The sequence below is a fragment of the Cibotium barometz genome, chromosome 19 (assembly GCF_041138505.1).
Source record: "Cibotium barometz isolate CiBa-2024 chromosome 19, ASM4113850v1, whole genome shotgun sequence".
Classification (NCBI taxonomy): domain Eukaryota; kingdom Viridiplantae; phylum Streptophyta; class Polypodiopsida; order Cyatheales; family Cibotiaceae; genus Cibotium; species Cibotium barometz.
In genome coordinates this window covers 6,975,124-7,047,212 of record NC_141064.1, presented here as the reverse complement: position 1 = coordinate 7,047,212, position 72,089 = coordinate 6,975,124, and the positions used below count along the sequence as shown (strand labels likewise).

Genomic DNA, 72,089 nt, shown 5'->3' with positions numbered 1-72,089 from the left:
GCCCTCTAAGAAATGCCAAGTCATCATTCTATTACGAAAAGGGGGATCATGGATAACTCTATCCATAGTACCTCAAAACTATATCATGTAACATATCATTGGAAAGATCTTGATGAAAGGATTCTAACGCACCAACCTCTGACAAATTTGGAGCTTTTATGCTCAAGTTATGGCCTCCCCACCAAAAAGTAACCTCAAAAGTTCCATAACGGAAGCCTCACCCTCATTGGTCCTTATGGAATATTCCCTAAAATCTTAAAGAGCTTAAAAGGCCCAAAAGTGAGTCCAAATTTTCCTAATGAAAAACAAAAAAATGTATGTTTATTGGGTATTCCCTTGAGAAAAAGGGATATAGATGTTATAATCCTGCTACACGTGAATTGAGGGTAAGCAGGGATGTTGTATTTTATGAGATGAGTAGCTGGCATGTTGCTGAAAAAGATGCTGTTGGGGATGATGTAAGTGGAAATGTGGTTGCACAGAATGCAAGTCAGCAATCACAGTCCATTGAGTGGATTAGGAGAGTCCTCATGAAGTGGTTCTATTGATAGACCATGGAGTGGCAGGTTACATCATTATACTAGTCCTAGATGGATGAGTCCCTTGGTATGCCTGATATTTCTACAGGGCATTCTCTTGTTGATAGAGAGTCTAGTGGCTTGGAGATGAGCCTTGACGAGGAGCTTGGGATTCCAGCAACAATGAGAACACCTGGTGTAAAGAAAGCTTTGGAAGACATGAATACAAAGTTACAAAGATATGGAAGAGTCAAAAACCCTGTGCAGAGGTTGACTTACGATGGTTATGTGGCACATCACTATGCTTATATGGCAAAAGTTGTGCAGGTTGTTGTAGAGTCCACATGTTTTGATGAGGGTATTGAAAATGTGTATTGGGAGAAAGCTATGGATGAGGAGATAGATGCATTGTATGGAAATGAGACATGGGATTTGGTGCCAGCAAGAAAGCTATTGGATGTAAGTGGGTGTATAAGATGAAGCATAACAGTGATGGTAGCATAAGCAGGTACAAGGCTAGATTGGTAGCCAAAGGATATGCACAGACACATGGGAGTGATTATGAGGAGACATTTTCTCGGTTGCAAAGAGGGCAACTGTGACAGCTGTGATTGCAGCGGCTGTAGCTAAAGGCTAGTTTTTACATCAGATGGATGTAAAAACTACATTCTTGCATGATGGTGACTTACAAGAAGAAGTGTATATGAATCAACCACCTAGTTTTGAGGATACAGGTCACCCAGAGTATGTATGTAAGCTTCGTAAGGCCTTGCAAGCTCCACGAGCATGGCATGACAAGATTGCTGAGTATATTGTCACTATTGGTTTTCATAATGGCAGATGTAGATCATTCTTTGTATGTGTGCAAGAGTGATAAGGGTATTGTGATCATCACCATCTATGTAGATGATATTATTGTTGGGGGTGACAACTTGGAAGAGATTGAGCATGTGAAAAGTCTTCTAAAAAATAAGTTTGACATCATGAAGGATTTGGGAGATTTGCGCTACTTTTTGGGCATTGAGGTCATTCACACACCTGATGGTATTTGGCTGTCACAGAGGTAGTATGTATTGGACATGTCCAAGTATGGGATGGCTAATTGTAAGCCAATCTCGGTGCCATTAGATAAAAATGGCAAGCTTAGTCGGATGCGGGTTATGTGTTGGAGGACCCCACTATGTAAAGGAAGATTATGGGGAGTTTGATCTATGTCATGATAGATTAGCAGGCCAGATTTGAGTTACATTGTTGGCTTAGAGAGCCAATTTATGCAAGTTCTACGCAAACCACATCTTGATAGTGTGCGGCACACAGTTCAGTATTTGAGGGCCACTTTTGCTGATTTAGGGTTGCATGTGGAGAGAAAGGTTATCATATATTGTGACAATCTTAGTAGTATACAATTGGCAAAGGAACCTAATTTTCCATGCGCGAACGAAACACATTGAGGTACATTACCACTTTATCAAGGAGAGAGTCTTGGCAAGCCACGTCGATTTGGCCTACGTTAGTCAACACACAGGATCAAGTCGCTAACATCTTAACGAAGGCCTTGGAAGCTGAGAAGCTCCACAGATTTTGAGATATGCTTGGAGTTCACGATCTAGAGTTGAGCTTAAGGGGGAGTGTTGAGATGTCAAGCTTAACATGAGATGACACTCATGAGTCGCCTGCCAACGGTCACCATTTATACAACTGGTGGTTTTGGTAGCTGGCACTAACATATCTTTGCCAGAGATTCTACAGCTAGACTATACCAACTAGTCCACACCTATCCACTCCACTTAGCATGTTCACATTATGGACCGCCTATATATACTCTAGTATGTGTGTTAGTCTCATTATCTCCTTTGTAGACCTCTTTTGTTGTGTGAAGAAGAAGAAGAAGAATTTTCAGCCTCTCACCTTGTGTGTTCTCTTCTATGGTTTGTGTGAGGGTGTTTGTGCTTGCAAAATCTCAAGCTCTCTTCTCCCCTGCATCTTTTCATAGAAGTACCAGTGAAAGTCACACAAGACTGATATGTTACAGGTTGCATACAAAAATTGTATGTTTGTAGGTTTCTAGTTATTGCAGGCAAACATGTTTGATAGACTAAATTGGATTATCAGTTGAGAAGCTAGACAAGAAAAAATTTCATGCTTAGAAGTTTAGAATGACTAAATTCCTAATGGTGGGTAAAGGATTTTGGGACTATCTCAAAGGAGACAACGAGGAGTCTCCAGAGTTGCCTGAAGAGAATGCCACAATAGCAGATGTAAAGGCATTTAAGGACTAGAACTAGGGTTCCAAGGAAATTTATGTATTGGCTTTCAATCAGTGTCACAAACACAATGATAGGACACATATAGAATGCTAACACTCCAATAGTTGCATGGTAGAACTTGGTGCAGATGTTCTAGAATAACATAAAGGCAAGGAAACTATAGCTAAAACAAGAGCTACATACTATGGAGAAAAAAATCATGTCTATCAATGAGTATGCTTTAAAGATCAAGGAAATTATTGAATCCCTTGGGTCTATTAATGTATCCGGAAGATAATGATTTAATGAGTGTCTGTCTAAATGGGCTTGGCAAAGAGTACAAGCCATTCAAGACCTCCATTATAGTCAGGGAGAATGTTCCCAAATTTTGAGACTTAGTGTCTATGTTGATCATATAGAAGAAAAGTATCTAGGTAAGGACTCTTCTTCACAAAGCAAGAACACATCAAAATAGACCTTCTACTCCAATCTAGGTAGAGGTAGAGGTCATGGTCAAGGCCAAGGCCAAGGTGGTGGTTGACATGGAAACAAAAAATATGGACAACAATAGTTTAATGATTCGCAACAACAATCATACACAAGTGGAAAAGGCTAGTCTCGAGGTAGGGGGAGCCAAAGTGGCTATGGAAATTAGAACAGATAACAATCAAGAATACGTTCTAAAGATTTCTATTATTGTGGAAAACCAGGTAGAAATCTCCTTATAGAATCTTTCTCTCTCTATAATTATTTGCACCAATTTTCAAAAATAATTATAAACATCTATCCAGCAGTTTTGTATTAATCTAGGGCATTTTTCCTCCACCGTAAAGCTATTTTCTCTATATATTCCTATTTCACTCTCTCTCTAGGCCTAAGGCTAATCCTAAATTGATAATTAATTCTAAACCTTTTACTAATTACATCCCTTCACTCTCATAGTTTATCCTAAGGGCTAATCTAGACTTGGGTTTATGTCAAATTAGAGCATTTAGACCAATTTGTTTGTCTCTAGAATTAGAATTGGCCTAAGGCTTCTCTCACAATTTGATAAATTAACAAATTTTTCTATGATTGGGAGTAGAGTTTCCAAAATCTATTTTTCTAAGATCCAAGATAAACAAACATGATTTTCTTAATGTTGTAAGGTTTTGCTAAGATCTGGGCATCAAATTAATGCAAAATGGATTAAAGGCTAGACCTTAGAGATCTCTGGTCTATGAAATTTTGTAAATTTTATTTAATTACATTCTTAATTTAATTTAAATAAAACTAGTAATTTTCAATGTAAAATAACAATGAAATTATAATTTATGAACATATAAATATTGTATCTTGGGAAAATCAGTTTGAGGGTGCTATGTAGTGACCATTTGGGCAAAAGAAAAAGCGTTTTCCTCCTCAACAACTCCACGGGTTTTTCTTTAATCTTCCCAAGGTTGTACAATTCTAATTTCCCACCAATTACACCACAATTAACTACTCTAGCACACTTGATAATGTGACCTAAGATTATTCTAGCAAGTACTACAACGAAATATGAGTAATTGAAATGGAGTGATCATAAGCTGAGATTTGGGACAATCATTATGCTGATTAACATAGAAATCATGCATAATGCCTAAATGATTTAGCCTTTCACACCAAAGGATGGAACCAGCCTTCCATAAGCCAAGGTCAAAAGCCATGAGGCTCCAAGAGTCATAATGACTAATGTCAAAAGATATCAAAAGGTGTCAAAAGGTGCAATAGTAGTTCGTGAGCCCATTTTTATACTTGAGTCCATGACCAAGGTCCTAAACCTAATCTAAAGTTGTTGCTTCATTACAAAAACCATCCCCTCCTATAATGATTTCGTCCTTGAAATAAAAGGGTGGTCATGCACAAAGAAAATACATATACAAGTGGCTATGTACAAAATCCAAGAGTCACATCTATGGTTGAATGTCGATGTAGCAGAAAACCCATACATGAATCATATGATCCCCAAGGTCAAATGGAAAGGATGAAGGGCTCTCGTCTCGATGATGAGGCTATCTATTCAACCGATTGTCAATGACAAAGCTAGTTGAGTATCTTTGAGGATGAAAAGGATATGTATGGTACACACCCTAAACCATCGAAGCTGAAATGGTAGTAGCTCCTAGGTCAAAAGGAAAGCTCAACTCTGAAGCTGAAATAATGGTAGCTCTTGGATCAAAAGGAAATCTTGACTCCAAAGAAATAGTAGCTCCAGGGTTAAAAGGGAAACTCGTAATCCCATCCTCACGACCACAATGTGAATCTAGCACAAAAGGTATCCACCGAAGAAGCTCGAAACTCCGCCAGAATGTTAAATGGTCTTGGCGCAAAATAACCATCGTGTAGGTCAAGATTGAGATATGTCATAGGTGCATCTGAATGTCGAGCCACATATTCAAAAACTATGCTCCTCCTCAAGTGACAAAGAATGCATTCAAAGGAAAATGTCCTGGCTCCAAAGAACATAGGCTCATGTCGACATCCGTGGGAATCAAATGAACACAGCTCAAGGTCGGCCTCATGTAGAGTCAAATGTGAACCCATGCCATCATCCCATGCAGCACCACCACTCGAAAAGTCAAAGGCATGATCCACCCTATCAATGTATGTATGAGTCTGATCCGACCCATGCACAATATCTCCATGTGCAAGACACTCTATATGTGTGTGTCCCTCTAAGACAAAAGCTGGATCACCATAAAGATCACCATCACTAAGCACTGACAAAGTGTCTACACAAGAGAGATAAGTGGTATCAACCAACTCACTATCAATGTAATCTCCAAGGCCAGTAAGGTCATCCTCAAAGGTATAGACAATCTCCACCATCAATGGTGTCCCTATATGACCTAAATCCCATGATAAATCAATCTCCAACAACACTGGATCTAAGAAAATATCTAGATCAAATGTAAAGCTCTCAAGGTGGATGTCATAGGATATGCTAAAAATATAATCGATATGCATACTCCTATGATGTCTCACTCCACGAACTCATCACTACTCTCATGCATTATCCCCGACTGCTCAATCAACAACTCGATCCACACAAATGCTACCAAGAATGCTATGAAAACTAGGAGTAGTAGACATATCATAAATCTCTCCATATATGATAACTCTAGAGGAGTAGCCCAACACATCTAATACTAGAATCTCGAGTCTATGCTCCTCATGGTCTATGATATGCTCATCAACATCTAATACTAGAATCTCGGGTCTATGCTCCTCATGGTCTATGATATGCTCATCAACATCGACAGATGCATCAATATGGTCATCTAATGTATCCCTATGATCCCTAGGAATAGAGATAGGTTGCTCTATGATGCTTGTAATGCTCGATGTGCTCGTTGCCATGACTACCCCCAAGATCATGTCCTTATGATCTAGATCACACCCATCACTACTACATACATCATCATCATCATCATGTATGTATGTGTCATCATGCATGCATGTATCACTATCATCATGTGTATATTTGTCATCATGTGCATGTGTATCATTATAACCATGTGCGTGTGTGTGTGATACAACATCATGTATATGTGTATAATACATCATGATCTGAATCGGTGTCAGTGTCCTCAGGAACATAATCATGGTCACTCAAGAGTGTGGGTGTAAGATCCCTGTCCCCACCGCGCAACGAATTCAGGGCAGCTAGCCGCAAAAGTAGCACTTCTTGCACGAGGCAGGGTCCCTCACTCGGGGCCTCACCCACTGATATCCGGAGAAGAGACTAATCCATCGGTTCTTCCAAAACCGAACCCGGAAAAACTTCCCCGGAAAGCACGGGCGATTCCTCCTTTGTAATTTTTCTCATACGTAGTCAAAAGCCTTAACTGAACTGATCTGACCAAACTCGTAAGTCCCATAGTCAGATCAGGAAAACGATTGCACTTGGATCATAGAGACCAACGCTTTTTTCCTCATTGCACAGCCGTTGATTCTTTTCCATAGAACAATTTTTGTCCGGGATTTATTTCATCTATCGTACCATAACAGAATTCAGTCTCAAATTTAGGGATCCATCAATCCAGCCTAACCCCATCCAGTCCCGTGGGTTAGCCAACCGCCCAACCACTGTAGTGATGGGATCCAATTAAGAATTTGGTTAGATTCATTCATATCCATCACATTTATTTATGACACATCACATCTCTTTCCATCACATCACATTCTTTCACATACAGATCTATATCCATTCTTTCACATACTCATTCACATCAATTCTTTCACATATACATTCACATCCATCCATCCATTCACATCTATCTGATTCACATCACATCTATTCACCTCACATCTCATCACCTCTATTCACATCACATCCATCCATCCATTCACATCTATTCACCCATCCATTCACATCTATTCACATCACATCCATCCATCCACATCTATTCACCTCACATCTCATCACCTCTATTCACATCACATTCATCCATCCATTCACATCTATCTGATTCACCTCACATCTCATCACCTCTATTCACATCACATCCATCCATCCATTCACATCTATCTGATTCACATCACATCCAATCACATCTATTCACCTCATAACTCATCACCTCTATTCACATCACATCCATCCATCCATTCACATCTATCTGATTCACATCACATCCAATCACATCTATTCACCTCACAACTCATCACCTCTATTCACATCACATCCATCCATCCATTCACATCTATTCACATCACATCCATCCATCCATCCATTCACATCTATCTGATTCACATCACATCTCATCACATCTATCTGATTCACATCACATCTCATCACATCTATTCACATCACATCTCATCACCTCTTTCACATCATATCCATCCATCCATTCACATCTATCTGATTCACATCACATCTATTCACCTCATATCTCATCACCTCTATTCACATCACATCCATCCATTCACATCTCATCACCTCTATTCACATCACATCCATCCATCCATTCACATCTATCTGATTCACATCACATCACCTCACATCTCATCACTTCTATTCACATCACATCCATCCATCCATTCATATCTATCTGATTCTCATCACATCCATCCATCCATTCACATCTATCTGATTCTCATCACATCTCGTTACATCTATTCATAGAATTTAAACATAGAATTTAAGAGAATTCTAATTTTTGATATAAATATTCTTTACGCATCTATTTATGCATAAAAATCAACTTCAGTGGGAATAACACTTTTATAAAAATCCTTTTATGCATCTATTTATGCATAAAATCAATTTTAATAAGAATAATACTTTTGAAATAAAAATAAATCCTTTATGCATCTTTCTATGCATAAAATCAATTTTAATGAGAATAACACTTTTGAAAGAAAAATAAATCCTTTATGCATCTTTCTATGCATAAAATCAATTTTAATGAGAATAACACTATTGAAATAAAAATAAATCCTTTATGCATCTTTTTATGCATAAAATCAATTTTAATGAGAATAACACTTTTGAAATAAAAATAAATCCTTTATGCATCTTTCTATACATAAAATCAATTTTAATGAAAATAATACTTTTATAATAAAAATTTCCATTATGCATCTTTCTATGCATAGAAATTAAATTCAATGAAAACAACACTCTTATAATAAAAATTTCCATTATGCATCTTTCCATGCATATAAATTAAATTCAATGAAAATAACACTTTTATAATAAAAAACTTTCCAATATGCATCTTTCTATGCATAGAATTTAAATTCAATGAAAACAACACTTTTATAATAAAAAGATTTCCAATATGCATCTTTCTATGCATAGAAATTAATTTCAATAATTAATATCAATGATATCCATGCATATTCATAGGTGAATATGTACATGGAGTAAATAAAAATATTTCTTTTAGAATGCACAAACGGTGGGAATTACTCTTTTAGAATAACATAAAAATAAACTTTATTTTCCATAAAATTTAAGAAAATTTTACCATAACCTCCTTTGTATGGCTGACCATTTCTCAATTTTTAACATTCTATTTTCAATTTAAAATCAACCCCAATTTGAAGTAAAGTACTCTAATCTACTCAATTTTCACTTTCTAGTGAGTAAACAATAAGAAAAGTTTAATCAATTTATTTGTTACTCATTTTAGGATAAAGAAAGGCTGAATTCTTAAGGAAGAGAAGGGGGTAGCCTTTTCATCAAGGCATAACATCAGGATTCACTTTAATCAACTATAAAAAAAACAAGGAAATCAGAAAACCATAGATTTGAAATTAAAAAGTAGAAATTTTAGCTTACATGGAGTTTTGTAAGCTTTCCTTTGGCTTGAGGGATTGAGGGTTCTACTCTTGTTTGGATCAAGAGTGACCACCAATTTCTTTGGAGAGGATTTAGTCAAAAACAATTGAATTATCAAGTGAATTCAATAATGTAATTGGCTCTGGGTAGGAGTAGAGTAACAATGCATAAACACTATTAACCTTTTACAAAGGGGGATGCTTCTATTTATAGGAAAAAATGAGCCTCTTACCAAGCAAACTGATTCTAAAATTTTTCAGATCAGTTTGGTCAATTTTTGACCATTTTTGGGTCAGTTAGCTTACTTTTTGGATCTAGTTGAATCAGGAGAGAGGAGAGATAAAAATATCTCATTATTTATGAGTTTAAAACTCCTCCACACATGTGAAATAGGCGCCTCCTTCATGAGGGGAGATCCCCACACTGAGGTGTTAAAAATGCATCATTTCCTCTAAATATCTGTGCTTTTTTAACTAATAAACCTTGTCCTTAGTCAACTCATCATCTTAAGTGAGCATTTACTCATTTTTGGGGGATTTTCTTTTATTCTTCAATTTATCTCCTCCTTACATTTGGATTAATCTTATTGGTCCCTATAGTAACCTTAATTGGAGCATAATTCAAAAATTTCTGAAAATCTGGACCCTTAGGCTAAGGTCCTTTATACCTATTTTTAATTAATTCCAATTGCACATTGGAAAGTTCTTTTTGAATTTCTGTTTTAGGGGAAACCATTTTAGACACTAGGAGGATTTTTATATCCAAAAATATCTCAATTTTGAATTACCTCCCTCTAGACATTTTCTCTCTCTAGGCCAAAACAGGATAAAACAGGATCTTTCTTTTATTTCAGAGAGGGGAATAATTATAAGATCAGAAGGGGAGGTTCAAAAGCCGGAGGGAGGAATCTTACAATGGGACACTCGTATAAGTGGCCAAAGAAAGAATCATGCCATGCGAACAATGCCGAACCCTCCGTGTCCAAGTAGCCAAGCAATGTAGCAAAAAGAAGTCACCATGTATGGACGATTTAGATGATCTGGCATGAATCTCCTCCTCATCGAACAAATGCATTTGATGGCTAGGCACTAAACTCTCAAGCTCAAACAACTAGTCATGACATGAATATGCCACCTTGTAATAACGAGAAGTCGATGAGTCGGGATCTAGAGGTCTAAGCGTCAATGTGCCGAAGGTATGTGCAAATGCCGCAAATGAGATGTGCTCCCTGACACAAAGTGGCAACTCATGATAACAAGCGTAGAGCCATGAAGGCAATGCATGCGGAACCCTCCTAAAATCAGGATCTGAGATGCTGTCAAAGTGATATTGAGACGAACCTTATGTGTGGTGTGTCGGTCATCAGAAGGATAAAAATAGTAAGAAACACCCATAGCTGCATGTGAACACCACTTAGCACAACTCCAAGTGTGAACAAAGTCTACGAAACCCAAAGTGTATGAATTAGCCCAAAGTGCCTCTCTCGCATGAAAAATCACTAATAAATCCCAATGCGTGTGAACAAAACCCACAATGCTCCAATGTACGTGAACAATCTCCAAGGTGCTCGAATCAACACTAAATCACCAAATGTGTGAAGCACACGTGAACACCTTCCAGAAAATCCTTATACAAATACCCACATCACAATGCATGTGAAATGACCCAATGATAGGTGGTTGCACAACCATGTAAATGTAGAGAGGTGTGGGCAAAGAGGAGAGGGGGGGGGGGTGTTACGTGTGAATGGGCACAAAATGGGTGTGAGATAAGTATGAAAGGGTCGAAGGAAAAAGTTTTAAACCCTAATATTATTGGCATCGGATTCCTTTTGTTTTGTTTTTTTGGTTTTGCTTTATTGTGTGGCCGCCGATGTGCGGGCGCTGAGAGCTCCTCCCTGAGAGCTCAAGGATGCTGGTATCTTTCTTATTTTCTCTTGTGGCTACCCAAAGCGAGCCTCTCAGAGGAAATGAAGCACCCTTCTTCTTCTTCTTCTTCTTATTATTATTATTATTTTTAACTATTGCACTACGCTCTGGTTTCATGACGCCAAGAAGAAGAGCGCCTGCTGAGATAACGTGAAGTAAACATTCCCCTTTTATTAATGATGCGCTTTGCTGAGGTTATGCGCTTAACAATCTGGCTATTGTGAGAGCTGAACTGCGCCGTTTGCATACACTCACGTTTGCTCCGGTTTGTTGAGGAGGCAATTTACTGACGTTTGTCTGGTGAAGCTACGTTAGCGGAAAGGCGAGAGATGTCTGGTGAGGCGGGTATGGCAAGAGATGTCTGGTCTTACACTGAGCCGCCTCAGAGGCGATGAAATGTTGTAGTTGGTTGCTTGCAATTAGTTCGGCTTCCATGAAAGATTTGATGCCATGAACCGTGTGTAAGAATTTATCATTCAAAACAAAAACTTTGTAGATCTTAAATTCTGTTCGCATCATCAAGTGTAGTTGGTGACCAATTTAAGCCTTGATGCCATGAACTTGCTATGCTGAGCTTTTGAATGATCAAGGTGATGAAGCCTTACATTGAAGCTTTACTTTTTGCAACCTTGAACTTATCTCACTCCAAATGCCCGATCCTGCAACCACTTGAAGAGCATGGGTTTGTGGTAAGCGGAGACTTCAAGTTGCCTATGAATGCAATGATTCCTTCACTACATCTTCTGCTTATAGTGATACTGAGTAGACTGCTCACTCATCTTGTGCATGATGATGTTCTCAGAGAGCTTGAACTCGAGGCTTAATGATACCAAGATCCAAGATGCAAATTGTTTGCCTTCTCAACCAAACTTTGCACTAATGCTAAGAGATCTTCACACTCAAGAAACCTTGTATGCAAGTTAGGAGAACCTTGTGGTGTATGGGGCACATTGGCTCACACTAGTAGACTTGGTTCAATTCCCAGAGCAGGGCCATACTTGCAAACACAATGTTAACCAACAAACTTTCTGAATTTATGCACTTGAAATTGTAAATAAATTTTTTCCTTGAAATTGTAAATCTTGTACACTTTTGCATCAAAATTAGTACAGTCTGATCAATATAATCTATTATTGGCTACCACACCTCCAAGAAGGAACTCAATGCATTCACTGTTGGAAGAAGCAATAGAATACAATTATCGCTTACCAATGACTCTCTCACCCCTCCACACAAGCATACAAGCATACAAGTATAGAGAAAGCACATGTGCTAGAGTACTCTCTCTCAAGACAAGCAAGAACTCTCATAGCACAATTTAGGGGAATTGTATCCATTCATTATGAGAAAATGCCTTACATACAATTGGCTCTTATTCACGCTTGGGCGATGTATCTTCGAATGTTACATGCATGCATGTGGGTAGACACCTTAGGCGATGATAATATAACATCATGCCTCTATCACTAGGTCCTTGATTCATGTCGAACTGTAGTTGATCAGCATCATATCCATCATATTTTTCTTTAGGTAGATCTATGAGGACCGCGATCAATTTCAGCAATCGGACACTAGCGAGAATTTTCGGGTTTGGAATGCAGTGCCATGCATGTATCCAAGTCAGCGATTGCTTCCTTTGCTCTCCTATATTTGTAAATGTTATTGGTAAGAATAAAGAGAAACTCTAGGAGACATGTGAATTCCTTTGCTTGCCTCTTAGAACTCTGTCCATCTTCTTTTCATTGGCATATACAAAGGGTCCACTCTTTGTGTTGGTGGTGCACAGATATACTGATGACTATACTCTGGAATGGTAAGATATTCTTTCATCCATGCCAGCTATATACCAAAATCTTTCAATTTGGGGTTGGCATAATTTGTGACAATGGTTGTATATCCCTCTTGTGTATGGACTGGATTTGCTTTTCTCCACTTGTTTGCAAAAGCAATAACTGATCATGAATGTGACAATTCTAATTTCAAGTAGATCTGCCAAGTGCGGGTTTGCTAGCTTTGTATGTCGTGCCACATTTGACCATAATGTGCCCTCTCCAGCCCAAGGGAAATAACTCTTCTAATTCTAGCTTTGGTGCTCGGAGAGGGTACGGTACATATGACTGCTTTGTTGGAGTAACATCAGAATAAGCCTCTGGCAAGATCCATTGGGTAGGTTCAAAAGAGTGTTATTTGCATTAACACTTTAAACATTGACTTTATCTTGAGTAGAGGATTCCCTGCTCTGATTAAACTCTCGTATTCTGTAGTAGGATACAAAGACTCAAGAATAGTATTAGCAGTAAATGTCTCAAGAGTATCTCGCAGTAGAGCATGACTAACCTCTTAAGTTGGCCATGATGGAGACACATCAGGTGCTGACAACTCCTTGGAGGCAAGAGTGTTAGTGGTAACATTTTAAAGGTTGAGCAAGAAGTCTAGAAAATATATAGTCGGCCTGAGATTTCTCAGTAGGAGGAGCACTTGGGTATGGATTAAGTGTCGCATACGATCAATTATTTGTAAGTCCTCCCTTTGGCCCTTGTTCTGTTTGGATTAAGTAATTTACTTTGCGACATTTGAATATACAGGGTAAGTTGGATTAGGTGATGAACTTGATGCTTCTTCTTGACCCTCTCCGGAACTAGGGGGTGGGTGGATGGGTTTGTTGAGCTTCATTAATTCTTGTAGCTTAGTGATATCCTTCGGAGATATGTTAGGATATTTAATATGTATTTTATCAAAATTGTAAAGTACGGTGGTCAACATGGCTTCTAGATGTTTGTGGATATTCTGATATAGTTTAAGAATGCCAAAAGGATGATATAGTGTAGACTCACAAAGATTTAAATGTTGCTGAGTATTATATACTTCTAACCACTCATGGCTTATGATCCACTGGTAACTACGAGCTACAACCTCGTAATTGGCCAGTGTATCAAGAATATCATCTGGAACAAACATGTCTAATTTGTCGACAATGTTGTCTAGTATATGTGAGTTTCGTAGCACTCAACACCAACCACGAAGGTTGAGCACAATGGGGTGCAATGGATAGAAGAAAATATCCTTAAGATCAGTCAGTACAGGTCCCCCCAGAAAATCCCCATGATTACAGTAGGGTCAGCATTACGCTCTGTATTTTGTTTAATAAGTGTTAATTCTCCTAGGTTCAAATCATCAGATAGATTGATATCATATCTTAGTAAAGAGAGTGTTAGTGTAGACAAAAAGAGAGTCAAAGTTTGAGGAGGGACCTGAGGAGTTACTGCCAAAACGAACCTATCTCCGAGGCTCACTCATCGGTTGGCTCTTGTCTTTGGTTGCATTCCTGGATTGCCAGCTTGCACTCCAATTCCTGTATGTGAGAATCCTTGGTGGTGAGAAGATACGAAATATTGGTTTCTCGCACCATTCTTGCGGCATCCAATTCTTCAAATCGTCTTGTTGCTGCCTCCTGTGCTCGTCTAGCCGCAGCTTCCATTCCTTGAGCCTCTGCAATCTTTTGAAGTCTTTTCATGGCCAAGGCTTAACTAGCTTAGAGCTGCTGTGTAATCTGCATTGCCTCTTTGTATGTATCCATCATCTTTTGCATTTCTAAGTTTTTGGTGTTGATGGTCTCATTTAGTGCTCATACTTTTTATGTATTTGCTTTATTGCTTTGTTCTCTTTCTTGTTGGAGTTGGAGCACTCTTTGTTCAGCATCCTTAAGGGTTGCAAATAGTGATTTTAGGTTGTCTTATAGTTCTTCTTCCTTAGCCTGGAAGGTATTTTGGAACTCCTGTAGTTGTTGAGCCTGGATACTTGCTTGTTCCTTGTTATGTGCCACTTCTCTTTGAATCTGTTCCTTTGCCTCTGTTCTAGTTGTGCTTTCAAGTCTGAATTTTCCTTGATTCTTTGTACCAAGGTTTGGCTGAGAACAAGATTATTATTTTCAAGCGTTTGGTATCTCACTTCCTGCTCCTCCGTAGCCTTTAAGCTTTTTAGGATTACATCGTTTCCATGGAAACAAACAAATGAAAGTATAAAGGTATCCATTACTCAAAATGGATACAAGGTAAAAATGGGTTTTTTTTATAAAAATGATCATTCACTTCACCCAACCAACTTTTGAATGCATGATTGAGTGTTTGAGCATGAAAGGAATGTAGGGTATCAACCTTGCACACACTCGACACAAAATGGTTTGCATCGTGAACTGGTTCAAAATGCTTCACGCCATAGTTCACGTCGTGAAACAATTCAAACAGTTCACATTATGAAGTGATTCAAAATGGTTCACATCATGAAATGGCCACTTTTTCTTCGACCAATCATGGGAGTTCACGTGGCATACTTCATTAAGGCAGTCGCCCAGTCCAACGGGCCATGCCATAAAATCAAATTTCTTTCCCTTTTCATGCATTCTATGTTCGTCATTCTCCATCGTGTGTGCGATTCTCGAGCTTGCATCTCCACGCTTGTTGCGATTCCCATCTGATCATCTGCCTGCAAAATTGACATATCCGGGTTGAGGTGGGAGCTTGTACCTTGCCTTCATGTTTTCTTTCCATTTTTTTAGTTCTTTTCTTCTTGAGCATAATTGTAATTGCATGATCAAAAATTCATACAAATACAAGAGTTTATTTAATTGCATAGGTGTGTTTGATTGCTTCCCGTATATCTACAAAAACCTACATTCTCGTCGTTTCACAAAACCCCACAATCACGTTGGTAACTCACACCCTGCACTCTCACGGTTTTTCACGTTCTTGTTCACGCCTCAAGAAAAAGGTCCAGAGTTCGATTCCGCCCACTGGCCAATAGAGATGAGAGGTGTAGCCAACCACCCGTAAACTTGTTGCCAAAGGCAGCAAGTCCATCTCAGCTACTACGGATCGTTCTTGTTCACGCCTCAAGAAAAAGGTCCAGAGTTCGATTCCGCCCACTGGCCAATAGAGATGAGAGGTGTAGCCAACCACCCGTAAACTTGTTGCCAAAGGCAGCAAGTCCATCTCGGCTACTACGGATTGTTCTTGTTCACGCCTCAAGAAAAAACTGATGTTGCTGCATACGAGTCTTTTGTTCCCTTGACCTGCCACTTCATAAAATATACTCACCAGCAGTTAACTCTTAAACAGGGTATAAGCACAAACACTTTCACGGGATTGAACCCTGCACTTTCACAAAAAACTGTTTCACGGTTTTAAACCCTGAACTTTCACGAAAATACAATTTCACGGGATTGAACCCTGCACTTTCACGAAAATACAGTTTCACGGGATTGAACCCTTCACTTTTACAGAAAACTGTTTCACGGGATTGAACCCTTCACTTTCACAGAAAACTGTTTCACGGTTTAGAATCTTACAATTTTACGGAAAACTGTTTCGGTTTTAGACCCTGCACTTTCATGGAAATACAATTTCATGGGTTTAGACTGTCCCACGATTTTAGGCTGTTTCACGGTTTTAGCCCGTCTCACGGAAAGACTATTTCACGGTTTTAGACTAACTCATGGAAAAACATCTCACGGCTTTACACCCTGCACTTTCACGATTTTTACCCACCCTATCATCTCACGGTACATAAACCTGCACTTTCACGATGTGCACCTTCTCACCTAGAAATTCATACCTCCTTACATACTTCTCATCAAATATAACCTTACATACACTTCCAAAAAGAAGAAGGAGAAGAAGAAGAAGAAGAAGAAGAAGAAGAAGGAGAGAAAACAACAAGGCATGTCACATGCTCTCACCATCATCAGACTGACCTTCTTCTCATTCTTACAAATGTCGACCTCAGCTGCCTTTGACCCGAAATTTGAAGAAACTCCGGCATTGACACAAGCCAGTGCAGCTGGATCACCGGTTAGCAGAAGGAAAAGACCCACAAGGGACCCGAAATTGAGCTATTTGGGTCAATATGCACAAGCTTTCCATGGTGGCTCCATCATAAGCAAGGAAGTCCATACAGCTTATGGAAAGATAGCTCTGCTGTACCACAGCCTTGAGTGCTTGCAGATCTTGGAGGATGCAGAAGTCAAGGACAAATTAGAGAAAGTTGGCCTAGGGCAGATGGTAGAATGTCTCCCCCCCGAACCATCAATACTACAGAGTTGTGTGCAGAGTACCTCAAGTCATACAACAAGGCCACTAATAGGGGAAAGGTGACTAAAGCAGATGGAACCACAGAACAAGTTTTAATCTCATAGGATTTGATACGAGAGGCCCTACACTTACCACCGTCTCTTAAGATACACTCTCACAATATGAAAAGATGCCCCTGGATACCATGCTGAAGAAAAGTTCTTAAAACTCCAACGGGGCTGAGTATGACAACATCAGAGATGAGGTGACCGAAAAGGACTGCAGGGCAATGTCACTCATAATGAAAGTAAAGCCAGTGGATAGGTACAACAGGGTTCCCCTTAACAGGAAAGCCAAAGTACATGAAGAAAGAGAAGATGATTGGGCATATTACATCCATAGAGAAATGGATAATTATCTAAAGGCACACCAATCAAAGGTATGCAACTCGTACTTGATGACAAAGGTGCTGAATCATATAGCACAACAGCCTCTTCCAAATCCAGGACCGGAAGAACAAATGAAACTGGCAATACAGATAGCACAACCACCACTTACCTCTGAGGAAATGTAGGAAGGACAAGCCTTATTGATGCACAAAGGAAATCATGAAGGATCTCAAGAAAGGTAGAAAGAAGAAAACTCAAACGAATATGAGAGGAATAATGCTTGACGTTTTCAGAGGAAACACAAAGAATTAGGCCGAGCTAGCCCAGGAGATAGCATCTTACCACGAATTACTGGCGGAGAGAAAGCAGTAAGTTTCAGCTTATTAGCACCTTCAGAGGGGACAATAACATAGACACATCATCAAACCCCCCATCCAAGTCCAACACAATTGATTTTCAAAACCTTTCCCCTCTTAGGAATTCAACAATGTTAGATACACCTGCTTCTGTTGAGCTTCATAAAGAGACTCAATAGGAAAAACTGCCAAAAGCAGAGCACCAAAGTCACGAAGAAGCCACATCACTCTAAGAAGGACTCCTCGAAGAACAATTGGATACAGGAAAGTGACAAAGAATTGAGGAGACACCAAGCCCCAGCAAGAATTGAGGAGACACCAAGCCCCAGCAAGAGGCAATGTTTGGATGATGCAGAGGGGATTCCATAGATGTCCTTCCTTCATAACATGGATTATAAAACAAATTCCTTCATGAGACTATGGAAGGCCTGGACGGTCTCGTACAGTTGCCACACTCTGGTCTAGAAGGAGCAGCGGAAACATGTTCTTCTCTTTGGGAACAAGAGCAGAGAGTGTGGCGATGCCATCTCCTAACAACTCATTTACTTATACAATGCTATGGAAGTAGGTCCAGGATGTAACCAATCAAGTTCAAACACTCCAAGAGCATCTCACAGCAGTAGAAGCAACACACAAAGAAAACAAGAATCTGGGAGGTCATCATCAACACCAGCTTCTACCAGTTCCCCATTTGGAATTCTCGACATATGATTGGCCAACACATGCTATGTTCCCTTTCTTACCGTGACCTTGAGGTCAAATTCCAATAGTAATGATAACCAGCGTGTGATTCTTCTCGTGGTGTAAGGCTTGTTCACCAAGTATAATAAAGCCTGATGGTCTACAAAGAATACAAATTTGTTGGCCACGTTGATAGTTCTTGACAACATAAACCATGGCCAATCCTTCTCGTTCTGTGGTGGTATAATTCACCTCTGCATCATTCAATTAGCAACTAGCGAAGCAGACTGGGTAGTCCAATTTGAACTCACCAGGTTGTGCCAATATGCATCCAATAGCAAAGTTCGATGCATCGATGTGCACATGGAATATAAGGTCCCAATTAGGTGGTCTTAGAATTGGCACATTGGCCAGTGCTTGTTGCTTCAATCTATCATATGCTTCCTGGCATTCTTCAGTCCATTCAAAGACAATGAGTAGCTTATATAATGGTCTGGCAATTTAAGCACAAAATATTATGAAGCAGCGATAATACCCAACATGGCCCATAAATCTCTGCACACCTTTGTAATTATTGGGTGGGGGCAATTCCAAGATCAACTTGACTTTGCTGTCATTAGTGGATATACCGTTCTTAGAGACAATGTGTCCCAATATCACACCATGTTTGACCCAAAATTGGCACTTTAAAGGGTTTAAGGATATACGATACAATCGACATCGCTCAAACAGTCTTTTCAAGCAAGCTAAATGGTCTATCCATCGAGAGTGTGCACATAGATCATCAATGAATACCTCCAACCACTTTTGCAAGTAGTCTTTGATCATTAGGAAGTGAATGGGGTCTTCTTGGGCCCTTTAATTTGCCCAAGCCTAATCAAGGTGATTAAGGAATAGCCAAATGGGGGGTTGCCATGTGGACTGAAATGTTGGGTTTGTAAGAGAGGTGTAAGAGTGATCAAAGGGTGCACTTTTTTCCCCAAAAAGGGAGGGAGGCAATTTTACAATTTTCGGACCTCCATAACTTCTACATACAAGCTCCGATTTGAGCGGAGATTATAGATCCGTGATCTACGCATCAAGAGCTTTCCATAGATATATTACATGATATGGTTTTGTGGCTAGATTTTAAATTCCATTTTCCCTCCAAAATTCAAATTCGAATAAAGTAGCCGTTTTGAAGCTTCTAATTAGAAAACGTTTCTTCTTAAGAGAAAAGGTTTGACTCCTTAAACTGCCAAATAAAAGGGCCCAAGAAGCCTTCCATTGAGGTCCTAATGGAAGGCTATGCATATTAATCATTGGAATGTTGTTGGGGCATTGGTGAGACCGAAAGGCATGACTTTGTAAGCAAACATCCCCCACATTGTATTGAAGGTTGTCTTATGCTAGTCTTCGGGTGCTATAAACACCTGATTGTAGCTACTCTCTCCAAAACGTGTTGCGTATAAGGAAATGGGTAATGGTCCTTCCTAGTAGCTGCATTGACCTTTTTGAGATCGACACAGACCCTAAGTCTCCCATTCTTCTTTGGCACTATTATGATTGGTGACAACCAATCCGTATGTTCTATGTTGTAGATGAAATCCGCAACAATGAGTTTACCAATTTCCTCCTTTACAATTGTCGCATATTTAGGATTCATCTGGTATAAGTTCTTTGTTATCTCCTAATAATGTTTTGTTAATGATATGGTATTCAAAAAATGAACAACTAATTTTGTTTTTATAATTAGTCTCGCCATCGCGTTTTGCTTGATTCGCCTGCGCTAGTGATGGTGGAGGCAGTAGTAACGCCAATAATCCTAGGATGTAAACCCTAGAAAAAGCAATGTTAGATGGATGTGTTGCTATAGTTTTCCAAAACCACAGTACAGTGGAAAGGTAAGGACAAACTCAAATATGAGAAGGGGGCCACTACAATGTTTTGGTTGTGGTGGACCTCATCGAATAGTAGACTGCCCTAAAAAGAATGTGGTTCATGCGCATCAAACTTAGCCACCTAATGACATGCCAGTGCTTACTTGTACTAAGTGTGGGATTGATCATTTGATCAAAGACTGCCCATATCGCGCAAGTGGTTCTGCTTCCACTTCGAACCAGGCCACTATCAGGACCCTAAGTGTGCATCTTGGAAACATCATGCCACTATATGTCCTAACACGAGCCCAAGCCCAACAAGGGGACAAATGGAAGAACCTAGTAGTGCCACCACTTCTAGAACTAGCAGGAGAAGGAGAGTGAAAAAAGTGGGTAAAGGTGACACTAGGGCCACAATCTAGGATGGATTTGAAGAAGAAGATACTATTGACACCGAATCCACCCAATAAATTAGAGGAAGAGAGCGATCAAGCACCAAAATCGGACGAGCTTGCCCAAGAGGCACAAAGAGAGAAACCATCAACCCCTAAGGGGATTGGTGAATATCCAAATGCTGAAGAAGAGATAAGAAAGTGAAACGGGAACCTTTAATCTTCTTGAAGGGAATAATAAAAAACTCATAAAATATATCAAATATTAAAACAACTACTTGAATTTAATTGAAAATTAAAGCATATAATAAAACATAAGACAAGAGAAAGAAAAACATCACCATCAACACCATGCTGGGTGCAATCTTCCCCCCCTTGTGCGTGGCCTTTCCCCACACAAGAGTATTTTTATTAGCTTCCTTGCAAAAAATAGGCCATAGCCCCTAAAAATATACAAAGTGTGCTTTTAGAGAGCACTACACTCTTCCTCAATAAAAATAGAGTGTCCTAAAAATTGGGGTTAGGGTAAAGCCTTTAGGCTTTAATAAATTCAACATTATAAATGTATTTTTCCCAATGTATCAAAATGGAAAAATCAACTACTAAGGTTACAAGCTATGCTTGTAAAAATAAATGTGATGCACATAAGAAACATTCTCCTCAACATTAATCATCAATCCTCGTAATCTTCTTTACCTGAAAATATAAGCCCAATTAATAATTAAATTAATCCCATAAATATTAAATAGGCACAAACCATAACCAACTCATGACTACCAGGCGTAAGTACTTCCAGGGATCACCCTGCCAATACAAACCTAACTGAAATAATCATAGACGGCCCCAAGCATACGTCATATACTGCACGTATTAATATTTATAGTGGTGTCACCCAGGATTTTAACCTAGCCGGCATGACGCAAGAGTAACCTAGGCGTCCCCAAATTACTCATGGTCATTTAATATTTGATTTATATATTTTTTATGATGCTTATTTCTCATGAACACGTTAGAATTGATTGATGTGATGTCAATTGATTGTTACTACTGACGTGGTTTATGTTTATGAGTTTAGGTGATGAGGTGTGCAAGGGTACCGATTTAGGTGTTGCACAGTGCGAGGGTACCGATTTAGGTGTCGCACGGATGGTGGATTGAGTCATGGCATGTGGACCGATCTCACAATATTTTGTGGCTGTATTATGGCGATTGATATTATTTTGACATCAGTGTGGTGTGTGTGTGCACGCGTCAATTTACAGTGTGCGTACGAGTACTAGTTGATTTATTTTGTAATGTGCATATGTGCACAAGTTAGATTATTGTATTAGAAAAATTGTGCAAACCTTAGAAGGTTTGAGGACAAAGACTAATTAAATGGCAAAGTCCAAATATGGATGTGTACTTTAGTTTTGGCTTAAAGCCTACTTTTGGAATAGATCACAAATACCCACGCGAGAAGAAGCCACTCACGTTGGGGGGGAAGAATGCACCCAGTCTTGTGTTGCCTTGTGTTGATGGTGATGTTTTTTTCTTTCTCTTGTCTTATGTTTTGTTATATGTTTTAATTTTCAATTTAATTCAAGTAGTTGTTTTGATATTTGATATAATTTATGAGTTTTTGATTATTCTCTTCAAGAAAATTAAAGGGTCCGGTTGTAGAAAGCTTGAAGAAGCTAAGGCCCTAGTGAAAGAGTGCCAACAACTTTATGAAGCCAAATTAAGGGCTAACTAGGCTAAGGATACAATGTATCAAAGAAACGAGCCGATAAGGGAAAGAGAATTGGATGTGCCTACTCCAATTCCAGAAGAGTATGAAGGAGGATCTCAAGGAGACCTTATGGAAAGAATGTTTGCGGAGGCTGAGCGAGATGTGTCCATTCATTCATTCCCTACTAGGAGTGAATATGAGACACACACGTGGAAGGAGCCCTCACTTGCCAGAGAGCCAAGAGACATAGGCAGTCTCGCAGATGGTACTGTCCACTCCTGTCCAAATGCCATTAGGACAATTGCTACGCAGTTCACCAACATTGTGGGCATACATAAAAGAATGGGTAGAGGGAGGATTAAACCCAACGACCACTGTAGAGGAGACCCAGTCACCTCTAGCAGAAAGAAACTTAAAACACGCAGGGAAAAGAACGCCTAGATTTGTCAAGATACCAGTCAATCAATTGGGTCGATATTATGAAAGTGACGACACTAATGCTACAATACCAATTCATCATAATGAGTACCAAGAATTGGCTATCCTCGATGGAGGAGTGGGAGTCAGTATCATCACAAAACAATGTTGGGAGAATTGGGGAAAACTAGATCTGGAAAGAGCGGATCTCGTTAAAATGGCATACGGAACATCTTTAAGACCCATGGGGCTTTTGACGAATGTACGACTTAAACTCTTTACGTTCCGCTACCGTCATACATTTGTGGTAATGGACTTTCTGTGCCAATCGGACTCATACAACATAATCTTGGGGAGACCCTTCATGAGGGAATCCAAATTGGTGCATGATTGGGCAGTAGACCATGTGTATGTTTGAAGGAACTCACAAATCCTAAAGATAGATTTGCGAATGTGGAAAGCACACCCAATGGAAGGGTAACTGTTTGGTAATGACTTAGTCACCCCCACTGAGCAAACCACATCCATACAAGTATGACATGCAACGGTGGAATTTTCAAAGGAGGAAGAAGAAGCTGAAATGTATACATTGCTTCCCCCTCTAGATTTCAGTGAAAACTGGATGCATGTGTTGGCCACCATAGATGTTTTGCAGCCCCGAGGAACCCAATACGTTGAATCTGGGAATGTTCCTACCACCTCTGTCTATATAGTCAATGTACAACCAAGTGAAGAGGAGTCGGAGGAGTAAGCCTCCAGCACAGAAGGGACTAGATCACAAGGTCGCAGTAGTGCCAACGCGCTAGAAGATGGCGAAAGCAGAAAAGATATATCGCTCGACGAAATGCCCTGCTTACAAAGTAAAACCCACGGATCCCCAGTGGCTGAGATATCTCGAAGCTACTAAGGTGCACGATGATTTTTCTAAGAATTGAGGTGAGGAGTTGAGCAAGATATCCTTGGAAGGGAAACATAAGGAGGAGGTCATCCCTCAAGAGCTGGAAACGCCTAAGCTTACAAAGGTGGGGCATCAAAAACAAAACGAGGCTCTAGCGAATGCCGAGTGCGAGGCCAAGAAGGTGGTGACTCAGGCTCAAACAAAAAGAGAGGATGAAGATAAACCAGACCCACTCTCAGTGTGCCATACCATTTCAAGACATACACGATTTTGACAAAGGACATGACTCCAGCGGAGGAAAGGGAACTTATTGAAAAAAGATGAAGGAGAGAAGAGAGCTTGAGCTCTTGCAAGCACACACACACTCACAAAACCCTAAAAGAGAACACACAAGGTGAGAGGTTGAAAATCTTCTTCTTCATCACACAACACTCAACACACCATATACAAAGATAAGAGTACACACAATATGAAAAGGTACTCAACCAAATACATACTAGGGTTCTCTATAGTGTGAACCCAACTAGATGAGCTGGCGCTATAACTATGCCAGTCTCAAGAATGGTTGTCACACAGTCATCCCACTGGCCACATATCACCCACAACCTCTCCTCTGGAGTTAGGCTGCAGTTGGAGTCCTGTTCATGATGTAAACTGCTATAGAAACAGCCTCAGCCCAATAGCTATACAGCATATTCTTCTCTCCCATCAATGCTCGTGCAATCTCAGCAATATGCCTGTTTTTTCGCTCAGCAACTCCATTTTGCTGCGGAGTGTATCTGCATGTAAACTGTCTCTGAATACCATTCTTCTGCAAAAATTCAGAGAACTCATTGGAGAAGTACTCTCCCCCTCCATCTGACCTTAGGCACTTTACATGTTTCCCTGTTTGCTTTTCAACCATAACTCTGAAATTCAGAAAATGAGTGAACACCTCACTCTTCTCCTTCATGAAGTATACCCACACGTTCCTTGTGTGGTCATCACAATAAATGTCACATAATACCTGCAGCCTCCCACATAGACATGGTCTTCGTAGGACCCCATACATCACATCTAGTGCGTTTTTGCTCATATTTCTGTCACTTGGAAATACATGCTTTGTTTGCTTTCCAAATTGGCATGCTTCAGATATTTTCTGCATACCTTCCAACTTTAAACTTTGGCAGCTCTGTCACAATTCTTTTAGTCTACATAGACTTTATTCTCTGCACATTCACATGTCCAATTCTTTTATGCCAAATGTCTGTGTCTGCAACAATTCCTGAACCATTTGCAAACATCCCACCACTCACTTCAGGCATGTTTACATTCAATGTAAACATTCTGCCCACTTTGTTGCTTTTTGCAACCAACCTGCACCTGTCTTTAAAGTCTTCAACATAACAACCATTAGGATTAAACCGAACCTGCAAACCCTGCTCAATTATCTGGCCAACTGAAACCAGATTCTTTGTTATGTTCGGAACATGAAGTACATCTGCAAGGTACTTCACTTTGCCATCCTGCATAGACAATGGCACATCTCCAACATGGGCAATTGGATGAGCAGTGTCATCCCCTGTTTCCACAAAACATGGTCTTTCAAGGTTTTTCATCTCCTTGAACCACTCCCCATGACTTGTCCTGTGGTTCGAAGCACCTGAATCAACATACCACATACATCATCTTTATGTGCTGCTTCAACATTTTCAGACATGGCATTAATGACATGCTGCATAACAAAAAACCTTTCATTGTCCTCATTGTTTCTGCTTGAGGATGCATAGTTGTTTTGCTGCAATTTTCCATTTTGCATGTCAACCTACTTCTTATAACAATCTGCCTGCACATGTCTAGGCTTACCACAATAAAAGCATCCACGTGTATCATTATACTGCCTTTGCCAATTTCCATGACCTCTTTGACTCCCCCTGCCTCTGAATTGGCCTCTTCCACTTGTGTGTTGTTGTTGTTGTGAATTCTGGAACTGTTGTTGTTGCTGCTGCTGTGGCCATAATTCTGATTACCTATTCGGCCACCTCCTTGGCCGCGTCCACACGGCCTCCTCTACCTCGTTCTCTTCTTGAACTTGGGTAGAAGGCCTGTTGCTCTGAACTATTTTTGTTTTGTGAAGACCAATAGCTCTTCTCTTCTATAATCAACATAGACACCAAATCTGTGAAATTTGAAATTTTTTTCCGAGTCTGAATAGACATCTTGAACGCCTTGTATTGTGACCCGAGACCATGTAAACAGACTTCCACCTTATCATCATCATCTACTGAAACACCAATAGATGCAAGGGATTCCACAATACCCTTGATCTTCAACGCATAGTCATTCACAGACATACTCTTTTTCTCCAGAGTATGAAGTTCATTCTTCAACTGTATCTTTCATGCCTTGGTATTCGTTTCATAGAGTTTTACCAAGGTGTCCCACGCCTCCTTGGGGGACTTGGCATCCTGTATGTGCCCAACCATGGTGTCCTGTATACTGACAGAGAGCCAATACATAACTTTTTTGGCTCCTTGGTTCCAGTAACCCTTTCGCATTAGGAAATTTGTCAACCTGAACCTCCAAGCATATGGAAGTTATTCTTGTCAAGCTTCTCAGCAACAATCTAGTTTATGCCATCATTTGACATCTTGCCAGACACACAAATTTACCAGAAACAGTACTCTGGTTTGTCTTGCGTGCACAAACTGCTGTATTTTTTGCAACGGTACTGTACTACACTCAAATGTCACAACCAGTTATACCTCAATGTGCATACATACACCCAATGAAAATTGTTTGACCTCCTTATAGCACACACAATGTTTGCACAACCAATCTATCTTCATGCAGTTCTTAAAACAGAGTTCTGCATACCCGTAGTGCTCGAACTCGCTTGCTTTCCGAAAAATGGAGGTCTTAACGCGTCGCCCGAAACGCGTTTTTGGCCCAAAAATATAGTCCGATAGGACAGTATAGTTGCCCTATAGCTTTACTCCCATGAAGAAAGCTCCTCAATCAGAGATCGTTTGCCGGTGTCTCTCGTAGAGCTCCCGACAAGGGCGTAGTCGCCAACACAAATAGGGAAGAGTAGATGAAGCTCTTACCCTCGTACTGCTTCCTATGCTTCTCTTGCTTGCAGCTCAGCCCTTAGCATGAACCAGGCTCTGATACTATGAAAAGATGCAGGGGAGAAGAGAGCTTGAGCTCTTGCAAGAACACACTCACAAAACCCTAAAAGAGAACACACAAGGTGAGGCTGAAAATCTTCTTCTTCATCACACAACACTCAACACACCATATACTAAGATAAGAGTACACACAATATGAAAAAGTACTTAACCAAATACATACTAGGATTCTCTATAGTGTGAACCCAACTAAATGAGCTGGTGCTATAACTATGCCAGTCTCAAGAATGGTTGTCACACAGCCTATCATCCCACTGGCCGCATATCACCCATGATCTCACCAACCATGCCAGTGGTGTAAGTGTGGGGCCTATCCCCCAGGAGGCGGGTCATCAGTGTCCACCGCCTCACTAGATGAGCTCGATATCTCAACACTTATTACTCTCCTCAAAGAATTTAAGGATTGTTTTGCCTGAAACTACAAAGAGATAGTGGTACAACACACGATCCCAATCATGGAAGGATCAAGACTTACCAGGTAGAAACCTTACCAGATGAATCCAAAATATGTAGCAATTGTAAAGGAGGAAATTGACAGACTCATTATTGCAGATTTCATCTACGAAATTGAGCACACCGATTGGCTATTACCAATCGTGATCGTGACAAAGAAGGGTCTGTACCGATCTCGAAAAGGTCAATGCATGGGAAGGACCATTACCTACTTAGACGGATTTTCAGGTTACAATCAGGTGATATAGCACCCGAAGACTAGCGTAAAAAGGCCTTTAATACAATGTGGAGAACATATGTTTACAAAGTTATGCGATTTGGCCTCACTAATGTCCTTGCAACTTTTCAACAGGTTGATGTGCATAGCCTTCAAAGATTGCTTGCAAAAGTGGTTGGAGGTATTCATTGATGATCTGTGTGCAAACTCACGATGGTCGAAGCATCTGGCTTGTTTGAGAAAGGTGTTTGAGCGATGTCGATTGTGAAATGCCAATTTTTGGGTCAAACATGGTGTGATCTTGGGACACATTGTCTCTAAGAACGGCATTTAGGAAAACTGATCTTGGAACTGCCCCCACCCACCAATTACAAAGGTGTACAGAGGTTCATGGGCCATGTTGGGTATTATCGTCCTTTCATAGTATTTTATGCTGAGATTGCCAGACCATTATATAGACTACTCATTGTCTTTGAATGGACTAAAGAATGCCAAGAAGCATATGATAAATTGAAGTAAGCACTAGCTGTGCACCAATTCTGAGAGACCACCCAACCTTATATTCCATGTGCACATCGATGCATCGAACTTCGCAATAGGATGTGTACTCGCACAGCCTCGTGATTTCAAATTGGACTACTCAGTCTACTTTGCTAGTCGCCAATTGAATAATGCAGATGTAAATTACATCACCATAGAATGAGAGGGTTTGGCCATGGTTTATGATGTCAAGAAGTATTAACATTACATATTGGCCAACAAATTTGTATTCTTTGTGGACCATTAGGCCCCCTATTATATTTGGTGAATAAGCCTTACACCACGGGAGGAATCACACGTTGGTTACTATTACTATTAGAATTCGACTTCACGGTCACAGTAAAAGAAAGGGAACACAGCATGTGTTAGCCGATCATATGTCGAGAATTCCAAGGGAAACCGGCAACTGGTGCTAATGTGATGAACTCCTAGATGCTTGTTTGTTCAAACTAGACATGGTGCCTGAATAGAGTGAAGAAATATCAAACTATCTAGATTATGGTTTTCCGCAAGAATGACCTTTGAACAAAGATAAAATGCGTCGTCTTATTAAGCTGGCTGCACCTTATCAATTAATTGCTGGAGAATTGTACAAGCTAGGTAAGGACAATGTCTTAAGAAGATGTGTGTGGGAAGATGAATTTGTCACTATATTAGATGAAGCACACTCGTCGGGGACACTTCGCTAGAGAGATCACAGCACCACACGCAAGGTGCTTCAAGCAGGGCTATGGTGGCCCACGTTATTCGGGGATGCCATGGAGTTTGTAAAAAGGTGCAAAGAGTGTCAAAGATTCGTTATTCCACAATAAAGAGACAGGATGCCGCTTACCACTGTGAATGTAAGATAACCTTTTGAGAAGTGGGGTATTGATTTTGTTAGACCCATTAATCCAATTGCGCATCCATCATAACCCCGATATGTGGCCACATACTATTTTACGAAATGGGTAGAGACAAGATCCTCTAAGCAAGTTGATGCACGAACAACGACTAAGTTCTTATATTATGAACAAATCATTTTGAGATTCGGTTGTCCATTGGAATTAATCAATGATCGGGGTTCACATTTCATTAATGAGGTGATTGATCACTTACTTGCTAGATTCCTTGTAGTCCATCGAAAGTCATTACCTTATTATCCACAAGAAAATGGTCAAACGAAGAGTACAAATAAGATTTTGTGTACTATCTTGACAAAAACATTAGAAGCAAGTCGTACGGATTGGGAACATAAGCTAACTGCAGCTTTATGGGCACATCGAACATCATACACGGAGTAATTTGTGTTTTTTTTGGGTGTTGAGTGTTACATGTCTATTTAAAATAAAAGGGAAAAAAAGATTCAAAAGAAAAGGAGATGCTATGCTATGAGTGTTTGATAGTAAGTAGAAGGAGCTTCAGATATCACGAATTATATTCGAACTGATTGAGATGGTTCAATCTCTTACAAAGTTAGATTCCAAATGGAGGAATGAAGCCATACGAATGCATTGGAATGATGACTGACAATACTACAGCTCGTCACAGTCTTAGAAAGGCACACTATTATATGTGTGCTTTTATTTACCATTGCGTGAGTGGCTCTAAGCACCAAAGGAAGGTGAGGGGGCGGTAGAAGGGGGGAAAACCAAAAGAGGGGGTTGTGCTTCTCCGCCGCAAGGGAAAAAGGCATCGCCGCCACACCCGCCAAATCCACCAAAACCATCGCCAGGGTTTGCAAATCCTATGCAAACATGGGCCAAACTCTTACCTGCACACCACGTGGGTGACGCTTCAATTAAAGGATTAATCACACAACATCACCCAGCATCATTTAGAGCGCTAATTATGTTTTGAGGAGCTAAGTTGTGTGTGTGTTTTTTTTTAAATAAAAAAATTTAAAAAAACCTTCTGCTTCGGCCAGCAGCTCGTTGTGAAGCTCGAAGAGATTAGGGCAGTCGTGGATGCAGCGGTGGGAGCAAAGCTTTGACAAGGCTCCCTTGTCCTCCGCAAGTGCCTCCGTGGAAAAGCCCACCGACATCCTGTAGAGCCCACACGCTTCAATGCAGCCATCTGTCTCGATCCAGCCCCCATTCCCCTTTGCCATCACGCTCGAGGTCTGCCAACAATCCACCACCAAATCCAATTTTACTCCCTCCACACATTACCATAGTTCCAAGTCTTTGATGTCCCTCTTTTCCAATGGAAATGGCAATTACATTCTACAAACACGCCTTCAATACAAATGAGAGCCTAGGTGGGGAGATGGCCTAGCCTTAAGGGCTCTTGCCCTACACCACGACGACAGCCCCGGTTCAATACCCGCCCCCTTCTCCCACAACATGTCGTCAATTCCATCTCTAAAATAACCCTCGCAATACAAAAAAAAAAAAAGAAAAAGAAAAAGGAAAAAAGAGAGCCTCTTCTTTCATAGTGGCAATGGTGATCCATTCTTGGGGAAAGAATCACGTGGTCTACCATACATGTGCTCACTTGTTAACTACTTCCTCCATGAAAATGGAATTTGTAAATACTTTTTTAAAAATTAGAGCTGTTATCATAGTATCTCCCATATACTACTAGGACGTAGCTCACCAATTAACGTTTTCAATGAATTTGACACTTAAAGGAGTCATATACAAAGGTCTACACTGTCCGATTGCCCTTGTACCTGGCATTCATACTTCTCATGTTCCACCCCAGCATTGTCTCTTACTATTTCTCTCTCCAAAATACAACGAGCTCCACTTGATGAGATAGCAAAGGCACACAATTCTGTTGGTAAATCCTCACATGGAAAAAATGCCTCTGCAATCATCCAATCCATGAACGCCCTTATTATTGATGTTGACAACAAGGGTAATTACATGCTAAAAAAAGAAAAAGAAAAACACAACCACCTACTACAAGATAGAACCTTGTTATACTACTCTCAAGATCAGATATAAAATGCATATTTCAAACGTGCAAATCTTACCACACATCATCATGGAGAGGCTAGCAACAAGGAGGGCTACAAGTACATAAGCATTCCTCATGGTTAGCCCTTGGCGTGTCTTATCCTTCACCAAGTGAAATGTAATGAAAAGAAAGAAAATCTTAAGTAAACTTTAAACAACCTTATGAGATGAGATATTAAGTAGCCCTTTATTGGAACATGATCTTCTAACAAAGCTTGTCCTCACACTACCCTTTTGTGAGAAGGGCTCGTTATGAAAATGAGTAACTTTCTTATGTAGGACAAGATTTCCTAATAAAACATGTACTTAGTCCATGTGATAAGTTGACAAGTGAAATCCTCTCTCTTATATAAGAATTGAGGGGTTCTTGAAACCCTTCCTAGTGATTATCTTCATACCCATCGTGCTCACGTCTACTTTGCTTTAGCACTCTTCCCACACCTTTGAATCTGGACCTATCTAAGAATATTCCTTTTGCATCATTATTGAGGAATATACCATTGACTAAGATTAATTAAAGCCCATAAATAACTTTTACGATGCAATTTGCAAAGCAAAGTTATACACAACTCTACAAACACCAACACTAGCACATATCCCAAACCAAAATTGATCTTCAAGTGATTTACCTATGTTAAATTATTTAACTTACACATTTCAAGGCAATCATGGATCTTCTTTCCTACCATGTATCATGGAGATCTTGCTCAATTTCTAGTATATTACGCAAGGGTTGTGGTACTTAAACCTTTAAATAATCCGATACTGTGCACAAAGTCTGGCCTAACCCTACATTCAACTCTTTTATATCTATTGGCATTTTCTCATCGAAAGAAATGACCATGTGCTATTGGAATACTAGACAAGAAACAATATCTTTGTTTTGATAAAACTTCGTATGCTTAAATATTATGTTTATGATTTTTTCCCTTTTGATTATAAAGCATAGTTTTGATTACTATATATAAGGCACTTTTCTTTACTGAAGATTAAAATAGAGACAATATTACAAATCATGGTGCTTCCTTCCCAAAGAAGTCAACAAAAAACATGTTGATATGACCAAGGCATGTAACTCAAATCGAACTTTGTCAACCATTATGTAAATTTCATTGATTTTCGTTATTTTCATCATGGTGCTTCCTTCCCAAAGATCGGACTTTGTCAACCATTATGTTAATTTCATTGATTCCCTTTATTTTCACCTCATTATAGCAAGACACCTAGATACCCATTGCATGTGTTGCCCATAAATATTTATTATTTTCCCCCACACACCCCTCCTTCCCCCAAACACATACACACACTCCCCTAAGCTACCCTACCCTCTCCTCTTACACCACCATAGCCACCCTAACATCTTTCTAGCTTAACTTTCCCATCCTTTTGCCTAGATTTTGATTTTACCATAAAAATGATTTCCTTGAGTGAATATTGACAACAAAAGTTTTTTTTAATCAAACATTTCCTTTCTCGATAAGTTTTAAAAAAGCTAATATGAATAAGGATGAGAATCCGTTATTAATTTTATAAATTTGTACACCTCATTATTGGCATTAATCTAGAGCATCACCATGTTTATGTGTTTGTGCATGCGTGTGTATGTTTGTATGTGCATACATATATACATACGTAAATAGATACACACATCCTTACATAGGTATGTATATAGATACATACATAATGTCCACATAAATTGGGATGGAAATCATAGATAGATACATACATAATGTCCACTTAATTAAGGTCATTGGGATGTAAATTATATCCTTTATTTCACTCAAGCACATACTTTCACTCAAGCACATACCAAACTTTTTGTTGAACATTTACCATTAAGCCCTTGGGTGGTTACACTGACTCGACAAACTCTTTATTCATGATGGAATATCAAATCATGCATTTCTCATTAATATCTTAAGTGAAAGATTTGATTGGCATGTCTATGATTAATAATGAAACATAAAGTAAATATTACCTCTTTAAATGCACCACTACTCTCTATTTTGGTAATGAGATCACTTAGAGGTGTAATATTACAGCACGTAGTGTGTGGGAAGCTATAATTAACCAAATTTATGAATAATGGGAGTTGATTGAGGTGTAGTATTATAGTTGTAGAGTGTGGGAAGCTATAATTAACTAGATTTAAGAATAATGGGAGTTAGTTGTGTGGTGGAAGTGAACATAGGTGCAAGTGGAAATGAGAGGAGCTAGTCGGAGTGTATTAGTTGCCTATCAGTTGTGCATAGCACCCATCTCCAAAAAAGATATGCTATGTGACATGTGTCCATAGATTTCCAAATCTAATTCAATCATGATGAATGATCTATCAGTTGCCTATCCTAAAATCTTGGGAGAACACTACTTTTATACTCTAATCATAATTAAAGGCCTAGTGTACATTGTAATGTGTATCAACTAACAAGACATAACACACCAAAAAGACTAGGTAAATCCACATGAAGTTGGGCCCCTCATCCAGTTGATCACTAAATGAATATGACAGTGGGGTTTGATCACTAAGTGCCCGACCTACGGTAAGGCGCTTTGCCATCTTATCGGCTCGTACTTATCCTTTGCAGCAAGACAGTGCTGAAACATATAGTGGTAGCCTTGCCATGTGCTTAATGTCAAAAAGAGAAAGTCTAAGGACTTATTGTACATACTAGTAAATAGAAGTCGAACCATTCAAAGTTTGAAAACTAGTCATTTGTGTATAAGTTATTTTTTAGTAAGCAATACACAATCATTCCCTTGTGATAGTTTACTTGTGAGCTCTCCTCTTCCCTCTTCTTGTTTACTTATATGCCTTTGAATCTTACTTGCTTGATGGATACATGCTAGATAGCTTTGATTGTACATTATCTTCTTGCATTAGCTTTCAGTTCATTCACCACCTTTTTTGAGAGAGAACCATCGCGAAGGACCATCTCTTCTTGCCTCCATCTAGGCATAGAGAGCTTTCCCTTCACCCCTTTTTCTGGTGTGAAAATGGAGTGAGGACGCAACATGACAACGGGATGAGCTAGTGCACCCACATAGGGATGTTGCAGATTGCAGCTCTAAGGTAAGACCCAATGACATATGCTTCGATAAGACTAAGGTTAGCTCTTCACTTGAACCACCTCTCCAAGAACATGGGGAAGAAGTAGGGTAGAATGAATCCCCTAAGAAATTACTTCATGCGTGTAAATTATGAGATTAATCATTATATAGGCAATAGGCCACTTATGAGCCTTGGCGCCCAGTAGGCCATGTGTGTGTAAACACTTATGACCTTGTATATAAGTTAGTTTATCTCATAATGCAATATACTCTCCCATTATGCAATTGAACCTTGATCTTGCTAACCTTGTAAGATTTACATGGTGCTATGGAGAGATTAGAGGTACTCAAGGTGGATTGGAATAATTGAGCGACATGATTAGTAAGCAAAGGAGAGATTAGTGGTAATGATGCACTTAATCACATGGTTGATAAAGAGCAAGATAATAGCATAAACTCGTCACTTTTCATTGATGAGAGAAGCCTCTTAAATAGACCAAGATTCCAAGATTAAGTACATAAGCAATGATGTCACTATGCCACATGGTGGTCAACTATTCCCTCCTACATTCTAGCCTAGAGAATCTCCTCCACATGCCCACTTGATCCCCACAAGTACCTCTAGTAGATTCTCTAATGTTTGCTCACCCAAAATGACCTTAGACATATCTAATGACTCCTAATGCTTCAAATATATCAAATGTTCCAAATACAATAAATGTGTCAAATACAACCAATATCCCATGACTAATGTCAAGCTTCCTAATGCACCAAATAAATTTGCTTTAATAAGTGTGAGTATGGACATGGGTGAACCATCTTCCAAAAAACCCTTCTACTAATCTTCTTCTTAATCGTATATGCCACCGAGGTGAGAAGAGGGACGATGACCCATAGTGCGCGTGGCGATGTGACAACACTCGTGAGAGAAGATGACGGAAACAACTCCCCAAAGAGTTCTTAGAGTGTTGCCTGATCTCAATCACAACATAACGTTTCCCACAATAATACTGGAGTTACAGCTATATTGATCCCTATGCCCTAAAGCAAAGCTTTACAAGCATCCAATAGTCTCACATACAAGGGTGAGCTTGGTGATAGTTATACTTTTAGTCAAGTGTCGCTTTTACAAGATCAATTTTCACCATGCAACCATTAGTTCCAAATAGAAATAGGGAGGAGAGAACAAATATGCAACATATGTACAACAATGGAGACGAAGCACCATATATTTAGTTATATAAAATATTTTGCAATACTATCCCATTGTATATTTTGAGAGGGTTATCAAGCCCAAAGATGATTTTCCCTCCACCTTTTGGAGCTACTTCGTGATAGGGGTATCCTCCACAAGGACCTTTAAGTTGAGTCATGCAACCAATAGTAACAACACGATCTAACCCAAACTTCTATCACCAATAGCAACCAATAGTAATAACAACATGATGTAGATCTAGCATAGTACTATAGGCATAATTTGTTCTACTTGAAAGTGTTTTGTTCAGTTAGGAGCTTTACTCTACCACATGATAGTATGCATTCTATATATGATGATGAAACATAAATCCCCCATCATGATGCCTTTAAGACTCTTTGTAGATGTAAAGCCAACATAGTACTATGGGCATAATTTGTCTACTTGAAAGTGTTTTGTTTAGCTAGGAGCTTTTTCTTTTCACATGCAATTTTCATTTTTTTGCTAATGTTTAAAATGAAGAAAGATTAAATTTGTGAGCATAAATCTTATTATTAGAGATAAAGTGGTTAAATGTGTGGGTATTTAAATGGCCTCTTCTTAATGCACCTTCTTAATGCACGGTATTTAAATGGCCTCTTCTTAATGCACCTTCTTAATGCACGGTATTTAAATGACCTCTTCTTAATGTATGGTACATACAAAACAGATTTGACTACATTAGAGTACTGTTTGAATTATATTAAGCTTTTTATTTAGCATGTAAGGTAAATGCATAGTTAAAAATATTTAAGATTGAGCATAGCCTATATATATCACATTATAACCTTAAATTAACACTACTGAAGGGATATACAAAGCTAGATACATAATAAGAGAAACACTAACAAGGCAACAGATTCCTTTCCCACATAGCCACATTGGCTAACCCTATGCATTTATCTTCTACTACACACAGGTTGGAATAAGTTAATTTATAGAGGAAAAAGAATTAATAACCATGCTCCTCTCAGGGTTGGAGAGATTGCTACTTCTGAAATGTTGTACAAATTCAAATGGTGACATGTACTTCACATGGCAGCTGCATATCAACCGTGCTTTCTTGCCCTTAATGGCTCGCTCGCTTTTTGATCTCGGGTAAAGAGGGAGGGAAACTTCGTTATCGCTGCCATCCATGAAGTGCTAATGTAGCCCTGCAAGTGAGAGGATCGATGCAAGAAGACCTCGTTGCCTACAGAATCTATTGTGTGAGCCAACCTTGAAGAAGCCGCCAACTTACAACCATATGAGAAAGTGGCACAATGTCTTAATCAAAAGTGGTTATAGCACCACATTGCCAATTTCAATATAGTAGTAGCCAACGCATGTAACCAGCAACACACACAACCATCATTTCTTGCAATAGAGCAGCCTATGAGGTGTGATTAAAGCTCACCATCGACCAAAAGATTTGAAGCAAAGCTGCAAGGCACAAATTTGTACTTCTAAGCTGCGATCCACCAATGAGTAAGCCCCCTGCCTTTAGGGATATGGATCACCACAAAGTCAATAAAGAATGGGATTCTTTGGATTACTATAGTCTTTCCTACCAGCCAAAAAATGTTAATTATGTTCTTCTAAACATATGTAGCTGCATTTTATATACACTCCGAAAAATCCTCCATTCATTTACGTCACGGATATCTTACACATTGTATGAAATACATTTTAATGGTATATACATATGGAACATGCTGATTTATTTATAGAAAATTATATTTGCATCTCACTCTCATGCATCACAGATTTTGAATTCTATGTGGCATGAGACAACTCATATCCAGCGTCATCATCCATAAAAAGCATTCCACCCTTTACTACTTCAGCCCATTTTTTCCTAGTTCCTGAGGTAGCTTCCGAAGTTATCGACTAACTTGTTGGTGGTAGCTGAAGCGGTTCTAGATCTCAAAAATAGGTGTGAATATCCATTTATCCATAGTGTGCTTTTTTTGGGGTAGTTGAGTGAGCAACATTAACCACATGAATTAAAATGTCAACTAAAGGTCCTAAAAGTGGCCTCGACTTGGTCAATAGGATGAGACAAGGGGGAAACTACAAGATATATGGGTGCATTTTGACCATGTCCACAGAGTCCCTGGTTGGCCATCATGTGTATGACCCTTCTATCCCCCGTGAGCTTTTGACTATAGCCACATACTCTTCTCCCTGAGATGCATGTATATCCAGGTGTCATCTTAGAAGAAGCAGCCATAGGATTGAATTTGTGATTGTTATAGTGAACAAGCGGCAAGGTGCACAAGGAGCGAAAGGTGCACAAGGAGGGAAATCACATGGATGTATCAAGACAAAAATCCCAAAACAATGTGTCCTATTCGAAGGACAGAGCTAGACAAGAAAATGACTTGCTTTGGGTGTCTGCCACCACTAAGACAGTGGAATATGTGGAAGATACATCAACAAGGGAGATGGAGACAAAAATGATAGAGTGCTTGCACCATGATTTCAGGGTCGTCTCTCGAAAATAGCTTGGTCGTGTTGTGGGGGGGTTTGTTTGGTTCTGTAACTCGGCTCCCACTCACTCTTGGGATATTGATGATTACCACACATGGTTTGGCTCTTGGGGTGTGGCCAATGGATGAAGGGAGTGTCTGTAAGCACAAGAGGTGCAATATTCCTAGCAAATAAATTTGTGCTTCAAAGCGAAGGACCACCTCTGTAATCTACTCAAGCAAACACAAATGTAACCGTTCCAAGTACTTTTTGGCCAAAATATAGGGATGGCAAGATTGTTAAGTAGAGAGCATGATTGACTAAGGAATTTCATGAGTGTAAACAAGGAAAGGACCTTGGATGCATAGATTATCCACGAGCCCATTATATTTGCAATGAATCCCACATGTTTTACGTTAGTACGAAGGGATCTAGAGAAATGGGTGTGAGCTACTCTGTGTTAATATAGCAAACTTTCCACGTTGCATATATGAATGTTTTCAAAAATGAGAGAGAAAGCGTATGGCATACAAACCATGCAAGCACTTGTATTTCATTCAGGTCCTAGGATTGGATTCAAGAGCTCACAATTTCATGCATGAGGCAGCACTAACTAAGGTGGAGTTGTTTCAAGTACTTAATGGCAAATGATGCAATGTGCTGGAACATAATACACGAATGTTTTTGATGCCTCTTTTTTGATGACTTGTCAAATGGTGGTCCTTTTTGTTATAAGGCTCGAATTAGGTGCACTTCGATTGTTGGAATATAGCATCTTCCAAATTCCCTTGATTTGTTTGATGTTTTCTTGTTTATCTCCCTGAGTGATGGGTGGTGTCATTTGTTGGATTAAATGTTGTTATTTTTCACTAGAATGTAATTTCGTGCTCGCTTGTGCATGTTTGGAAAGTGTAGCTATTCTATTCTATGTGGAGGTTGTTTGGTGGGTTTCGCCGCTCGACTTTTCCCTTTGCTTAGAAAAACTCACTTAAGAAATGTTTTTCCCCATTGGAGTCGATATAGATATGAACTTGCGTATATTATTGTTTATACATAGATATCAACTTACAGCCTTGCGAGATATTGATCGCAATAGCAACAAAAATGGTTACAATTTTCTGAGGAAAGCATTTTCGTAGCTTATGATCAAAATTATAACCTAGAAAGTTCCAAGTTGGTTAAATAATTTATCTAATAATCCCAAAGCATTCACATGAAATAAAATTCAAAAGAGTTTGCAATCTTTCTCCTTTCTTTAATTGGCCTTATAAATTGCTAAAGCAATTAATTAGGTAGCCTATAAAGTGGATTTGGCACCAAGTTAGGGATTCATCATGTCTTTAATTTCAATAGACTAAAAGAGATAATAGGGCTTGGAGATAATCTTGTTTTGGATGATGAACTCATTTGGTTAAAAGGTCTACCTCAATATGTTCTTGTTTTATCAACATGTAAGGTGTGTAAAGGTAGGTGTGTGTTGGTGGGGTGGGGGATGTTTTTGATGCATTTTTTTGAAAAAAACATCATAAAATGATCAATTACACATGTAAGTCCCCAATAATGTTTATTCTAAAATGTGCACTTATAAGGTACTGAATTTAGTCGATGGACACTAGGTCCTTGCACATAGGCTGTTGAAGTTCTAGGAACTACCTAAAATCTTTCAAAAGATATTTGAAGGATTTGGCTGCCCATCCACGAGCACTAGTGCTCCAACCAATCAATTTATATGGAACATCCTCAAACGAAAAAGTCATTGGTTTATCAATTACTCTAATCCATTCTTGAAAATCTCAAGAATAGCTATGCCCATGCTTTAGGAAAATAATCTTTTTTAAAGAGAAACAAAGGTTGTGATACAAAAAGGCATGTCTCTCATGAACAAAATCTTGATCTTGCCCTCAATTGCTTCTTAAAGAACTAAACAGATATTCCTTTTTATTTTTTGGTAGGAGTACAACAAAAACCATGGCATTGGATACTCTTTATGTGAAATGAAATATGGCAAACACATGTCCTTCATGAAGAAAAATAATGATTATCTTGAGGTTATTAATATTGAATGATGGGTTTGCATTACTTCTCAAGGAAGGCTGTAGTGAAGCCATTGAATTCATTTGGATGAAAGTGTTTTGCTGTATATGATGATGAAACAAAAATCCCCCATCATGATGCCTTTAAGGCTCTTTGTAAATGTAAAGCCAACATAGTACTATGGGCATAATTTGTCTACTTGAAAGTGTTTTGTTTAGCTAGGAGCTTTTTCTTTTCACATGCAATTTTCATTCTCGCGCTAATGTTTAAAATGAAGAAAGATAAAATTTTTGAGCATAAATCTTCTTATTGGAGATAAAGTGGTTAAATGTGTGGGTATTTAAATGGCCTCTTCGTAATGTATGGTATTTAAATGCCCTCTTCTTAATGTATGGTACATACAAAACAAATTTGACTACATTACAATATTGTTTGAATTCTATTAAGCTTTTTATTTTGCATGTAAGGTAGATGCACAGTTAAAAATATTTAAGATTGAGCATAGCCTATATATATAAAATTATAACCTTAAATTAACACTACTAAAGGGATATACACAGCTAGATACATAATATAAGATATGATTCTATGTGTCTATAATGCATGAAGCATGCTCCCAATGTAGATTTGCTCCAAATAGAGTTTCTTCAATCATGTGATTTTTAATGACCCTTTCAATTTTGAGTAACGAGCATCATTGTTTGCTAGAAACCAATGCTCCACATTCATCACCATATATACTTGCTAGAAACCAATGCTCCACATTCATCACCATATATGCTTGAGTTTTGGCTCGAGCATGTCTAAGGGCATGTGTGAAAGGTCCAATTCTTGACAAAGAGCCATGTTTGAGTAGCATGATAACTATTAAATTGGACTATGGTATTTGAAGACAACATAGATTGTGAAGGTGGGGTTCATTGCATACATGAACCACTTGTCCAACCTAGAGATATGGTCTTGAGCTTTAACTTGAGGAGTATGCTTCTTTGGACACACTATCCTCAAGTTATGGGTCCGTTTGGAGATCTAGATAATTTTTTGTGGGGTGAAACTTGCATTACACATTTTACATGGAGTCTTCTTTTTTATGAGCTATTTGACTAGTTGTATGGGCGTATTTGGCTTCTTGATCTTTGACTTTAGGAGTGTTTCTTTGGACACTATCTTTAAGTAATGGGTCCCTTTGGAGACCTAGATGATTATGTATGGGGTGAAACTTGCATTAGACATTTTGCATAGAGTAATTTTTTAATGGATAATTGTATGCCTTTAGTTTTCCATCCAAACAAGAAGTCACCATTGATTGAGAGCTATGTGCCTCATCATATCTTCTAAAGCTCTCGTCTCAAGAGTATATAGCCAAAGGAAGTCACCTTTTGCTATGAATTTGCTTGGTATCTACATATTCAAGCTAGAAGGTACTATATGTTAAGCTAAGATCAAGATGAGAGGTAACACACAATTTGCAATATGCTCCAATGATTAATGCTTGGAAAAGTCAATGAAATGATGATTTCCATATCCTCTCTATTTAAGGCAATAAAATGATGACTCTCCATATCGTTTCTATTTGCATACATTCACCCATATGCTTTCTATTTGCATGCATACATTCACCTATATCCTTTCTATTTAAGGTCCACAATTCTCTATAAAAAGCCTCAAAGGGCTCACTCAATGAGGAAACGGAGGGGGAAAGACAGAGAGAGAGAGAGAGAGAGAGAGAGAGAGAGGAGAGGGTGGGGTTGGGAGAACTCATCTTCTAAGATTGTATTAACTAAATGCCACGTCAATGGCATTTAATTAATACATATCAAATAATTTTGTCTGAATATATATATCAAACAAAATTATTTGAATACTTTTAGAGCATGTCTGAAGTAATATGTACCACCTTTACATGTTCAAACTTTGCTATACTTTTATCAAACAGACACTTTAAGTGATTGAGATAGTCTTTTCCTATGACGTGTGGCTCAAGATAGAAACAAATCCCAGCCATAATGCCTCAAGTGTATGTCTTTGGTTAAGCTAGTGTAAGTAAACACATAAGCGGTGGCATTGTTGGCCTAAAACAAAATTGTAGTTTATGAAAAAACAAAATTATAAGCCATTATCATGTGGATATTTTTATTCTCATTTTTAGCCAAATTGATCCAACAACATTACAAGCAATCAAAACCATCAAAAATGTTTTCAACCATTTGTTTAAATGCAAACTACAGGTGCAAAACATAGTTTTAATGACGCTATTAGATGGAAAAACTATTCATACAGGACAAACTATGTTCGCACATAATTCCACTACAAATAGAGAGATGGTTGTCCGAGACAGGTAGAAGCTAATATCTAAACATATATCCATTGTGGAGGCCATATATATGTAATGATAATGTAGATGAACTGACGAGAGAGAGCACGCATATAGCATCCATAAAGGATTTTATAAAAGTGTTATATTTTATTACAAATGACTGACAGTTTATTTACAGGTGAGAGAGACCACTAACCAATTTTTCAGGTTCGGTTTGACTCAATTTGATCAAGATTTGGACCAGTTTAGCTCCCTTTTTTATTTGGTTTAATCCAAAAGAGAGGAGAGAGAAAAATATCACAATTTTTTTGAATTAAAAACCCTTCCATAAGAACAAAGAATTTAGTTTCATAAACAGTCATTTAGGACGTGCATGTATGTTGGACATGCATTATCACAACATAAAGATATCTGGAGGCTCAGCACGTCAATGTGCACTAAGTCATGGCAATATACATATATGACTGTATGTGGATGCCCAACAAGACACATCAACTTGACTATCATAGTGGCTAGTAGTTTGGCATTGCACAGAAAATAGTCACATCTTGAAGCACCGACAAAAGACAGATACAACGATGTTGCCTTACCCTTGCTGATTAAAGATAGCTAGCTCGATGCTAAATTCTACCCGGATGTCCCGTTACTTATGATTTTTCAAGAATCACCTTGAAATTTTTTCCCGGCACAACCGTCCACACTCTTGAACTTACTTGAGTAAAGTATTATGACCTATATAAGCATGTCCAGTAAGATGAACAACACAGATTATCCTCAATACATTGAGATTTTGCATTTGGGAGTGAGTTGCTTCAATAAAAAGTGCCAACGGAATTCGGCCAGATTTTCATGTGTGTTGCACATGGAAATCAGTAAAATTATTGTGAAAGTCCCAAAAATCTTTGCTTACCCATCCAATTGTAAGCTGCTCAACAATGTCTTAGATTTTTCCTGCAGTCCATTGCTTTTCCTGGTTTGCTTTGTCTTGAAAGGCTTTCCTGGCAGCAGCAGATTGGTAAGTGCTAGATTTGAGCACCCCATGTGCATCAAAGCTGATAGGCTGTCAAAGGTGTGGGATAAAATGACTACTGAGATGAAAAGAAGACCATTTGTACAAAATCATATCCAATGATTATTGAAGATGATCGTCATGCAAGCTAGCCATGAGTCAAAAGTGTGAGGTAGGTAGTGGGTACCGTACCTTATAAGAAATGCAGAACATACACTCATGTAATGCCCTTTTGGTCTAACATTGAGCTCTATTTACTTTTGCATTAATAATTGAAAGCTTGGGACATCAAAGTCATTTACACCTATATCAGCTTGAGACATTATACAGAATGAAGGCAGATATATACTTGCACCTCACACAAAGTGGGGTATCTGATGTGTACAGTTTATAGTGTTGTTTGCCAGTTTAATGGTGTCAATCCAAAGAATATCACAGCTTTCTTTGTGTTAAGCTCACCAGCTGTTGCTCACAGCTTTGAAGCTTCAAAGCACATTGTAACCCTACCTTGGGCGACTGCTTTTTTGGACTTCTTGTTACGAACATCCACGGCTGCCACCGCAATTTTCTTACCCAGCCGCAAAACCTTTGATTCAAATTCAACCTCCTCCTACATTCACCACATGTTGGAATTCAAGTGCAATCATTCACAACTGATGGTAAAGACCCAAACAGCTTTGGCACAGAACAGAAGTATGCACATAAGCATACCTTGATGGGTGTTCCTGAGATGTAAGTTATGTTGATGTCTGTGACCATCCCTTCAGTAGTTCTTGCAGCACTTTTGATGGCAGCACAACCCATAATTTCAACTAGAGAGCCTATCGCGCCCCCATGCAATGTCTTGTATCTGTTCTGCAAAGGCAGAGAAGACATAAAAATTAATCTCCACCATCATGTGGTACCCCTCTCCTTCCACCATGTTTCACAGGCTAGAGTGTGCCATGTGGCGCCTCTCACCTTCCACCGTGTGTCACAAATTAGAGGTCGTAGGGCGTCATGTGGCACCCCTCGCCATGTGTCACGGGTTTGAGTACCTTGCACTATACACTAAGAATTTGCAGAATTCCACTACGGATTGTAGAACACAACCGATGAGAGAGACGAATTTAGGGTTGGGTTTTGTGCAAAGGGAAGATTAGTGTTAGGGTTTCGCATGAAAGCGGTCCATGGAATAGGGGTTAGGGTTTGCAGGAAGCTTACCGAAATGCCTGGCGTGACAGGAAGGGTGCAGAAGACATGGCCAGGTTGGGATCGCTGATCGTCGATGGCGAGGTTCTGGCAAAGCAGGCTCTGCAGGAGGCCTGGCACTTCCTGTGATGGGGTGGGCGGGACTGCGTTGGAGACCATGGAGAGCCATTTTGTGGCAAGATTGATCCCGGAAGGAGGACCCTCCGGCCACAGAGGATCCACCCTACTGCTACTAGTTGCCATAGCCTTGTGTGAAGAATGGGGAACCCGGAGATACGACTCTGATGTCTGCAGTTAAGGACCCTGAATAGTAAAAGTGTAGCGCAATTGGTTGCCCAATTTTGCTTTTGTATTAATTAGTGAGGGGAAGTAAGAAAGGGCCTTGGCTTTTAAAATTAATAATTTCCACCCCCTTAAGGATTCGAGAGTTTTCCAGGAGGGAATGCAAGGCTTTTATATATATAAAAATTCCACCGCCTTGAAGGGCTCGAAAGAGGATAGATTTATGCAGCAATTGAAAACCAAGGGTCAAACCGTCAATTCTCAGTCATCCATACTCAGCTGGCATTTTTCAAGTGGGAGAGAACGTTCCCCAGCCTCTCAAGAAGTCCAGTATCTTCCCCTGTAATCAAATCCCTCTTCAGAAATATAAAAGATCTTGTTTCTACCTGTTTTGGCCTAGAGAGAGAAAATCTTCTAGAGAGAGATGATTCAATTTTTAAATATTTTTGGATGGAAAAATATCTCATCTTATTAAAATAAATTCCCCCGAAACAAAAGTTCAAAAAGAATTTCAGAAGGTGCATTAGAAATATTTTATTATAAAAGTGTTACTTTCATCAAAATTAATTTTTATGCATAAATAGATGCATAAAGAATTTTTTATTATTATAAAAGTGTTACTTTCATCAAAATTGATTTTTATGCATAACTAGATGCTGCATAAAAGAAAATTTTTATTATAAAAGTGTTACTTTTATCAAAATTGATTTTTATGCATAAAAGAATTTTTATTATTATAAAAGTGTTACTTTCATCAAAATTGATTTTTATGCATAAATAGATGCATAAAAGGATTTTCTTTTATATAAAAGTGTTATTTCCATAGAAGTTGGATTTTATGCATAAATAGATGCATACAGAATTTTTATATCAAAATAAGAGTTCTCTTTAATCCTATGTTTAAATCCCATGAATATTGGTAAATGAATAAGTAAATACTCTATGAGAGAAAATTCTACCGTTTCATATTCTCGGATAGTAATGAGAAAACTCAGAAAAGAAAACTATCGAAGTTCGAAATTTTAGATAAATGATTAATTTATTCTTCATAGGAATTCGTGATTAGTTTAGAAATCAGTTAAGCAAATATTCAATGAATGAAATTCAGAATAATAGTAATTGAAATCTCACCCCCTTTCGAGAAAGGTAGTTCAAGAAGGACCTTACCAAACTCGAACCCAAAATCAGACTTTGACCAAGACCAACCTCTTCGTCAGTTTCAAGGAAAGACGATGTGACCAGTTCAAGAAAATACACTCAAATCACCCACCGAATCTGAAACTAAGTTGAGACCCTTTGATTTTGATATGAGGATCAAGATTACAGAATTCGAGGAATTCTGTTTGGAATTCAGACCTGCGATCAGAAAGTCTTGGGTTATGGATTTAAGATATACTCATTGTATTCAAAAGAAACTCAAAATTAAAAACTTGAATAGAAACCCTGTTTTTCTTAAAAGGACTGTCTTACGCCAGGATGCTGGAGGGAGCATTTGGTATATGTGTTTTTCTAAGGGAAGTTCGGTTGCACCAGCCTGCTCTGCTGGCGCGGGGAGTGTTCAAAGGACGGCTCACGCGGCAAAAACCTACCCAGGTCTTGACCAGCCTTGGTATGGCGAAAAATGGTGTGCTTTTGGTACGATGGGCGAGGGCCGACGAAGCGGTCCCTGAGTGAAGTGCCAGGACAACTAAGGAGGATCTTAGAGGGTTCTGACCAGGCCATGCACGGGCTCGCGGTGCTTAGAACACCCATGCGTATGTCGTGGAAGATATATATGTATGATAATGAGAAATTATTATGATCTAGATCTCGTTGCTGACCAGTTGGTCTCGAGACGGAGAGTCCAGAGTGATACTTGTTTTTGAGAAACAAGGAACTGGATGGAAATTTTGAGTTATGATATCTGTATTCTAAAGAGGAGTGTGTGCGTATCTGTATTCTAAACCAAAAGTGAAGAAAGGCATTTATGGGTGGGTGAGTACTTGTCTGGTTCTACCAATTCCAGTGGTTGGGCAGTGGCTAACCCATGGGCCGGATGGGGTTAGGCTGGAATCAGTGGAGTTTTAATTAATAAAATTGATTAATAGGAATACGCTTAGAACTCGAGTAGTTAAATAAAAGCCTGAAGACTTCTCTAATGAATAGATCAACGGCTGTGCCTGATTCAATTAGGAAAAAAGCGTTAATCCCTTCAAGTTAAGTCTGTAATAGTTTCCTTTCTATCTGGTTTATTCAGATGAAGGTTAGTTTAGTATCTTGACTTCGTTAGAAAAATTCGTTAAGAAAATAAAAAATGGTGGAATCGTCCCTGTTTTTCGGGCATGGAAAATTTTTGCCCCGTGCAGCATGAGGAAGCTGCTTCTGCTGCCAGCTACCGGGAATCCGGTGTGCGGAGGGGGCAGTGGGATCCCACAAATGCTTGACTCTTAAACATTCCAAAATGTCATGTATAGAGTGTTTGCTCTCTTTTAGCTTCTTTGTGAAGAAGAGTCCTCACCCAGATACTTTTCTCTATGTTTAGCATAGACACTAAGTCTCGAATGTTGGGAACATTATCCCTGACTACAATGGAGGTCTTGAATGGCTTGTACTCTTTGCCAAGCCCATTGAGACAGACGCTCACTAAATCACGATAGACCCAAGGGATTCAACAATGCCCTTGATCTTTAAAGCATACTCATTGATAGACATACTTTTCTTCTCCATAGTATGCAGCTCTTATTTTAACTACAGATTCCTTGCCTTTGTGTTGGTCTGGAACATCTGCACCAGGTTCTACCATGTAACTGCTAGAGTGTTGGCATCCTATATGTGTCCTATCATTGTGTCTGTGACATTGATTGAAAGCCAATACATGACTTTTCTTATACCATGGTTCCAGTCCTTAAATGCCTTTACATCTACTAGAGTGACAGTCTCTTCATGCAACTTTGAAGGCTCCTCATTGTCTCCTTCAACATAGTCCTAAAATCCTTTACCCACATTAGGAAATTAGTCATTCTAAACTTCCAAGCATGGAAGTTGTTCTTGTCCAACTTCTCACTGACAAACTAATTGAGTCCGTTAGACATATTTGCCTGCAACAACAAACCTACAAACATATATTTTTTATACGCAACTTATAACATGGCTGTATTTTATGTGACTACCACACAGGAGTACTTTTGCACAACATGTATGTTACTAGATATGACCAAAGTATATGTATATACACCCAAGATTAGCAATACATGTGCAACCACCACTGTCTGCATCCCAAAATGCACTACTACATTGAAATAACCAAGTTTTGAGTAGAGACAATTCTCAATCAAAACGTCTCGAAACTAGAAACACCTTGAAGTGACCAAACATAGACTAAGGTATGCTCGAAACACGATTCTCGCCTTAAAACTTTTCACTTTTAATGTCTTTTTTCTTTTTAAAGCAATCCTTTGCCATGTGCCACAATAATAGTACTTTATACTATTTGCACTCTGATTTCTTTGCCAATCACCTTGGCTCCTCTGGCTCCCCCTACCTCTAGAGTGACCTCTTTCACCTGTGTATGATTGTTGTAGGTGCGAATCATTGGACTATTGTTGTCCATAATTATGGTTTCCATGTCGGCCACCACCTTAGCCTTGACCACGACCTCTATCTATGTCTTTACCTGAATTGGCGTAGAGGACATGTTCTAATGTGTTCTTTGTTGAGATATCGAGCTCATCTAGTGAGGCGGTGGACACTGATGACCCACCTGGGAGATAGGCCCCACACTTACACCACTCGCATGGTTGGTGAGATCATGGGTGATATGCGGCCAGTGGGATGACAGGCTGTGTGAGAGCTATTCTAGAGACTGGCATAGTTATAGCGCTAGCTCATTTAGTTGGGTTCACACTATAGAGAATCCTAGTATGTATTTGGTTGAGTACCTTTTCATAGTGTGTACTCTTATCTTTGTATATGGTGTGTTGAGTGTTGTGTGAAGAAGAAGAAGATTTTCAGCCTCTCACCTTGTGTGCTCTCTTTTAGGGTTTTGTGAGTGTGTGTGTTTGCAAGAGCTCAAGCTCTCTTCTCCCCTGCATCTTTTCATGGTATTAGAGCCTAGTTCATGCTAAGGGCTGAGCTGCAAGCAAGAGAAGCACAGGAAGCGGTACGAGGGTAAGAGCTTCATCTACTCTTTCCTATTTGTGTTGGTGACTACACCCTTGTCGGGAGCTCTACGGGAGGCACCGGCAAACGATCTCTGATTAAGGAGCTTTCTTCGCGGGAGTAAAGCTATAGGGCAACTATATAGTCCTATCGGACAAAGTTTTTCAAGCCAAACACACATTTCGAGTGCGTTAGGACCTCTGTTTTTCGAAAAGCAGGCGATTTCGAGCACTACGGGTAAGTCATCGATTCTATGCAGAACTCTGTTTTAAGAATTGCAAGAAGACAGATTGGTTGTGCAGACATTGTGTGTGCTGCAAGGAGGTCAAACAGTTGCCATTGGGTGTATGTATGCACATTGAGGCCACTTGTTATTATGACATTTGAGTGTAGTACAATACCGTTGTAGAAAATACAACAGTTTGTGCAGGACAAACCAGAGTACTGTTTCTGGTAAATTTGTGTGTCTGGCAAGATGTCAAATGATGGCATAAACCAGATTGTTGTTGAGAAGCTTGACAAGAACAACTTCCATGCTTGGAGGTTCAGGTTGACAAATTTCCTAATGGGAAAGGGTTACCGGGACTACGTAGTAGAAGGTGAGCATAAAGAGGCACCGGAGATCAATTCGACTGCTGCAGATGTGAAAGAGTTCAAGGATTGGAACCAAGGAGCCAGAAAAGTTATGTATTGGCTCTCTATCAGTATACAGGACACCATGATTGGGCACATACAGGATGCCAAGTCCCCTAAGGAGGCGTGGGACACCTTGGTAAAACTCTATGAAACGAATACCAAGGCACGAAAGATACAGTTGAAGAATGAACTTCATACTGTGGAGAAAAAGAGTATGTTTGTGAATGACTATGCATTGAAGATCAAGGGTATTGTGGAATCCCTTGCATCTATTAGTGTTTCAATAGATGATGATGATAAGGTGAAAGTCTGTCTACGTGGTCTCGGGCCATAATACAAGGCGTTCAAGACGTCTATTTAGACCTCGGGAAAACATTTCCAATTTCACAGATTTGGTGTCTATGTTGATTATAGAAGAGAAGAGCTTGGGTGAAGACCAACAGTCTTCACAAAACAAAAACAGTTCAGAGCAACAGCCTTTCTACACAAGTTCAGGAAGAGGACGAGGTAGAGGAGGCCATGGGGGACGCGGCCAAGGAGGTGGCCGAACAGGTAATCAAAATTATGGCCAGCAGCAGTAACAACAACAGTCCTAGAATTCACAACAACAACAACACGCAGGTGGAAGAGGCCAATTCAGAGGTAGGGGGAATCAAAGAGGTCGTGGAAATTGGCAAAGGCAGTATAATGATACACGTGGATGCTTTTATTGTGGTAAGCCTGGACATGTGCAGGCAGATTGTTATAGGCAGATTGTTATAAGAAGCAGGCTGACATGCAAAATGGAAAATTGCAGCAAAACGACTATGCATCCTCGAGCAGAAACAATCAGGATAATGAAAGGTTGTTTGTTATGCAGCATGGCGTTAATGCCATGTCTGAAAATGTTGAAGCAGCACATAAAGATGATATATGGTACGTTGATTCAGGTGCTTCGAACCACATGATGACAAGTCATGGGGAGTGGTTCAAGGAGATGAAAACCTTGAAATACCAGGTTTTGTGGAAACAGGGGATGACACTGCTCATCCAATTGCCCATGTTGGAGATGTGCCATTGTCTATGCAGGATGGCAAAGTGAAGTACCTTGCAGATGTACTTCATGTTCCGAACATAACAACGAATCTGGTTTCAATTGGCCAGATGATTGAGCAAGGTTGGTTGCAAAAGGCAACAGAGTGGGCAGAATGTTTACATTGAATGTAAACATGTCTGAAGTGAGTGCTGCGATGTTTACAAATGGTTCAGGAATTGTTGCAAACACAAACATTTGGCATAAAAGAATTGGACATGTAAATGTGCAGAGAATGAAGTCTATGCAGACTAAAGGAATTATGGCAGGGCTACCAAAGTTTAAAGTTGAAGGTATGTAGAAAATATGTGAAGCATGCCAATTTGGAAAGCAAACAAAGCATGTATTTCCACATGACAGAAATGTGAGCAAAAATGCACTAGATGTTGTGCATTCAGATGTATGGGGTCCTAAGAAGACCATGTCTATGGGAGGCTACAGGTATTATGTGACATTTATTATGATGACCACACAAGGAAAGTGTGGGTATACTTCATGAAGGAGAAGAGTGAGGTGTTCACTCATTTTCAGAATTTCAGAGTTATGGTTAAAAAGCAAACAGGGAAACATGTAAAGTGCCTAAGGTCGGATGGAGGGGGAGAGTACTTCTCCAATGAGTTCGCTGAATTTTTGCAGAAGAATGGTATTCAGAGACAGTTTACATGCTTAACCCTGCTACACGTGAGTTAAGGGTAAGCAGGGATGTTGTTTTTGATAAGATGAGCAGCTGGTATGCTGCTGAAAAAGAAGCTGTTGGGGCTGATGTGAGTGGAAATGTGGTTGTACAGAATGCAAGTCAGCAATCACAGTCTTTGAGTGGACCAGGAGAGTCCTCATCTAGTGGTTCAGTTGATAGACCATGGAGTGGCAGGCTGCGTCATAATACCAGTCCTGCAAATGTGATTAGTACATCACATAAAGGCAAAGAGAAAGTGGTTGAACCCCTTAGTATGCCTGACATTTTTGCAGGGCATTCTCATGTTGATGGAGAGTCTAGTGGCTCAGAGATGAGCCTTGATGAGGATCTTGGGATACCAGCTCTGAGAACACCTGGTGTAAAGAAGGCTATGGAAACCATGAATGCAAAGCTCCAAAGATCTGGGAGAGTGAAGAATCCTGTGCAGAGGTTTACCTATGATGGTTATGTGGCACATCACTATGCATACATGGCAAAAGTTGTGCAAGTTGTAGAGCCCACATGCATTGATGAGGCTGTTGGAAATGTGTGTTGGGAGAAAGCTATGGATGAGGAGATGGATGCACTATATGGAAATGAGACTTGGGATTTAGTGCAATTGCCTGAAGGCAAGAAAGCCATTGGATGCAAGTGGGTGTACTAAGTAAAACATAACAGTGATGGAAGCATAAGCAGGTACAAGGCTAGATTGGTAGCCAAAGGATATGCGCAGACATATGGCATTGATTATGAGGAAACTTTCAGCCTAGTTGCCAAGATGGCAACACTGAGAGTTGTGATATAGCAGTGGCTACGTCAAAGCAATGGTCTTTACATCAGATGGATATAAAGAATGCATTCTTGTATGGGGATTTGCAAGAAGAGGTGTATATGTTGCAGCCACCTGGTTTATGAGGATGTGAGTCACCCCGAGCATGTTTGCAGGTTGAAGAAAGCCTTGTATGGCTTAAAACAAGCACCAAGAGCATGGTCTGACAAGATTTCTGAATATCTTGTCACCATTGGCTTTCATGTAGCCAATGCAGATTTCTCGCTGTATGTGAGACACAGTGATAGAGAGGTTGTGCTTGTTGTCATCTATGTAGATGACCTGATCATTACGGGGGACCATGATGCAGAGATCTTTGTGTAAAGATCTTGCTTAGATAGAAGTTTGAGATGAAAGATCTGGGGGAGCTCAGATATTTCTTGGGCATTGAGGTGGTTAGGTCACCACATGGTATTGGATTACTGTAGAGACAGTATGGCTTGGACATGTTGTCCAAGTATGGTATAACAGGCTGTAAGCCTATCTCAGTGCCATTGGATCAGAATGGCAAGTTGAGTGCAGATTCAGGAGAGATTTTGGAGGATCCTACTATGTATAGGCGCATAGTAGGAAACTTGATCTACATGACGATCACCAGGCCAAATTTGATATGTACACAAAGTTAATGACTTTCTTATTTGGCTTTAAGCTTATGGTAAGGCTGCTTTATAAAGTCGAGCACCGTCTTACAATCCTGAATGCAGGGCAAGTTGTAATAATCTTTGAGTAGCCCTAGTGGTAGGCAGCTTGTCGAGGTGACATGAAAGGTACAGGTAATATAGAAGTTCTTCATGTGAGTCCTCCTATTGTTAAAGTGGCTTGGACCCTTCAAATTTAGGTGGCTAGTAGAAGCGGCCCACACTTATGATTGTGGAATTTGCATTAGGACCACCATTGAATGATAAGATGGTGGCCTGAACCTTTTTGGTCTGATAGGGTATTACTCCTAGATCTCACATCTTGTTGCCTAAAGATTAGGCTTTTTCATGGCTAATACATCAACAAGGTTAAGGTTAAGGTTATGTTTATGTATAATTAGAGTAAATTAGGCTTTATTAGGTTAATAAATCAACAAGGGTAAGGTTATGATTATGTAGAATTAGAGTCAATTTAATCAGAGGTTGAATTCTTTGAAGCTCTTTGGAGGTACTTATAAGATCAATGGTGATCCAAGCGATGGCTCATACCATGGTCCACCATAGTCCCCACATCCAAAGATGTATCTAGAGGGTTATCGTTTGACAAGGTTAGTTGTATGTGCATGTGTCCATACATGCATGAGATGCAAGATGTTTAAAAAAATGTGATTCCCTTAGTAAAATATGCAGGTGATGTGCATGGGAAATACAGGTGATGTGCGTGGTAAATGAGTGGAAGGTGTTAAAAAAATGTAATTCCCTTAGTAAACTATGCAGGTGATGTGCATGGGAAATGAGTGGAAGGTGTGCCCCATGTGTGCACTCCTCTAATCTCAAAAATTTCTCCAACTCAATTGTTTTCTTCAACTCTCTTTACTACTTTCTTTCATCCCCTTTTTTGGGAAATCAAGGTCATGAAGCTTTAGTAGTACCCCTCTTTGAGTGGATGCAGGTAATTGGAAAGTAGTAGACAAGGCCTGGCATATGTGAGACTTACCAACCCGCATTAATACCAAAGATACCACTAGTCTCATAGAAGGATGTGGTGATGAGAAGAGCTTGTGGGAAAGTAGTAGATGAGGCCTGGCATACGTAAGACTTTCCAACCTGCATTAATACCAAAGATACCACCAGTCTTGTAGAAGGATGTGGTGATGAGAAGAGCTTGCAGAAAGATGATATCAAAGGGTTTTCAGAACCCGATATCTGGCATGTTCTTCAAAGGTGACCAACTGTGGCCATGAAAGTATTTGACCATGCCGTAGAGATCTATGTACTCTTATAGAAATTGGGGCCTTCATTGAGGTGGAAGACCAATCATTCTTTTATTGTCCACAATTAGTTCTTTAGCACCTCCTTAAGGATGAGGATGATGAGCTTGAATAACCCACTATAGCTTGGTCAGGGACCTTGGTGTAGTAGAGATCATCAAAATTCTTCATTCGAAGGCTGCATCTCCGTGGTGTTGATTGGTTTAGAGCCATTGATGTAAGGAAATTTATAGAATGGGATGCAGATTTTCCCTCTAACCTCCATTTTATAAGAACTTCCCCCCATCACCACCAGCTTTTGATAGGCATGAACTTTCGATCAATGCATATTTATCTTCAAGCAGCCATGTACTCTCTCAACATTTGGTGGTGATTGAGGATATAGAGCTAGCAACACTCAGGTTATATTCCTAAATATGACATGCGAAGTTAGTCCCTTGGGTCAAAAAATTTGTCAAAGTCCTCTAGAGTGCTTGAGATAGTCAATCTTCCATTGGGTAAATTTATTTTCCACTTGTTGGTTGAGGATGCACACTTCAATCATATCGAGGGGTGTGTCATGGGTGGCGAGGAAGTTGTGTGTGAAGGTGAGGTCCCATACATAGGGTAGATAATTGAGTTTTTGTTGCTCATAGATAGGCAAAGTACACTCATGGGTCCTTCCCATCATCTTTCCAATGGAGCTTCCTTTAAAATTTTGGGTCCCTTATTGAGATCAAAGGTCGGGGGTTTAGGGATATTGCTGAGAATGCTTACCATTAAATGACCCTATATAGGGGGTTGGTTAGGGCCTTGGGGTGGGAAGAAGGAACCTAATGGTGGGTGGGAGGTTGGGAATGAAAAAGTTGTAGTATGGCTACCCAATGTTCTAGGATCTTGCCCTTCGACCTCTTTTTTGTGTCGATGATGGGGGGGAGAAGGAGGGGGTGAAGATTGGGTAGCATAGGAAGATTGGGTTACATAAAGGAAGAAGTTGAATTTTAGCAAATATAGGGAAAGGGTGTGGTGAATGAGAGTGAGTGTGTCCACTAGGGATCGATAACATGTGGGAAAAGTGTTGAGGTTGCAGGCCCATGAGGAGAGAGGAGGAGATCAAGCTTATTTTGGTCAAGGTTGTCCTATGAGGAATCCTCCAAAGTTGCCACTTTTTCTAGCCTTTTGATTTGCTTGTGTAACTCTATTGTAAGAGGTCTCAAAATGGTGTGGTCTTTCTATTGTAAGAGGTCTCAAAAAGCATGCTGCCAATTCTTCCACTTAGGAGCTTCGGTGGTAAGGCAGGCTTCAAGTTATGCTCTTGATATATTAAGGGTATGGTCGCTAATGCCCCACCATGACAGTGTTGATGTCGCTATAGTAAATTTATTTCTACCCCTCTACTGCTCTTGATCTCTCACCATTGTAAGCTTGGCTTTGAATCTTTCTAGTTCTATTACACATGGGATTTGGTTAACACACACAGTGCCTCATAGACTCATTTAATTCATTATTCTAAACTCATATGACCTCCATGCGGCATGCTTACGAGTGTCATTGAGTTCTTCTTATGTAGCCTTAGCTAGAATGAGCTTATGCTCGAGCTTGTAGACCTCTTCTTTGGTTTTTTTAAGCTCAATTTATAACATAAGGAGTTTCTCCTAAGCTTCATAAAGTTGCCACAGTGGGAGAGGTTATGATTGGTGATCTCCTCTTGAATAAGTTGGTCTTGGCACTTGAGTTGCACTTGTTGATGGAGCATGTGTCTTTTTGGAAGATTTAATGGTGATATGGCAAATGATGGTGAACCATTGTTGAGTGTCAGCTTGGGAGATGGTCAAGAAGTTGATGGGGTCATTATTAGTGTCTGATCCATGTGGGAAGAGTTGGTTAAATAGAGACCATGCAAAGGCATTGTTGAGGATTTGATGGGGAGATGGTCCTCTACTAGGAAAGAGGTAAGATGGCTCATTGGTGTGCAGAGGCCATGGCCCTTGGTATGATCTTAAAAGTATTGAGTGAAGCCAACCCATGCATTGGTTGTTGTTGAAGTACTTGGTGCAAGCAGCTTAAACCTTGTTTGATATTGGAATTATGCACCTCTTCCCGAGGGCATCTTGAAGAAGTGATGCGGCTTGAAGAGATCTCCGGAGCAAAAAATGTTCTCTTCTTAAAATGGATGGGGCGATGATAGTCTTGCATGACCATTCTCTTGTGGTAGCTCAAGGGTGGCAGATTTGTAAGGAGGAAAGGGTGTGACCATGGGTAATGGGGTTGGGTTGGAGTGGAGTGGTGCTCTGCAAGAGTAGCCATGGGTGAGGTTCTTGAAGGGTTGTAATTTATCTCAAGCTTCTTCTTCTTTAGGGGGAGGTTTAGGTCAGGTTTGTCAAAGAGGTAGACCTTATCAAGGTGGATTAAGTCAGCTTGGGTTACTAATGGTGGGTAGCTCTTTGTCGATGGCTTGATATAAGACCTTAGTGAGCATGCAGGCACAATTGATCTTGCTGGCATGAGACTTGCAGGCACCGTGAAGTCCCATACTAAAGACTTTGGCCCAATTTGATGTGGTGCCTTCATGGAGTTTAGCTAAAATGGTCCAATGTTGGTCCCATAACCTTTGGTGTGTAAGGAACGTAGTACCCTTGAGAGGGGTAGTAAGCATGGCACATTGATTGTGTCAAATTTGACCCTATTATTGTTAATGCCAGCTTCAAACAAGATATTCTTGATAAATTTGAGGGAGCCCTTCCAATTGGGGGAATTTTTACAAAATGTTGGGGAGGTAAAGGGCACAATGGACGAGGACTAACCTCTCTTGTGAGCCATATAGCATGTGAACTTCACCCAAATTAGCATTATTATGATAGATGTTGATGAAGTGTAGAGTGAGAGGCAAATCCAAGCCCCAAGGTAGTTGGGTGCAGAACTTGGGGCACCTATGGTATATATCTAGAGAAGCTGGATGCACTCTTCAAATGGATGTTACCTTGTAGGCGATTTCTTTTATTGGATGTGAAGTATAGTGTTTAGATGAGGGCTCCATTGACTTTGTGGAGGAGTGATTTTGCATCTAGCAGGGAATCTTCTTTTTAGTAATGATGACCATTGTTTCAATAAAGTGGTTCGACAATCTCCACTGTCCTCTTCTTTAGTGCCCCCTCTTGTGAGTGTGCCAGATGTGGAGTTCGTGCCATCGCACATGGTGGTGTATGTTAGATTCATTGTGTATGGAATAAACCCTTTGTTTTGGTATGTGCATGGTCAGTGTATTATGATACATGGAATATGATTCAAGGATTTGAATAAGACAAGCTTTAAGGTTAGTATGGTGGTGTATGTTAGATTCGTTGTGCATGGAATAAACCCTTTGTTTTGGTATGTGCATGGTCAATGTATTATGATCCACATATAATGTGATTCAAGGATTTGAATAAGACAAGCTTTAAGGTCTATAGAGGGAAAATGATGAGAAGAAGGAAACAATGATAGGAAGTGGTTGGCATGGAAAATTGAAAGAGGATTCTAGATAGCATGAAAAACCAAAGTTTTTCACGACCATGAGGCCCAATAATTGCACTCCTATAACCTGGATGCTAGAAGGGCCCTAAACAACTGCCCATCATGGGATGGTAGAACCCAACTCAAAAAAAAGGGGAAAGATCCAAAGAACAACTATACACTAAGGAGGACATTAACAAAACGATAGAAAATCCTAAATTCCTCATGTACATGCAAACAAATCTATTATAAGTACAAGAGAGATTTCCCCAATGGGGAGAAGCACTGAACATAAAAATCCAATCCATGTGAAAGTATGCACACACATAAGAGATCACAATAAACAAAGTAGAGAGAGTCAGAGAGAGGGAGAGAGTAGGCAATGGTCAAGTTCTATTATCATAGCATGAGATTATAAGGGATTTTATAGCTAGCACATTGGCTTCAGAACATATGCCCTGGGATTGGATTGGATGATAAAACAATGAGAGAGGAGACCTTTATATAGGAGGCCATGAACTATCTAACAGTACCATGAAGCTGGATGACAACTGCCCACCACGACTAGCATAAACATGAGGTAAAATGCATGTGTGCCACAATAATGAGATGAAAAAAATTCTAACACCCCCTCTGCAACTCATAGTGTGCAAATGTCAAAAGAAGAAAACTGATGAAGAAGATGCGACCATGAATACCCCAATACCGGCCAAATTTAATACACCGCACAGAAGATGCACCTACTAAACCTATCTCTTCAAAACACAATATTGCCACCCTAAACAGCAAAGAAATGCTTGTTGGCTCTAAATTCCCACACCAGTGTATGGTGAACTCCATTCACCTCAATAGTGGACTGTGAACACATCATGTCCACCTCAAATAATGAACTTGGAACACATCTAGTTCATATTTTTTGATACACCAAGTAATGAATCTGGAACATAACCGATCCATAGCTATATCAAAATTGACCTTCACCTGCCATATTAGTATGCTTGGAACTGCAACACGTGCCATGCAGCACAAGAAATGGGAGCTGCTAACAGCCCCCATTTCAAAATTTTGACCTTTACATTCCATATTAGTATGCTTGGAACTCCAACATGTGTCCCATGCACAAGAAATGGGAGCTGCTAAACAACCCCCTCTCCCACCCAGAAGCCTCGTCTGGCTAAAAGCACACAGGGGGAAACTATTTGTATAACTAGAGAAGAACACCATCCTAGTCCTCCCAAGCTGGAAGCACCTTGGGATCCCTAAGATATTTGAATCATTTTCCTGTTTCTTGTCTTTGCCCTTTTTTTTGGGATGAAGACTTGCATTTGCCCTCATCCTTCTTTTTGGACAAGTAGTTCTTAGACAAATGTTCTTTCTTTCCATACAAGTAGTGACTCTGAATCTTCTTGTGTGTGTTGATGCTAAGGTATGATCCGGATCAAGAGACAAAACCTTTAACTTACCTTGTGAGGACTAATTCCTCTTCCAATAAGAGGGAGCTTAGGTCATCAAAATATAAAATATTGGTAGTGACCTTGCATCAAAAGCTCTCGCGAGACGACCATATTTTTACCATCAAGCTTGTCTTCCTTTACCATATACGGGGGAGCCATGTCCACAGTAAAAGAAACACCACTATTGCTACAAGAAAACCATATGTAAACGTTGAATCTAAACACTCCAAGCTTCTCTCAAGCACATCTAATGGATAAAAGCACAAGGACCAAACAAACCCCTCAGAAAATTGAGGAAAGAATGGGCTGGACACAACAAAAAAATAGTCCACATAACACCCCCAAGAAACACCAAACGAGAAGGAAGGAAAGCCGGGGTAAAAGAGGAATTGTCAAAGCCGCTCGTCTGAGCTACACCACATGTGAAGAAATCACCTTTCACACTACTATATAAATTGTAAAAACAACCCACCAATCACCAACGTAAGATTACACCTAGACTCCATGAGGAAAACGGAGGGTAGGAGCACCAGAAGAGGAAAAAAACGTTGATGAAGAAGGGGTGATACAACAGAAAACATAGCCCAAACACCACCAACTCACCATTGTAAAACTACTCTAAGAAGTAAAACTGTAGCCCACCAAGGTTGCATCATGACACCTTGTAGCAGATGATGAAGAAAATGCTTGTTTCATCATGACACCTTGCAGCAGTAGATGAAAACGATGACGAGGATGAGAAGAGGGTACATGAGAAGAAAATGCAGCCACCATTGATGAAAAATGCAGCATCACTTCTTGCTCCAAGAGGGGGTTTCCAAGAGGTGGAGAGTCAGGACTACATGTCTGATACCATGTGAAAGTATGCACAAGCAGCAGAAGCAATCACAATAGACAAAGTAGAGAGATTCAGAGAGAGGGAGAGATTAGACAATGATCACGTTCTATTATCATAGCATGAGATTACAAGGGGTTGTAAAGCCAACAGATGGGCTTCAGAACATATGCCCTGGGATTGGATTGGATTATTATAACAATGAGAGAGGAGGCCTTTACAATACCATAAATCTAGTCAACTGCCCCGACTAGCATAAAACATAAGATATAATGCATGTGTGCCAATAAAAGGGCTAGGTTCTCACAATAATGAGATGCACAGAATTCTAACAATCAATTTCCAAGATCTCAAGAAGAGAAAGTATCATCGAGAGGCTAATCTAGGAAGCGACTTGAGATTTACATCTAGAGTAGATTAGGGTATGTAGAAATGGATTAGAATAAACATCTTAGCAGACTAGAAAACCATGAAAGAATCAACATCTTAGCATACTAGAAAAGCATGCTAGAGTCAACATCTTAGCATGCTAAAAAGTCAAGAAAGAGATTAACACTAATGATAAAAATGCAATATAATGACAAGGTAAGAGGGTTAGCTCAAAAGATCATATATTTGGTCCATTACAGGCTTGAGTACATCTCTATTAACCATTAATCATAGCCCATAATCTTGGTTAAGCTTTCCCTAATCTTTTCTAGATTTAAGCACCATATCCCTTGAAGTGAGCACCCACTTGGCACCTTTCCCACTTGTTCTAGTTGTCTATTTGGTCCTTTAGATAGAGTGTCTTTTTATAGGCTTGAGTACATCTCTATTAGCCACCATTAATCATGGCTCATAATCTTGGTTAATCTCTCCCTAATCTTTCCTTGATTTGAGCACCATATCAAATGAAGTGAGCACCCACATCGCATCCTTTCTCACTTCTTCTAGGGGCCTACTTTTGGCCTCTACATGGGCTGGCCATTCCATATATTCTTCAACCTTTGGGCTCTCCTTAATCCTTTGAACCATATTCTGCAACTCATAAAAATGTTTGAGGGTCACATACCTTTTCCCCTTGCTCCAAACATTACCCAACATCATTTGCTTTTTTAACACTCCCCCTCAAGTGATGAACTATTACCACCATACATACAATGGACCTACACTCTCAGTCATTTGCTAGAGTGGTCTATCATAGGTGCCTCATAGGCTATAATGTTAGCTTAGAGGCTATTGTTTTACACAAAGGTAGGAATAAAATAAGTGGGTTTAAACACAAGGTAGGAGGAGTGCCCTCTTTCATTAACTAGACGAGTCTTTCCAATGATTGGCCTCTCCTTCTTGGGAAGCCCCTTCATTTGGCTTTTCTTTTGTCATGATGTTTGAGTGTTGTTTGGAATATTTTTCTTGCTTTCAATAATCTTTCTCTATGTTGCCTAGGTTGCCACAAAAGTTACACTTCACTTTGGTTCTTGGTCCTTTGATGAAGAATGCTTTCTCCTCATAGCGTGATGAAGATCCACCTACTTTGACTTCAAGTCTCTTTTCTTATTTAAACTCAAGGCTCCTTCAATGCTGGTGAAGGCTAGGTCAAGTAGGCTCTCCAAGGTAGCCAACAACCAACGAGTTGAATGCCTTCAAGGTCATGCTCTTGAGAAGGATTGTTATGGCATCCTCCTTTTCCACTAGAGACCTAACATGCAAGTTGTTACATAAAGGCTTTTCATTTTATTTAGTTGTTCTTGGAGTGACTCACTCTCTTTAATGTCCAACCTAAAAATTTACTTTTTTAGAGTTATTTTGGACTTCTTTTTTTTGGCACCAAATAGTTTCTCTAGTCCATCCCATGCAACCTTAGAATTATCTTTTGATGCAATGTGATGGTGGATAAACCTATCTCCTAGTCCTAATACAATGATGGCTAGATATCTCTCATCTCTTCCTAGACAAAATATTGTTTCTTCCCCTTCTAATTCTAGACATTTCTCCCTTCCACTTACCATCCCCCCCCCAAAGCACATTTCATGAGAACAAACTTCAATTTTACTTATCATATATGGAACTTCAGTTTTAGTTGCCATGTATGGAAACCTTCACCATTAAATTTATCTACTATGAGTGGATTTAACATGGTTTCCTTATGGGGGGATGGGAAGTTCTTTGCAATGGTATTACCCAAAGCTAGTGTCTAGTCCCTTACAAAGTAGAGATATGCATTTGATGTGATTAATACTTTCCAAATTCAAAAATTATAAAACCAAAAAATACCCTCATTAGCCATGCAAGCAAGATTAATGGTGGCACTCCTCTACTTAGGCAGAAGCAAGATTAATGGTGGCACTGCTCTACTCAGGCAGCCATGCAGGCAAGATTAATGGTGGCACTGTTCTACTTTGGTAGCCATGTGGGAAAGCTTTCGGGTCCCTTCCAATACTTATACTTATATATGTCGAGCCTCATAGGTTGCTCCAAAGTTGACTTGCCCACCCCAGCTTACCCTACATTAAATTCAAAGAGTAATATGACCTCTAGGCCAAAATCCATTTGAAAGGGGATGTCTTGGGTTGTGGATTGTAAGTAGTGTGGTTATCAGTACCCCCCATAAGGCTTGGTCCCATCGTGAGAGTTCTCCTTGGCCACTCAGAGCAACAACTTGCACAATACTTTATTAGTGCTTTTCACTTGCCTATTTGCTTGAGGGTAGTATGCACAAGATAGCCGATGGTGGAAGATTTGGAAATGAGCCAACATGGTGTCAATTACCTCATTGAAAAAGGGCTTACACCTATCACTAACCAACTCGATGGGGCATCCAAATCGAGTGAATATGTATGTGTATAAGAATTTGCTACTGTGAGAGTGATGTTATCCCTTGTAGCCCCTGCTTTTGCCCACTTAATTTCATAATCTATTGCCACCACCAAGATGTACTCAAATGTGACTTGGGTGTGATGGGACCAACAAAATCTATACCCTAGTGGTCAAAGAGCTCCCACAGAGGTGAAGAGTGAAGGGTGGGTTATTTAGTGGTTGGTTTTTGGCCCCAATCCTTTGGCACACATCACATTCCTTCCTCATTCCTGTGTTTCTCGTAATCTAAAAAGAGGGAGGGCCACCATAGACCTAATTGCACAATCTTTTAAAAGCAATGATGTGCCCTGATGAATGTCCATGTGGTCCTCAATGCCCTGGTGAGTGTGTCCACCACGTGGTCATCATTGGTCATCTTCCATTATCAAGGGAACCATCATGTGGGTTAACACACCACCTTATCATCATTGCAGATTTTCCCATCTTGTAAAGCTAGCCTACTACTATCAACTGGTGTGGTCTATTTTAGCAACAACCTCCTCTTAGCCTTGGAATCAATAGAGGGAGGCAACTTGGCACAATATTGAGCAGCATGCCAATATCCTCGTACCAGGTGAGTGTAGTATTGCTTGCAAATATGAGGAGGTCATAACATATGCCCTATTCTGAGGATGACTCTCCACTTGGAATCCTTGATTTGCTAAGGCATGTTCTTTGCGTAATCTTACCATAATCTTGAAGTCAAATTCCTTAAAGAGAAGTAGGCACTGTGACACTGGTTTGGAGACTTGGGCCTTGTTGAGGTGATACTTCAAGCTTAATGATTGGTAATCACCACAAAGTGGTGGCTCACTAAGTGGTGGAGTAGTTTCACTCTGCCCTATTAAGTTATATAGTGGATTGGTAATCACCACAAAGTGGTGGCTCACTAAGTAGTGGACTAGTTGTGCTCTGCCCTATTGAGTTGTATAGTGGATTGGTAATCACCAGAAACTAGTGGCTCAATAAGTGGTGGAGCAGTTGCACTCTGCCCTATTGGAGTAGGCACTTTGTGGTGATCGATAATCACCACAAAGTGGTGTCTCGATAAGTGGTAGAGTCTTTGCACTCTACCCTATTGAGTCGTATAGTGGATTGGTCAGTCCATCTTTAAAGCTACTATCTGGTTGGCTGAGCACTACTCCAACTACCAACCCACTGGCATCAATGCGCACATTGAGCTTTGTCTTTCGAATTCTAGATGGCGAGTTGGTGTTATAAAATGGCACACATGGGTGTTGTGGCATCTTGGTGGCTCAATAAGTGGTTGTGTACTCTAATCTATTGAGTTGTTTAGTGGATTGGTCACTCCATCTTCAAAGCTACCATCTGGTTGGGTGAGCACTACTCCTACTGCCACCCCACTAGCATCAGTGTGCACATTGAGCTTTGTATTTCAAATTCTAGATGGTAAGTTGGTGTTACAACATGGCACATATGGGTGTTATGCTTGGTAATCTTTTTGAGCCTTGGGGTAACTCGGCACTGCCACAGAAGTGTGTGCATATCACTCTTTGTGGTTTGGCACCATGGGTGGCTCTCCTTTGATGGGAATAGGGATGGGCAAGGCCACTGCATATGAGTAAGGTACTCCCTCTTGCTAATTTATTCATAGAATCTTATAACTTCTCTAAAGGTGGTGTTAGCACGTGAGTCAAGATGGAACCCACTGCTCTCCATTCTTGATTAAGCTTTGGGGTTGTGGCATCGAAGTCATGGCTTTCGGTGTCCACTCTATCTTTGGTCTAGCGCGTTTAATGGTGTGGTTACAAAAGCTTGTTGTATGGGTTTTCTTGATTTTAGAACCCAAATGTAGGGGTTCTCTTTACAGAAGCCTTGCACTTCTAGTAGCTTGTTTGGGACCCAACATAATTTTGGATGTTGGGGCTGTTTGAGGCCGCTCCTTTGGCTTTGGAGATTGGAGTGCCAAATGTGAGGTTTTTGGGACCCAAAAAATGGAAAGGTTAGCCTTGAACTTGACGAGGATTGAGTGAGGCTCTCAAGGGTTGTTATGGTTTGTTCCAATCACTCCTAGATACACATTAATAAGATCTTACTTTTACGAGCTACACCCATCGTGGGGATCTTTCTAATGGCCGATCTCGAGAGGACACCGCTTCAAGAGCTCCACACCTTTGTGGCACTCACTATCTTCATACTGTCACATTGGACTATGGGTCCTTATCCCTCCTCTCATCTCCTCAAACGACCTACACTCACTCATAGAGAAGGTAATAACTAAGAGTATTAGCAAGAGCAAGACTCTATTTCCATAATGAGAGAGTATATTGCATTATGAGAAAAAGTGACTTACAAGCCCATAAGTGTCCACATACTTGAACAATGGTGGTCGATCGAGTGCCCAAGGCTCCTTAGTGGACTATTTCTTATACAATGCTTAATCTCACAATCCATACATAAAGCACATTCATAAGGAATCCATTATAGCTTATTGTTGCATGCTCTTGGAGAAAAAATCTCCATATGCATTTTGTCATACTAATTTTGGGTGCCAGTCCAAGTTGTAAATTTGGACATCTTTGCTTCCTAGATTGATCATACATGTTTTTGGTATCTCTATCTTTGCTATTTGAGGTACAATTTTAGTGGAAAATCTTGTTATCCCTAAAATGGGTTAACATTTTTGCCTTCTTCCTGATCGTATCCTTATGATCAATTAGAAAACTTTATTATGGAAAAATTTGAGAAGATGTTTTGTTGATGATTATGATGTATGAATATCTATTGTATGAATGTCAAATGGTCATTATTCCTCTAGAAGGAATGAGGAAGGCTAGTTAGTAAATGAACGCCCAATGGTCATTATTACTCTCTAGAAGGAATGTGAAAGGCTAGTTAGTAAATGATGAAGTTAGTAAATAGGATGGAGACATCTGTGAGCGAAGAGTGATTGCATCTTTCTTATCTTCTTTTCTTTGGAAATCATAAGGAGGATTATATTGATTATTTCAAGTTATCAGTGATTCTAAGGCTTATTAGCAATGGAGGAGAAAATTCAGGGATCCGGAGGAACATCGACATAATCATCAAAATAAGAGAGTGAATCTCAATTTCTCATTTGATATATTGAAGCAATGTAAATGTAGTTTCTTAGTTGTTACTTTCCCTATTGCACGACTTTATGAAATGATCTTGGAGTAGACCTATCCCTATATTTTTCATCCCATGTTTTTTTTATTTTTTATGTATAAATATATTTTATGCTCTTACTAGTAAATATATAGTGAACTACATTAAAGTGAGTCAAGTAGGCTCTTGATGTAGCTGCTATTGTTAAAGTCAAAATCATCGGAGAGGCATGAAAGAATTCATTTAACTTGCAAGGTTAATAGAAAAGTTCTTCACCTTCTTGAGAGAAGTGTGGGATTTTGTGGTGAAGAGATTATTGTTAAAGGTGTTCGTTGCTTGTGAGGTTTGAATGAGTGTCACTGAGGATAACCTATTATACTTGCACCTTATAAGGAAAATCTAGGTGATGGGTTGTACCATTGATCACAATTTTACCCACCATGCCCCCCATTTAGAAATGTGCCTTGAAGGATGTTGATAATGAGGATACGGTGCATAAAAACTTGCATTTTTCCGCTAGTGGGTGAGTATTTGTGTTTACTCTACTATAGTAGTTAGCCAATTGAAAGAAGAATGATAAGCCAATGAGCTTACCCATTGATGTGATTGGCTATTGATATATGACTTTGCATGTAAGGATTGTAGCCATGTAACTTATGAAATTTTCTTCAGTGTGATGTGGAGGTGTAAGTAAAGCATGGCTAGTAGAAGTTAATATCAATAGTCTTTTTTTTAATGTGTAGGTAATATTGATTGGTTAATCATATAATCATTATTTGCTAATATACACTGAAGTGATTTTATGGCATGAGTAAATATTTAGAAGGATTTCCACTGCCGTAAAATCAGACTGGTTTTTCATGGTGTGAATATCTTGAGATATTCACGTCCGATGTCAACATTTTGAGATACAATGATGTTAGAATGGTCCACTAATGCAAAAGAAGATATAAATAATGTGAAAAGTGCCTCTTAAAAATTTATACTCATAGATATTAACATTTTGAGGCACAATGATATTAAAATGGTCCACTAATGTAAAAGAAACTGTAAATAATGTAAAAAGTGCCTCTTAAAACTTTATAGTAACGTGAAAAACTAGTTTTTCATGACATGAATATCTTAAACATCAACATTGCATAATTTTGATCCTTTTCATGCATATTAGAATTATTCACTTGAGGGGGGGTGTTGAAATATGCAAGTGAGTGGGTGTGTGCGGGAACAAGCCCTTAGCTAGAGATTGTAAAAGGGAGTCCGTAATTGAGTGGGTGGCAGTGAAAAGGTGAGAAGAATCTACTGGATGAGAGAATCATTGGTAGCATGAGTGACTATAGGGGTGTGGAAAGATTCTAGGAAAAGGTGCCCATGTAGAGGAGGTGGCACAAATCAAGGAGAAATCAGTGGTGGGGAGTGGGTGCTTGGCACCTTGTGGATGTAAAAGCTATAAATTGAGGCATTAGCCTAATGAGAATTTGCTCGTTTTTTAGTATCCATGCCTACATTATGCTATTAGATTAATTATGTATTGATCTTGCTTTAATCACTTTCTAATTGCTTGCTAATCATATTGATTCTTGCATTTGATCCACCGTAACCCATCACATTGCTGCAAATTCAACTTTAGGCTGGTGCAATAGTACAAAAGAAGGTGTATGACATATGAATCATACATTTCCTGAGACTTCCTCCTAGCATAATAAACCAAATTGGTCTTTCATGATGTGAATATCTTCACATATGATTTTTGATCATGGAAGTGGGTGAGAAATATAGAGTTGTGATCAAGAAGGTGAAGTGAGCAAGTCTAGTGACTTGTTGCATATCCTTGTTGTTCAAAGTGCAAGTAGGTTCTTGTGGCTTCTTCGTTTTCGGGAGAGGGTTCTTGTGGTTTGCTGATGTTGCTTTACTACCACACCATTCGGGATGTGGGTTCTTGGCATACAAATTGCTGGCAAGGCTATTCTTTCCTTGATGGCCTTGGGCATGCAAAAGGTAGAAGTACCATCATAATACCCTTGAGCAATGAGACGGCATGTTGGTACCTATTTTTATGGACTTTGCGAGGTGGTGGTTGGTGACTATGTTGTAATGTTGAGTGTTGAGGTTTTTTCTTTCAGATGCAAGTAGAGGGGATCTTGTGTATTTCTTTAGAATCCACACATTTTCATTACCTTCATAGAATCCATGTGTGCTTACAATGTTTTCTTAGGAACCCATAACTGATGAGTTGGAAGAAACTTTTAGGTATCTACTACTATGGAAGAGGTTTACGAATTCTCTGCTTTCCAAACTCTTGACATTTACATTGTGGGTCTTGCCATGAGTGTTGCCTAGGTTGGTGAGGTAGCCAAATTGGATTGTCACCTTCATAGTAGCCTTGAGCGACTATAAATGCTTCGGTATAAGTCACGGTTAGATTGGAGGGGCGTTAATGTTGAAGTTATATCATTATAAGAGGAGGTTACTTCTCCCAATTGATATCTGAAATGAGGTGTAGCAACCATCTTCATCATAAAATCTCTAGATCTCGTTCTTAGTTGAATATTGACTTGCAATATCATATCTAAAGAAACTTCTTCTAATTTATCCTCGTAATGTTTTGACTAGATTAATTTGGGTACTTCTTATTGAAAAGGAAATTGGCACTCTTCTTCTTGGTTTAATAAGATGTGGTTCAATGTCAATTGGTGACCTAGTCAACAAATTTTAGCATGGTCCACTAGAGCTCTTGAAAAGAGTTTTGTTCCTTGGTGTCAATGCTTGTACATTGAGTTGCCTTTACCTCCTTTGGTTTTAGGCTTTCCTCAGGCATATTTCCTTTTTCTTGAGGTTTAGTCCTAACATCTTCAATTTGTATAGCTTTGGCTTTCTTTGGTTTAGGAGGTTGTGAATCTTTTTTTTAATTCTTGGTTCAATAGATTCTTCTTTATCCCTTTCCTAGAGTCTTATTTTGTAGGCTTTTTAGCTTTGTTGTCTTGCACCTTGGCTCTTACAAACATGTGAGCACATTTAGTGGAGCCACCATGGACAAGTGATCATTTTGCATACTTAAGATATTGAGTATTGGGTATTGTAAGGCAACTTGTAATAAAGCATCTCTCCTCCTCCAACAATCTATGAACATGTGATCGATGGTACATGTGGTGTCAAGAACTGCACATGCATTCCACATTCGGTAGTCTATAACCTTTCTTGTGTAGTCCATGATAATAGAAGCATTGTATTGTTTGTCTGATTACTTCCTTAGTAGTTTCTATCCATGGTTTTGTTTCTATTTGAGTCAAGGAGATTGGATGTGTGCATGGGGCTCCTTGGTTTTGAGGTGATTATTACGTGCTTGTTGCATACATACATCGTGGTTTTGAGGCAATTATTGTGCACTTGTTGCATGTAAATACATACATTGTGAGATGTCATGACTAAACACCTTGTAATGACTACAATATAGAAAGATTAGCTTAGGGTACATGTAATTTCAATTTGGATGGTGGTGGTGCACAATGCAATAGGTCTATAAGAAAGGGGTTGTAAGGGTTGCTGAAAATTTAACTAATCCTATTTCTTGTAGTAGCTTTCAAAGCTTTTAAGCAAGGCCTTATAGAATACTACAATGGACATCTCAGAGTGTTATGGAGTATTTCTACTCTCTCAAGAACTTTCCCATCCTAGTAGCAAATAGGGAAACAAACGTGGGATTCTTACCTTGCTTCCAGCCCAAGCTTTGACCTCCAAGCACCACCAGTGATTACTAGCTTCAATCTCTCGAATCTCCTCCTTGTTGTCACCTCCAAGAAGCTAGCTTCATTTTCCTGCAACAAGGAATCACCTCTCACTCTTTCTCACTCTCATACAATAAACAAGTGCACGTTGAGATTTGTGGTGCCATTGATCATATGGTAAGGGCAAGACATGAGCAGAGGATAGAATCAAGAGCATTCAGCCACATCACACTTGGACATTATCCCACATGAGCACATTTGTAAAAGGTATATCTCCCTTATATAAAAGGGTTCATTTTTAAGCAATGAATACAAGCTGCTCTCAAGTCTTTCTATGAGTATAAGTTTCCATCTTGTAACCTAGCTGAAGTTGAATCAAGCTTAAATAGCTAATTAGGTTCATCATCATGTTGTTAATTAGATTGCACCTACCATAGTATTAGGGTTTCTTAATCACCATATTTAGGGTCTTCATTAGGTAGCTTCCATAGCCATTGTTAAGGTACACATTTTCTCAACAGATTCCATATCTCTATACTTCTTCCCCCAAGGTAATGTTCCAAAGTTGTCATATACTCATAAGGTTAGGCTCTATGTGGTGTGGATACATTAGGGAAAATTTGGACTCACTTTTGGGCCTTTTAAGCTCTTTGAGATTCTAAGGAATATTCCATAAGGACCAATGAGGGTGAGGCTTCCGTTACGAAACTTTTGAGGTTACTTTTTGGTGGGGAGGCCATAACTTGAACATAAAAACTCCAAATTTGTCGGAGGTTGGTGCGTTATCATCAAGATCTTTCCAATGATATGTTACATGATATATTTTTAAGGTACTATGGATAGAGCTATCCATGATCCCCCTTTTCGTAATAGAATGATGACTTGGCATTTCTTAGAGGGCCTAAAAATGAGTCCACATTTTCCCTAATGCAAGAGCGGAAGATCTATGAGGAACCCTAGGGCTGGCATTTATAAGGTGAGATCATCACTCAAGAGGGAATCTTCATACTTTACTAGGTCTTTATTTTGACTCCTCTATATCTTCAACTCTTTCATGTTTACTTGAGGGTCGAGCATCCCCTACTTGAGTGGGTACCAATTCTGTTACCTTTTCTACAAGAGAAGATAGCTTTGGAACATTACCTTCTTTTCCCAATGTAATAATCCAAAGTTGTCATGTAACTCATAAGGTTAGGCTCTATGTGGTGCGGAGACAAGAGCAGAAGATCTACGAGGAACCCTAGGGCTGGCATTCATAAGGTGAGATCGTCACCCAAGCCACACCTCTTGTTAAATCTCCACAGAGCCTCTACTCTTTCATGTAGTATTTGTCTAGGAAACACTAGAAGTTGTAGAAAAACCTTAGCATACAGTGCGGCCTATGATCCTTGAAGAGACTAGGTACCCTCCCTATCACAACAAGAGCTACCGACAAAGGTGTAAGGTAGGCCTGGGAGGGTGCGGCCATACTTGGGTCTTTTTGATCCTAGGTCCTTTCTTTTTTTAAATTCCATACCTACTTAAATCTCCTAGATGTTGGCTAAGTGCTATGCTTCCTCTAAGTGTTCTAAGACATCTTTCTAGCTTATCTTTGTTAGTTATGCAAAAGCTTCCTCTTCGGTGTGGGAGTGGAGTACTTGTAATATGGCTAAGAACTTTTGTGAGTAGGTATGGGTTTACTACCTTGTTTTGGTGTTGTTGGCAAGTATGTGTATAGCTCCTTGTTTAGATAGTAGGCCCAATCATCTTTAAGATTCATGTAGATCTTCTATAATTTATGAAGGTCTATCCTATTATAACTATCCACAGGGTTGATGCATAGCTTGCCTTATGTCATCTTCTCGGATCATATTTCTCCTTGTAGATCCAGTGGGCAATGTGACCTCACATGTCTTTGTCCTCTTATCATAATATTTTATGAACTTGGTGCAGAGTGGGACATTGACGATCTTCAATAGCTATTCCACATTCCACATATTGTCTCCTCATTGTCTCTAGTCCAGTTGCCTCCATCTTGGCTTTGAGTATGCATTCCTGGTGAGTGATATTAAAAAGAGACCTTGCCTTTTGGGTGTCAATACATCTCTATTGATAATTGTGTCTGCCACATTTCTAAGATACATGCCCAAGTGGGGTGAGTTTCTATGTCCTTAATACCTTCTTCCTTCCTTCTTTTTGGTTGGGGTGGTTTTGATCTCTCTAGATGCTTTGGGTTCTGAGGATGCATAATCTGAGTCCTTGTGTTCTTTTGTAGGTGGTGTCATCGTGTAACACTGAGAATCAGATACATCAGCCCTAATTGACTGGTAGGGGGACTCCTCATTTACCTTACCTGCCCTTTTTTAAAAGTTAATGGTGTCAATGATACAAGTTGTTGTTAGTTAATCTTTTATGATGCTCTAGATAATGATTTAAATAGTTGTCAAAATATGAAATTAGTAGGTAACATGTCAGTTCTAAATAGATTTTCTGACATTAAAAACTTAGACTTGGTTTTCATGGCATGAAAACCTTGAGATATTCACATCAAATTTTTTATCTTTATTAGGCAGGAATGACGATGCATATTAGTAATGCAAACTAGACTATGTACATGATGAGATGATGTTAATAACACATCAAAAAAATTATCTTTATTAGGTAGGAATGATGGTGCATATTAGTAATGCAGACTAGACCATGTACATGATGAGACGATGTCAATAACACAAGCAATGCTTATGATTTTTTGGGCATAAAAAACTAGGTTGGTTTTTCACGCATGA

General features: G+C 39.5%; 2 protein-coding genes across 5 annotated transcripts; both read right to left on the bottom strand.

The window, feature by feature from the left end:
- Positions 1-29,438: 29,438 nt before the first annotated feature.
- On the bottom strand, positions 29,439-31,394 carry LOC147628160 (uncharacterized). 2 transcript variants are annotated; one of them, XM_086814108.1, is made up of 5 exons: positions 31,249-31,394; positions 31,107-31,142; positions 30,801-30,937; positions 30,038-30,248; positions 29,439-29,900 (listed from the first exon to the last, which is right to left on the bottom strand). In XM_086814108.1, exons 2-5 carry the CDS (start codon positions 31,117-31,119, stop codon positions 29,734-29,736), a joined length of 528 nt encoding a protein of 175 aa, XP_086670234.1. In that variant the 5' UTR covers positions 31,120-31,142; positions 31,249-31,394; the 3' UTR covers positions 29,439-29,733. The 2 variants fall into 2 exon arrangements, with proteins under 2 accessions (XP_086670234.1, XP_086670233.1); XM_086814107.1 differs by having other exon boundaries at positions 29,441-29,900; positions 31,107-31,394.
- Positions 31,395-42,515: 11,121 nt separating this feature from the next.
- On the bottom strand, positions 42,516-44,695 carry LOC147628159 (uncharacterized). 3 transcript variants are annotated; one of them, XM_086813194.1, is made up of 5 exons: positions 44,386-44,572; positions 43,894-44,032; positions 43,690-43,792; positions 43,084-43,171; positions 42,516-42,905 (listed from the first exon to the last, which is right to left on the bottom strand). In XM_086813194.1, exons 1-5 carry the CDS (start codon positions 44,421-44,423, stop codon positions 42,899-42,901), a joined length of 375 nt encoding a protein of 124 aa, XP_086669320.1. In that variant the 5' UTR covers positions 44,424-44,572; the 3' UTR covers positions 42,516-42,898. The 3 variants fall into 3 exon arrangements, with proteins under 3 accessions (XP_086669320.1, XP_086669318.1, XP_086669319.1); XM_086813192.1 differs by having other exon boundaries at positions 42,568-42,905; positions 43,894-44,037; positions 44,386-44,695; XM_086813193.1 differs by lacking the exon at positions 42,516-42,905 and having other exon boundaries at positions 43,107-43,233; positions 43,894-44,037; positions 44,386-44,693.
- Positions 44,696-72,089: the final 27,394 nt, after the last annotated feature.

What these genes read in the sequence shown, in the direction of transcription:
- LOC147628160 (XM_086814107.1), bottom strand. Translation starts at nt 31,167, where the DNA reads ATGAGGAATGCTTATGTACTTGTAGCCCTCCTTGTTGCTAGCCTCTCC. An exon ending in CCTCTCCATGATGATGTGTG is followed by an intron (nt 30,938 to 31,106) that starts GTAAGATTTGCA and finishes GGATGATTGCAG; the next exon opens with AGGCATTTTTTCCATGTGAG. An exon ending in ATGAGAAGTATGAATGCCAG is followed by an intron (nt 30,249 to 30,800) that starts GTACAAGGGCAA and finishes GATTGTTGGCAG; the next exon opens with ACCTCGAGCGTGATGGCAAA.
- LOC147628159 (XM_086813192.1), bottom strand. Translation starts at nt 44,616, where the DNA reads ATGGCAACTAGTAGCAGTAGGGTGGATCCTCTGTGGCCGGAGGGTCCT. An exon ending in TCTCAGGAACACCCATCAAG is followed by an intron (nt 43,793 to 43,893) that starts GTATGCTTATGT and finishes TGGTGAATGTAG; the next exon opens with GAGGAGGTTGAATTTGAATC. An exon ending in CAAAAAAGCAGTCGCCCAAG is followed by an intron (nt 43,172 to 43,689) that starts GTAGGGTTACAA and finishes TGCTGCTGCCAG; the next exon opens with GAAAGCCTTTCAAGACAAAG.